The sequence below is a fragment of the Psittacula echo genome (genome assembly GCF_963264785.1).
Source record: "Psittacula echo genome assembly, chromosome: 8".
Taxonomy (NCBI): Eukaryota; Metazoa; Chordata; class Aves; order Psittaciformes; family Psittacidae; genus Psittacula; species Psittacula echo.
The window spans coordinates 8,645,640-8,717,728 of NC_137744.1; the positions used below are offsets into that span (position 1 = coordinate 8,645,640).

Below are 72,089 nucleotides of genomic sequence, written 5' to 3' on the forward strand. Positions count from 1 at the left end.
CAGGTCTATAACCCAACCAAATGATCTGCAAGGTTAGATATCATGATCACTTTGCAGTTTCCCTTATGAAAAGCCTTCCTCAGCTTTCCAAGTGTTATTCTTTAAACCAGCCAATTCCTTAAAGTCCCATCACATGCACTTGACCTGGTCCTGTCCGGGATGTGTCTCACTGAAACAGCACCCAATCCTATTGCCATTCCAGTCACAGCTACAAGGAGAGACGCAGAAGATCATTTTTTTCCATAAACACATCGCACTGTTCAAAGTTTTTCATCTTGAAATTTAATTAAAGAAAAACATCTCGAAGTGATTAAGCACATCTGACTTCCAGCTTCTTGTAATGGCACGAGCCAGTGCAGTGAGTTGTAGAAAGCGAGCTCAGAGTTTTATTTTCATTTAAAAAAAACGGAAGAAAATGAGAAAACTGTCAAGATGTGGTCCGAGTGTGAGGTCCTATTACAAAAGTGCCTGTTTACTTGTAAACAAGATTAAAATGTAGTGAACAAAGTCTCATACAGCTTAAACAAAACCACTTTTCTGAAGCAGTACAAGTCATGTTTCAGGATCATAAGAACACCAAAAGCAGAAAACAAAAAAGGCAGAAGAATCACATAACATTACTTACTAAAATGATAAGTAATTTACATTGAATAGTAATAGCTTGACATTTTTATTGCTCCAATGGTAGCATTTTAACAAGTAAATGTAGTGAACTGTCATAGTGGGACAATCATAAACATACTTATAGGTTTGCATGTGGAGTTTTGTACCTATCAAGGAAAGCATAGAAATTTTCATTTATCAAGACCACATCAGTAAAAGTGTTTTCTGTTTTAAAGCCACCCATCTATTAACTGAACTCACTTCCTAGACTTGTTTCTGTATGTCCTGGAGCACTTTTTTTCCCCCTCCTATGGTAAACCAAGTTAACAGATGCAGGTGGGCAATCAGCAGGTAGGAGCTTTGATGCTGTGCCAGTGTTCTTTAATACTTCAGTACTCCTTAGATACAAAACTTACTAGATACAAACCCAAATATTTCCTAGAGAAAATCCAGAAAGTAAAGTTAGTGTCAAAATGTTGATATGAAAAACTGAACATTGATTTGGTAGACAGTGACTGCTTTTAAAAATCCACTGCAAACTCACACTACAGATAGTTACACTAGTTCCCTTTTCTCCTTACTCCCTGCACATTGTGTTCTCTTTTGCTGGAACCAGTCAAGGCACTTTCTTTACTATTTCCATTACACTTTGCTAATACTGATATCTTACGTTGCCACAGATTCTTTCCCCAATGAAAAAGCATCCTTCATAAAGACATTTACCAATTCATGCTGACTTCTTATGGTCAACGATGAGCTTTTCTGTCTTGTCAGATAGAATTACCTGCTGATTTTTCAAAGCTGAGGATAGCCCAGGCAAAAAGGAACCCAGTAGGCAGAGCAAAAGTGCACAGAGTTCACAGCAGTACTTACAGCTGCCTTCCTTTTTAAACGAGCTATGGAACGTGTGTCTTTCAGATGCAAATATAATACTGTGTGCTGGATTTGCATTTTAATGCAAATTTATCTACTTACTAAAACATGGAGCTTACTGTAAATGGCAGTTTCAGCTCTCATATTCTTTACCAGCTGCTTTATGGCCACATATTTACATGTCTATTAAAACACAAAGAAGAGACCCTTTCATTGTTTGAAGACTATGCAGTTAACAATTAAGAACAAAGTACAACATATAGAATTTACATATTTGAAATGTAAACTTTAAAAACTAACATTCTGTGCTTAAGCACCTTGTGGTGCCCTGGAGAGACCCAAGGACAGACAGCCTGCTGTGGGCAGAGCAGGACATGGCTGGGCCCATGGGACAGAGACAAAGGGATGCAGGTGGGAAAGCTGAACCACCACCACCACCACCACCACCACCACCACCTTCACCACCTTGTCCTGCCTTGGGTCTCTGGTCATATCACAGGATTGGGTAGCCATGGCAGAGCCCAGAGAGACCAGGGCCTCCTGTAGCTCAGGGTATTCCCTTAGCTTGGCACAACACTTCACAGGAACTAGACAAATCAGGCTGAGGAGTTCCGAATACGGTGAAGTCAGCACTGACTGAAGGGGATTCTGTTAGCAGCAAGACTGAAGACCACTCAGCATTCACCACTGGCAATTAATAGAGCTCTCATTCTGCTTGCCTGGTCTTTCAGTTGGAAAAGAACATTTTGAAATAGAGTTACATAAAGAACCTGCTGAGAATTCTTGAGTTTCTTACACACAAAAGGCAAATAACAAAGTTCTGGCATAATAGTAAGAAACTTCCATTGTTCAGCTAATGAAGCTAAGCTCCCATCACTTACTCCAGAAACTTATTTAAGGGAAATACACAGAACTGGGTGTGCTGTTTCAGTTTTGGTTTACATGGCATTTTCCTGACATTATTTTTTTTAGGATGAGTTGTTAACTGGAAGCTTATATTGGAGAGAACGCTGCTTAGTTCTCAGATAGGAATCTGAGTTGTGAGGTGTAGCTAACGGTAAATTCAAACAACAGCTTTTAATTCATTATGTTACAAATGCAATTACACAGCTGTCACCAACCTGCCAGTCAAATGAAACCTCTGCAGCAAGTGTACAAATTGCAGAATCTGAACCATCAGTCTGTGACTGGAAGCTACTGCAAGCGCTGGAGCCTGCCACTCCTCAGCTGCACATAAAAATGTCACGGGATTTGATGTGAGGTAACAACTTGCATAAAACTGGCCTCTTGTAAACACTGTGTACAAGAAGTCTGCCCTATGACAGTCATTAGAATGCAATGGTCTTACAAATACTGCGTTTTAATACAGTACTGCATACTGGAAAAGTTGCAAATACATTCAGAGGAAATCCCAAGTAACCCTGAAACCAAAAAGCAATTTGAGATGATGTGGTGAGGAGTCAAGCTGCTGCAAAGAAATGCCTGGACAATTGTGAAGATACTCATCACAATGTGCAGATACTCAGTCATCTGCTGGGTTTTGTCTGATTTCTTATTTCAATTTAGGAAAGGGAGGGAACTTGCATCAATTTTCATTTCCTTACTATTACTGAGTGGTCTTGCTTAGGCCAACTATCACAGGAAGCTTTTCTACAGTTAATTCCCTGCCTAAGATCAGGCAAACAGGGAAAAATCCAAAAATACTTATGAATTCCACAAGGCACTTGTGGTTCTTCAAACTGTGCCTGAATAGCAAAACATATGCATGAACCTTCCCAACTGATCCACTTCCTTCCATCAGCATATTTGATGGGCAACTACTCATTTAGATAAAACCTATTTCCACTGGAAAGGAAGCCATGTCACTCAAGTGCTGAAGTACTATCAGGGCTACAAAAACACCAAAAGTGTTACTTCAGCTTTGATTTGGCTGTTCCAAATGTTTCTCCTTAGTAATGAAGGTGTCCAATTAATGAAACTTTTTTTCCCTCACTTACAAACAAAAAAAAACTTGACATCCATATATTCCTAAATTAAAGGGGCTTTAGGATATTTAGCAGCCACCATCTACCCCACAAATGCAGCTCTTCCAAAGGTGAACAATATTCAAGCTTTCTGTTTCAGGTGCTACAAACACCACCTGAAATCCTTTAAAATATGAAATAAAAGACAAAAATGCTATGTATTTTTCCATCCATTTACTAAACAAAGTGCAACTGAGCCCTACACATCTGATAGTATGTACAAACTCCTTATGGCTTTACCATAAAAAAAAACATGTGAGTGGGTCTATACAATCAGAGGGATACGAGCAAGGGTAATGAGTAAAACCACATTGGACTGTTGGCAATAGGAGCTATATTACATTCTGTAAACCTTGGCATACCACACTTTACATTATGCAAAGAGTAACTATTTACAAATCCATAGTGGGTAAAAGAATTAACCCCCTAATGTAGATGATGATTTTGCAAAGTGCAGGACAAAACCAGTGCTGTTGATTGTGAGTCCAATGCAAGCAGGTTATACTAAAATCATTACTACTGGACGCTTACCTGGACATTTTTACTGAGGGTTTCTAGGACTGCAACATTCAGAATGAAAGAAGAGTATGACACAGCATTAGGATGCATGTTTGAGGACAGCAAATACAGAAATTATAAGGCAGCATGCTCAGAACAAGTTTAAGCAGCACTGATGTTAGATCCCTAGTGGCAACTCTATCAGTTATTGGTAATGTTAAAAATTCAGAGTGCAACATAGAAGCCTCATTTAACATAAAAAAAAATGTGCAAATTTTTCTCTTCTTAACAAAAGAAAGTAACATAGCAAGGAAGATACTCTACTGAAGAACATTAAGTCACAGCAAAGTAGACCATCTTCTTTCCAAAATCATCTACAAGGCACTAAGGGTAGAAAATGACAGGTAACATGAAAGACCAAATGATGTTCCTCAGTCAGGTCGAAATATGGGATATTTTGGTAAGAACTCTATTAATATTACCTGTTGAAGAAGGGAAAAAGACAAAAACAGAACACAGTAACCAAAAAGTTTCAAACCTTCAGCACAATTTCCATGCAACATCACCTAGTATGTGAGACTAAACATATCTGAGATGCTCTGTAAGGAGGGGATGTTGCCCAGAGTAACAGAGATTTCAGTCTGTTTGACACACAGGGCTTCTGGACACCTGAATTTTTTGGGGTGACTATCTCTGTTCTTCAAGCCCACAGTCTTCATGGCTATACATGAAAGTGAATGGGGGAGAAGCAGGACCACCAAAATACTTCAAATGCTGCTTTCCTAAATGGACTGTCTTGGTTAAAGCTTTATGGGATTCAGAGCTGGCAAAAAAAGGGAAAAATCCAGACAAAAACCATAGAGATGAAACATCTCTGCACAAATAATTTGCATAATAATTTTGTATACCAGGGCAAAATGTGGGTAAGCATTAAAGAACCATGGAGTGGTATGGGAGTCACACCAATGCACACAGTCCCAGCTGATCTCCCGCATCACAAATTACAGCCCAAACCCAAGTGCACTGCAGTGCAAACACACAGTTGTTACGAGGAGAAAACATGTTTAGTGGTGACAAGTTCTAAGTCTCGAGATCTGCCACGGCTGCTCCTGTTAAAAGGGCCATCATGGGTGTACATCAAACACAACTGCAAGCTTTTCAGAGACACTATATTTCAGATAAGGTGACATTGTAGTAAGTTAAGGATTTTCCTTTTCAAATCAGTTATGCTGAACACCAAGAAGCAGAAGTAACACTTACATATTCCATCATGTTACTGGTTTCACATTTCCTTTTACTCAGCTTCCAGTGCAAACCCAGCTAAGAAAATAAATATCAAAGGATTAATGCATTAGCACAGCTCTGGTTTGATGAGTAATGTAACGTGCACTACCAATACCAGAGTGTTAGGATCTGGAACACTTCAGACACAGGTTTAAGATCAGTAAAAAGTAAGGAATTATAATAAGATTGTAAAATTCCTACAACATGTCAATTATGAAATTTACTGTTCTCAAAGCAGAAGCCCCAAGCACTCTGACTTTTCTTACCTTATGATATAGTCTGTTATTTTCCCATTCTAATAACTTCTGAATTGATCTTCTAGTCTAAAAAAAAATAAGTAAAAACTGTATTATAGATGGTTCAGAAGCCAGCTTCATCCAGAAGAATCTTCCTCTTGCATTGCTGGTTTAAGATTAAAGTAAGTTAGTTTTATAGAAGTAGAACCAAGCAAAAGAGAAACTATAAATGGAAGTCCAACCACTTCAACTTCTTACTCCTCAACATCACATCTTCACGAAAAAAGAACACCCAGTTTTTGTGTTAAGACTCAACTTTCCCAGAATTCATTTACTTCGTTAAGAGATCCTTTTGAATTGGTATTCCTGCCTACCATAGCCAAGGCAATAGAACAGAATCTCCCACATCCTCTTGGCCAAATTCTGTACCCACTGCAGTCTACTGACAACACAATTTACACACAGGTGATTCCCAAATTTTGCTTACGTAATTGTTATCTGAATCCTGAACAAATCTCACCACCACAGACTTCCATCTCACAACAAATACTTGCTCCTGGATACTAAAGTACATGTTCTGCTCTTTCCCACAGTTGTGGGAAAGGAGATGATTTTTGGAGTTTCAGTCATTTTTAAGGTCAAAACAAGAAAGACCACTGTGATGATGTACTCTGATTCCGGCACGGTATGCCACAGAATTCCATTCACCTATCTCTTTGCTAAAGCTAGTAATAGTAGGTGAGCTACAGCATCTCATTTAAAAAAAGACACAAAGACTTAGAAGTGGAGAATCCACCACTTCTTTGTAAGTTTTTCCAGTGCCAAAGCTATCCTCAGCAGTAAAAAGTACCTGTTGTTTCCTGTGGTGACTGTCTTTAGTTTCCTATTGCAGCCTTTGGAACTCAGTAGCGCCTTTCATTGCGAGGTAAGTGCACAAAGACTGGCTGGGCTGGAGTTCATTTTCTTCATAGCACCTTTATGGTGCTGTGGTTTAGATTTAGGACTAAACCACTGTTGATACTACATCAGTTTTAGCTACTGCTGAACAGCACTGACCAAAGGGATATTCTATGCCATATAATGTCATGCTAACAATATGGGCTATTCTTTCCAAAGCAGTCCATTGCCCAGAGACAGGTGTTCAGTGATTTGCCTTTGCATCATTTGGGTTTTCTCCTTCACTTACTAAACTGTCTTCATCTCCATACATGAGTTTTTCTTACTTTTGCTTCTTTGATTCTCTCCCCAGTCCTGCCTTGGGGGATGAGGGTGAGTAATCGAGGGGCTGGTGGGTGTTTAGTTGCTTGCTGGGTCCAACTCACCACAACAGAAGATTAAGAACCATCTTATTCTTGTGACAGTGATCAAATCACTCTATAAACACACACACATACCCACAGAAGTAACATGATCTTCCCTACTCCTACTTGGTACATATTATTTGCAGCCTTAAGAATTAACGCTACAACATCACGTGGGCATTTATTTATATTTTCAGTAGCACAAGAATATTAAATATGTCTTTAAAACTGCAAATTTTCCATCTGTATCTCTCAAGCATCTTCCTCTGCAGTAAGAATGTTTATAAAGGCAGCTAAAATGAGCTAAAGTCTTGCAACCTTTTAGTGCTACAGGCTTCAGCAAGTAGCAGTTTCACAAGTTATCATATTCTGCCCTTTGTGTATTTAATTTCTAGTGTTTTTCTTAGCCAAATCTCAATGCCAGTCAGTGCAACTGTTAATTCCTTGAGCATGATGGCAAGTTTGACAAAATACTTTGTCTTCTCTGAAAAGCAATGCCTAGTCCTCAGTTTTGCTTTGTTTTATTAAAGATAAAGCCAGATTACTTTTTTAACAGATTTTTACTTAAGATCTTTTCCTACAATTGAATTGACAAGTGTGAGAGATAATTTACTCAGTGCACCTACATACTATGTACATTCGTGGATAATAAGATTTTATGGCTACAAGACTTGCAAACTATGTAGCTGCAAAGAACAGCATTACACTATACCTGTTACGTATCTCTTAAACCTTTACTGCTGTGATAAATCAATTCTAGATGTAAACCAGAGATTACTGAGATCACATTTACTTCATAGTGCTTAAACACTTTCAGAATTATTCCTTTGGACCTGATCACAAGAGTTACCAACTCTCTGTTGGGGAAAAAAAGATAAATACAGAAATGAAAAGGGAAGGATTTCAACATGCCAAATAGAAAATGAATTTGTATTTGTTCTTTATAGAAACAGCAGAGTAAAATACGTCAAATAAAGCATAGCTCTGAAATGTTCTGGTATCTACTACATGTGAAAAAGGTGATTTTTAATTTCAAAATTATATTTATTCTGGGCTGTGGCTCTGTGTGCGTGGGAAGAGGAAAAGTAACTTGCACTCCAGTCTGTGAGGGCCTGTGCCCAGTTCTGCACTCATTTAATGCAACTCTTACACCTTTAGATATCCTGGGAAATGAGGGTATCATATACTCTATCCTGTTCTTCACACTGAGATGGGATTAGCTATTCCTAAAATTATTAATGGGTAACTTGGCATCATTTACTTCATTAACAAACATAGTTTTTCTATTTTCTAAAGAAAATAGAAATTTGAATGCCAGACAAAAAAGGGTTTGCAATGGAGATGACAATATTAAGTGTTATTTAATGTTATCAGCAACTGCAAAATAAATAGAGTAAGAAGAATAAACACTTACTCTTTTGTTAAGACAAACTACAGGCCACAGGCTACAGCCCAGCGTGCAGCAGCAGCACAGACAGCCACAAAGCAGCCATTTTACATTGATGGGGAGATTCTTTCTTAAGCAGGCATTCACACGACTGATGCTGGTCTTGAATTCTTCTGGGGCAACCTGCAACAGAAATGCTGAACCTCAGTGGGAAGCCATTACAATTGTGTTTGCTCAAAAATTGCCTCTACAGGATAAATAAAACATAATGCCATTATACAATATGACCCCATCCTCTAAAACCCTGGTCACCAGTGAGCAGGAAAAGTCACTTTTCTTAAAACAACTTCATTTATGGTACATGCTTTGCAAAAATCTGAATTAAAACATTGCTTAGATGAACAGCCTCATCCTGACTTACTGCACCACTCATAAATGAATTGGCCTGATAACAGTGGCCCCAAACAAAACCAGAAGCGGGACACAGCTTTGTAGTAAAAATACATCACATAGAAAAAAGGATAATATTGTCCAAATTAATTTCACACCAATGGAAGATACACTGTGCCTGAATGAGGGTGGACCTCTGTCCATAAGTGAGTTCCTAAAGTGGTCTATACTGACACAAGGCCACAACTTCACTTGTGGCTGCTTCCTAAAATAGGGAAGCCTAGAAAAACATAATCTGGGTTATATTCAAGGCAAAGAAATGCATCTTGTGCAGGGTTATGAGTGAAGCCTAGCTGTTAAAAACAGCTCCTTTAAATTAAGAAATATTCAGTAGAGCTTACTCAAAATATTTTCTATGTATTGCCACTGCAGGGTCACAGCAGAAACCCGCATTTTCTATCAGAAATGAGCTCTTTTCTCACAGCAGCATGTTACTTACACAGGAGTGAGAGCACTCACCTATTTACACATCCCAGATCCCTCATCTCTCCACAGAATCTAAATAACTTCTGACAAGTCCAATATGGATTTGTGGAATTGGTTCCATGGCACTCTTAGTTGTAACACAATCCAGTGTTTGAATGCACAAAAGCAGAATAATCAGATCCAATTTCAATATACTTCCCCAGCCAGACACAACTCCAAGAAATAAAGATTCTTCCCTAACTACTTGCCATGTTGAAGAACAGACCTCTGGAATTAGTGTCTATACAAAGCTGTGCAACTACTACATAATCCCTCCAACCAAGCAAGCCCAATTCTGTGCATTTGATTCTGCAGACAAGGGCAACAACAACCACAAAAAGCATTAATTCAATGACAAAGACTTCCTTTCACCAAAGGAGCAAAACTATGTGACAGGAAATGGAGAGGACCTGATCCTCCTACTGCCACCTATTCACAAGTTACATTCATTAAAACACTGCAGGAAAGGGAGTAAATAAATACAACATCTGTTTCCTGGCCATTCAGCTCACCATGCACATAGAGTCAGAGGTCACCTGCCTCTGTACACAAGCCAGGCCTCTAGTTAGCTATATAACATCAGAATTTAACATTGTGATTATTTTATAGCAGGAATAAGTACACAGAAAGAATTTCTTTTGCAACTACGCAGGCTCCCCCCCAGTATTAATGAGACTGTCTTGTAAATCTTTTATCACATACAAATGGAGGAAGTGAAAAGATTTGCTTTAGACTGACTGGGATATCAACATTTAAATGTATTTTACAATTGACATCTTAGTTTAAAAAAGCAAGCGAGCAAGAAACTGGCAAAAAGAAACAAGAGCTCCCATGTACTGGGCCTTTTACAGTGAACATAGTGAAAACAAAATCACATTGTAATGCGGAAAACTAGCCTGGACTTCAGGTATCTGAAAGAGTTTTACAGATCTCTTTCCAATGCCAGCTCCTGTATTTAGGGCGTAATGAACACTAGATGCACGTGAGCAAGAACCATTTCAGTGTGGGAGAGTGGTTTGCAGTAACACACAAGTGGGTTGGTTGTGCACGGTACAAGTGCACATTGAGATGACATACATGAACAAGTGGGCATCCTCAGCTCTCCAGGCAGTTTACATGTCAAAGAAATGCCATTTGTACATATCTAAACATCAGGAACAAGTCTTTCAGAATTTGTACATGTATCATTCTATCTGTTTATTTCGAAGATAAAATAAGAAGGGGTTTTTTTTACCTCATTAGTATTTTTGTGGTGAATCCCACTAAGAAAAGGCAGTGTTTCCTTTTCTATTAGACACAAAGCTTACTGGACCTTGACAACAACACACCCCAACCCCAAAATACACCTAACAAAGGCAATGGGATTGCAGAATCTAGAGTTTAACATGAAGAACTCTTATCAGTGGTAACACCCAACATGAAAAGAGATCACACAGGGCTAATAAAGCCCCGGGATGGTGAGATTCCCTGTTTCTGTGCTACTTTCAAGGGAGTTGCTGGTCACATCAGGTTAACAGTTTGACGCTGCTTTACAAGAACAATGCTGAAGTGCTCTCCCCCTTACAGAGCACAGCACTGGGAATGGCTACACTAGAAACCAACTTTGGATGCCACCAAGAAATAGAGAACAACTATTTCAGAACCTTTGGGATGATGCTTGCCTTAGTTCAGTAATATGACATCACTGCCTTACCTGCAAAATTCAAAATGAAACGGGAAGTTTAGGTTAGATACAAGGAATTTCTTCACTGTGAGGGTGGTGAGGTGCTAGCACAGGTTGCTCAGAGAAGCTGTGAATGCTCCATCCCTGGCAGTGTTTGAAGCCAGGATGGATGACATGGTTTAGTGTGTAGTGTCCCTGCCCATGGCAGGGGGTTGGAACTGGATGATCTTAAGGCCCTTTCCAACTCAAACTATTCTATGATTCTAATGCACCAAATACTATCATGTAAAGGTGAATCTCTCAGCTGCAACATAAGATGAAATTTCTCAAGATGGTTTTGGCTAACTCAAGCTATTGGATGTGTTTCTCCCTTTAGGAAATGTAATCACAACAAATACTTCAATAACATCTCTTCATTTAGAAACTAAAGGAGCTAGTGATCAAGTTAAGCCTCATTCTGTGATGAATAGAAGCAAAACACAGTTTTGTTGCTCTCAGTTTATAGCTCAGTAACAATTAAGTATTGTTACAAGTGACAAACAAACCATCTGTAAAAAACATAACTGTTCTAATTTAATAATAAAACGGGATCCAACTGAAACAGTAACCAAAGAATTCCGGTGGTTTTCTAGCATAATTCTAAACGTTGCCATTCTTGTGGGTACAGATACTGAAAAGGTAATGAAGTGACTAATGTATTTCAAACAGAGAATTAACAGCATCTCATGCACAAAGAAAGCTCCCTCAAAGTCTAGTTTTGAGTCATTTTGGAAAGTAACTCTTGCAGAGTTTCTGTCTGGGTCTTGAAAAGAATGAGATAAGTACATAGCTCCTGGCTGTGCAGTACACCTTGTAAAGAGACATTAGGTCCTTTCAGGTCTTTAAGGGAAAGGGGAAAAAAAAGCCAACCCAAAAACATAAAAGGAAAGGAGGGGGTGTCATAATATTTTACAACAGGATGTGAGAGAATCTACAAACACAGGAAGAGAGCAAGCAAATCCCAGCAGGCCTGAGCCCTCTCCTGCAATCATGGTGATCACAAACCCTATCAATCACATGCTGCAATGGGATCACAATACCAAGAGCACATTTTATGGCCAGTGTTTCCCTGCACTGCACAGTAATCGCTGTGTGGGACCCTCAGCGTTTGAAGAGCAGAGGAAGAAACTCCACTTTCTTCCTTAAGGTTCACCACCTCCAGCATTTTCTTGTCACCTGGAGCAATGTGTGCTATTGTTTCATGTATCATGAAGAGTATTTGCTGAAAGCATTTAAATGCTTGCTCTAGAAGAATTAATGATCCTATAAAACTGTAGCACACACAATTTAGATTTAGGCCTAAGTTCAATCACATTATTAAAAGTTCAATATTGCCTCTGCATTAAGTGCAGGCACATCTTTTCTTTCGTTATTCAGTTGGAAAGAATGCTCTATTTGAAAGCCAAGCTCAGTGTTCATCAACCAGCTGAAGCTTGTGCTCATACTGCAAGATAAATATTAAGTCAATCCAGCTGAATTAGTGAGGCCCAACATCTGACCTACCTGATATTGCCCTTTGTTTTATTGTCTATCCTCAAATATACAAATTCACCTCTCCCCCAAAAAAAGCCACAAACATGTCTCAATTAAACATGTAAGATGTAATTACATGCATCTGGGCTTGAGGCAGATTTACAGTAACTATCCAGGCTCTGTAAAATCTGGGAGAGGAGGAGGAAGGGGAAGGAGATGGGAGAAGATGGAAAGATTTCAGATTTAAAAGCAGAAAACCAGCAGGTTTGATGTCATCGTTATGTAGGTGGGCAAACTGAGGGTCAGAATGCTTAAGTAAATTCTTATAGCTACATAGTGGCATAAATCCAGAAAGTTGGTGATTTTGGGATAAAAGTATAGCCAGACAGTTTTATCTATTTAGGATTTTTATTGTGCATTGGATAGGTTTCCATCCGGTGTTTAAAAGCTCAGATCTTCATCTGTATTTATTTTAAAAGAAAAAGCATAGCATAGAGAACTCCATCAACCCCACCTAATGGCTTCATCTTTTACACTCCATTAGCAGGTGGGTTATATTATTAATGTCCATTCACAGCAGACAACAAAGCCATTAAACTTAATGTTACCCAGCCACTGAATAAAGTATGGCATTGCTTTATACTAGCTGAGTACTTAGGTGAGCTCATCGTAAACATTTTCATCACAAATTGTTAATAGAAATGGCCACTATGCATTCAAAAGCTAAAATTTGTATTTTAAGAACAGTAGAAGATGTTAAAGTGGTGTTTCAACTGACTACAGTGCTTGGTATTGAGGGTATTTGAAGAAAACCTAACTAGAAACACTGACTGAGTTTCCATTTCCAGTAGGGTGCAGGTGATTCACTGCCACAACCAGAGGAAGCAGCAGATTATTTCTTGCAATTCAGGAAAGTATTAAAACCCAGAAAACCCGCAACGGTGGTTTTTAATGTCATTCATGGCAGCATGTAGGAGGCAGCAAGAAAAATGTGTTTACTGCCTCATTTGATTAGCATTTTCCTCTGACAAAAGGGAACTAATTTATTTCCAAGGTCTCCCTAGAAAGCTCCTCAAATCCAATATGAGAAAAAGATAAGGGGATATCAAGAGTCTCAACAGAAGCAGAATACTTATACACAGAAAATCCCTGCTCATGTGATTCATGTTGCCACTGATTGCATCTATAGAACAAAAAGGGTAAATGCCAAGAACTTCCTCTTTCCTCTCTCTGCCAAATGAAGTCCAAGCAGTCAACTGAGCTATAAATTAAACTTTTGTTCACTGTCTATTTAACAAGAGGAGGACAATCAAGTGGAAAATGTGACAGGCACTGATGTTCCTATTAAAAAGTGTAGGTTTGGGGGGTTGGGTTTGTTTTGGTTTTTTAACACACATAAACGTATTTTACAGAGACAGAAAGAGATGAAATGATATAATCAGATTAAGTTTTAACATTTCCTGCCAGGCTTATTTATAATGACCTACAACTTGACTAAAAACATAAAAATTGCTATTTCCAAAACGTCTTCTGTGGCTTTTCTATGATCAGAAAGAGCTTTGCAGGAAAGAATGAAACTCTGATATGCAAGGTAGGAAAATGCAATCGGTGTTATCACCAGCCCTCACATTAGATGCTATGGAATCAGTAAGATTTTTCCTTTTGAGCTCAGTGAGATTCTGAAGCAAGGCCAGAGTTCTCTTACCAACCAAAACCTCCAAACAGCATCTGCTTTTCAAGTGTCCTGATATCAAAAAAGCTGGACAAATTGAACACAAGGATTTTATTCACGATGCTCTGGGGTGAAAGGAAGGCAAAGAACCCCAGATGGGTTTGGAAGAACCAGGAGACACCATCCAGCTGTATTTTAGTCTACTGTTACTATGACTCAACAGCTCCTGCAAGAGGCAGCAGAGGCAGTAGCTCTATGGTATGACACAGAGAAATCAAAGAGCCAAATAAACTTGCTCCTAACAAATTGTGGAAAAGATATACAAGATAGAAAACAGCAAAAGAAAAGCACTGGAGTGAAAGAGCAGGAAGAAAAATCCTAGAAAAAAAGAATTCAAAATTTAAGTCTAAAAAACCCCAAACACAATTATGAAACTTATGTAAATACCATGATCAAGAACTTGGTTAAAAGACTTCATTAATAGCTACAAATTAATACTTATTAAACTTGCATTTATGACAGGACTCCAGGGAGAGCAAGAGACTTGTCATCACCTCTTTTCAGAACTAAATTATTGTATTTCTGAGAAGGTACCAAAACCCCTACATTGTTTGTAGATTTAACACTGTTTTGTTCCTTAAAGCTTCGATAAGGATTCTCTTCCGGAGATCTGTCTAAATACAAACTCAAGGCTTGACAGACATGTTAAGAAGCTAGTCCGGTATTTGGAATAATTTACTTCACAGAGGAAGCAGCACAAACTCCAGATATCCATAAAGCTTGCTTGCATGTAGATTGCCTGCACGAAACCAGCATGATGTCGTGTTGAGCTTTGCTGTGTTTAGAATAACAACGACAGCAATCCCTGCAAATCATTTTCCTTGTTTCAAAGCACACTATGGGCACTGGGCATCAACAAGCGGGTTCACACAGGGCAGTTCATTCTGTCTTCAGAGCTGTGCTGGCCTGTATCTGCATGTATCAGCATGTATCTGCAACACACAAACCACTGAATGTACTGGATCTTCCCATTGAAAAGAACAGTTTAATCTCACACTTACCTTCCCTGTCAGAACAGAAGGAAATTCTGTATCAAACTTGTTGCTCAAGCCAAACCTTGAAAACAAAAGAGACAAACAAAATATATTCCACCTAACTTACTTTGTTTCCCTTAATTTAAAAAAAGTCATAGATTTTGTACTTTTAAAAAAATCTATTCATTTCTTTTGCCCTTAAGTTTAGATTGAAAGCTAATGAAATAATGTAAGTTTGTATAAGGTCTTGCGTATCATTCATAAGGTCATTTACAAGACAGAGAAATGTAGTTCATTGCCTTACTTCAATACCTTCAGGTCACTGAAAGTGGAAAAAATTCTTTTACAACTGGATAGCAGCAAGTTCCAATCTTTAAGAAAACACCCCTCCATCTATTAAATTCCAGTTTTACAGGGTTCAGTAATCCTTTTCCTGCTATTTTTCATATTCATGCAATTTATTCACATGCAGCAGATAAAGCCAGTTATAAGGAACCCATTTGTTACCAACTTGGAGATTTATAAACATATAGTTGTAAAAAATCACCTTGGGCTGAGTTAAATCATCTCATGCAAAACATGTAATAGCCTACACAGAGAACAGCTTTAAAACAACTATGAGCTTCAAGAAAATTAAGTCTTGGGTATCACTGTGACTATTTTCCATTGAAGTGTTCATAGTTAGCAAGAGCTTCATTACAAACAGTGCAACCTGCAGGGAGCTACACTTGCTTGTAAACCTGTGTCACCACTAGCTCCCAAACTACTGAATCAACAGCAGTTTCCAAAGCTAGTGTGGTGGATCAGCAGGACACCAACAAGTGCAGGTGACTGGGCTTTATTTTCTTTAAAGAATGTAAGTAGGCAGGAAGTTAACCAAGAAATTTGACTGCTACTAAACCTGTCAGCTGCTGCAGGACACAAACTCTGATCTCCCATCCCCTCTGCTAACTGCAATCTTTAACCTTTGCAATTCAGCTGTTTAATACAACAGCAGCAGCTGGCCTCTCAGCTACAACCTTTACATCTGAACAGAGCTTCAAGTTTGTAAAGTTAAATGTATAGTACATCAAATTCACTGCCAGCTCTGCTGACCCCTCTCCTGACTATATCTGTTCAAAAAAAGACCCAAAAGGATCCCAGACAAAAAGGAGAGCACAAATACAGGTGGGTTTGTACTATTTACTTCAGAAGCAAACCTTCTGGAGACGGAGTATTTGCTTTGAGCAAACTGACACCTACATACTCCTTCCTGCTCACCTGCACATATACTGGTGTTGCTGACATGCCATCAGTCCTCTATCACTATACAATACATACAAACAGGGTAGTAAGTCAGATATCCACACTTGGCAATGAACTTTTTTGGAAGTACACAAAAATGTAAAATAAACCTTAGAAAGGAGCATATTAACTTGTGCTGTCTTCTGAAATCCAGTGAGCAAATTGGAATGTTGGTCATCAATGCTGGTGAAGTGCAGTCAAGTTCTTCAATGGCTAATTAAAGAAGAGCCTTGGAGCACCAGTCATGTAAAACACTAAAAACATACCCCAAGAGTAGATCTTAACCGAAGTGTTTCCCAACCTTTATCTTTTAAGTACTCTAAGCACTGTAACCAACTGCCACCTCTTTGCATTTGTTTCAGTCAACACACTTTCATGGAGAAGTTTCTAGAAGTGAATGAGTGACCTGAACATCAGCACAGTGTGGGCTGCTGTGTGTTGCAAAGCCAGCACGTTAAATTGGTGCTACAAAAAACAACAGTAAAACCAGTGAGGTTTTAGGCAAACACCAAGGTTACTGATACAAGCGCACTTTGCAGAGGTTACATTCTTAGCAAATGTAACCTGGCAAATCAGCCTCTGCTTTTTGTGGCTTTCCTTTTTAAGCTGAAATCTGCCAAGTTTTGTTATGCTATATATTTCTTTTTAAGAAAGCCTCAAGAGCAATGACGTAGCCTTTTCAGTCTTTCAAAAATCCAGAGAAGACCGATGATGTGAAGCATATACACGAGCTTGTTCTGAGGAATATGGACTTTCTGTCTAACAGCAATGATCACAAAGTTGTAGCAATTAGACAACATAATAAATGAACGACTAGAACATTCAGGTAATACTGCAGAATTACTTACTCTACTCATATAACAGACTAATTCCACTTAAGTCATTCCAAAGGTCCACCTAGCCCAGAACAGACTCCTAGAGTGTCCAGTAGCAGATGCCCAGGAAACAGCAAAAGGAAAAAAGAGAAATAGAAAGGCAAATGTGTACAGGCATTTCCCCAGAACGCTCTTCTGACCATCAACAATTCGTAGTTCAAAAACTTCCAAAGCCACAGGTTGTGTCTTTTATCTCACTGGTCACATATACTCCTTGAAATTCCCATTGCATCCCTGGTTTCCATAAAGAAGAACTGAAATCACTGCTTTCTGATTTAGATCTATGGAGAATACGAGACCACAACATATTTTATCACATTAAATTTGAAGGCTGATAATGTCATGAAACACATTTAAAACCCAAAACTTATCAATCGTCAAGACATCCTAGTTGGTTATAACACATCCAAGGGACCTCAGTTACAGAAATGCCTCTTTTACACTGCCCTGCAAATGGCTAAAAGAATAGAAAAGGTTTTGACTATATCAAAACCAGAACTATGCTACATTATAATACTACATGCTGTCAGCATCACTGATGGCTTTAGCACAACTTTATTACAGCGTCTCTAGAAGTTTTACAGACTCTCCTTGCGATTACCACCCAGTTCAGGAGCATTTACTTTCTCTTAGGGCACAGGGGGCAATTCAAGAGCCAAATAAAAAGATTTATTTAGTTCTTTTTAGCAATGTTGAAGCAGAACGTTCTGTAGTTCTCCAGCTTTGCAAAACTCTGTACAAGTGCTGAAGTATTAGAATACTTAATGTAAAAAAGTTAAAGTCCTAAAGTCTTGATTAAGAGATAAGTAGCTTCATGATACTTTGGTTGCAGTTTTCTTGCTGGATGACAATTATCTCCAAAAGCCAGGCACTGGTTCCAATAGGCAACAGAATGACTAGGAAGACCTCACTTTCTAGTTCTTCTGTCTCTCCTTCCCTGTTTTAACATATGGCATCAGCAAGTCCCACCATCTCATTTTCCCCCATTAGTGAAGTGGGGAGAATGCAACTTCTCATAGGAGTTGTAATAATCAACAATCCATCTTCAAATTAAAGACTGAAATGAACACCCTGAACCATTGCAGACCCCACCTGCAACAGGTATCACACTGTAAATTGAAGAGGCTTATAAAGCCAAGGAAATAAGGTTTCCTCTCCCCAGAATTGAAATGGGAAGACTTTATAAAACCCCTTCTGCTATCTAGAACATATAGGTGCTTTACCTTCTTTTTTTTTTTTTGACTTAAGTAGCACTTCGTTCTCATCTATCCCACTGCTGTATCTATAGATAGTAATCACTCTTACTAGTCTACACAAGCCAAACCTGTTCAGTCGCCTCTCATACAATAGGCTCTCCAACCTCCTCTCAGCACAGCTCCTTTCCCGCACCTCATCCAGTTTATGTTTAACACCTGAGCTCAGATCCTACAGAATTCTTTATGAGGTATCATCTAAGCTTTGTCCAACATTTGAGAATAAAGAAGACAGTCATCAAGAGCCCTGAGCTGCAATCTCCTTGCACACTTCTCTTCCCAGCCTAGGACCTTTTCCTATGAAGTCAGTAGAACTGATAAGCATCCTCACATATGGATGACACTTTGGAAAACTAAGGTTTTGGTAACTAGCAGAAGGCTGAGGTAATTTGCTATTTTAAATACATGGAATTTTAAATATGGGGAAGCTGGAGTCATATCAGACAATAATCAAATACCACCTTATCACAACTGAGAGCACCTGGCTTTTCCCCCACCTCCTCTCATTGTTGACAATCCTTTCATAGCACCTGGATTGTGGATCCCTGGGGGCACTCCTACAGAAAATACAGTAACAAAAATTCACTTGTATCCAAAACAAGGAGGTTTGCAGACTTAAGCAGGAATCACAACCTCCATACTAAGGGCAAAAATATGCTTAATGGCTATTTCACTGCCTTACTGCTATCCATCCACATGGACTTAATGATATGGAAAAAATTCATCAGCTAAATAAAAACTTACAACCAAGTTAGAGTCTGTTTACTGCTCTGGTTTTGAATGAAAGTTATTGCTATTGCTATGGTCTGCATATGACTCAGTCTTCACTAAAACTGTTTATGTTGAGATACTTGGATAGACCAACCAGTCATACTGACTATGCAAGAAAGAGCAAACAGTGAGTTTGTACCTTCTTAAACCAGAATCTCAGAAGCAAATAAAAGGCATTTACTAGGTCCTAGCAATTTCTCTATGCTAAAATTCAAAAGCTTTCAGAAAATAATAATGACTGTTAGTTAACTTTTTCACAGTGAGGATTTTCCACAGTGTTGAACAAGATGAGCAGAGATTTTACTAACTGCTTTCACGTCCTCTCTCTGTGAGTAAAATAAAACAAGTACACTTTGCATGATCACTCTCACCATGCACAGGGTTAGCTAAACAGTCAGTAGACAAAGCAAGATTCTGCTAAAACTCCTAGGAAGATTCTTGGAAGTTATATTTAGTACTGTTTGATATTGCAGAACTCTGTTAGGGTCAGGAGCTCACTGACAAGGTCATAAGACTAAAAACTCTCATGAAAGAAGCTAACACATAGTTTGAACCTACTAACTTGAGAGCTTTACAAAAGGACTGTACATGACAAGCTAGACCAGAAGATAACCCTGGAATTAGAGAATTATCCCTTCTCTATACACCAGAAGTATCCAAGAAAGCCACTGTCAGATGAGGAACAGAAGGCATCTGAAACAAAAAACCAAGGAAAACAATGGCTTTTAAAAAAATAACTTTCTTCTTCCTTATTTATTTCCTCCTTTTCTCTTAATAGTGTCTGACTCATTAGGACAGAAATTTTTATCGGACAGGTTTAGCAAACAAACACAAGTTTTACTCAATGATATATCTTATTTCAGTAACTAGAGCAGGCTCCTTCTGAAGCCAACTGATTTCAAAAGCAGCAGCATCTGTGTGATCAAGAAGTGATAGAATTTCAGAGCTGATACAAACCACAAACTCTTCAGGAAGCAAAATATTCCCCATTTAACAGTGAGGTTAGGATTACATACTGTGGTGTCCAGGGTTTATTTGCACTTTACTACTAACATCCATTATGTTTTCATTAATATAAAGAGATTTAAGAATACATCATGATGCTCCTTTCTACCATGGAGGCAGGTATACTTGTTACAGGAGGAGGGCAGGGAAGAGTGGAACAAAGGGAAAACAAGGTGGATGGGAGTTCAGTTCGGGTAGTTACAAGGGCATGTATGCTAGCTCCTGGTTTTCTCACCACTTACAAGTACTGTCTTCTTTTGATGCAGACATCACTAATTGACAGAATTCTTAGAGATGCTTCTTCCCATCCCCAAAAGATGCTGGAGCCAAGAAGGATCTTTGAGGAACATCATTAATATACAAAAAGCATCACAGCAGACAAAGCAAATGGGTACGTAATGTTTTTTCCACTTTAATGCTTAAAACCAGTTAACTAATAAAACGGGTATGTGATGTCCTGAATATTCTGCTCGTGTTACATCCATCGTTTAGTCAGGCTACATGTTATTTGTGGTCACGGCAGAAGGAAATTCCATCAACACAAGCAAATACACTGCAGAGCAGCAGAGCAACTACCCACTGACAACTGCTCAAGGCAAACCTGGCTCAGACTTACATGATGGACACAGTATCAAATCCAACATTAGTTCTCTAGGATGACAGCCTTCCCCACCCAAAGTTTTTGCTGCAGACAGCTAGATCACACTGCACCTATTTACAGAGAGAAATATGGTTTATGCAATCCAAAGACCCAAAGCAACACAAACTTGATGAATCCCTACAATACAAAAACTTCAGTACCTCCCTCCCTGCTTGAAAGTGAACGTTAACAACCAACAACTTGCTATGGAGGTGCTTTGATATATTAACTCCTCTACTTGCACAGGCAGGAATACTAAGGAAATCCCTATGTGTAAACATTACACATAAGGTCACACAGTTCGCTCATCTTCTGTCTCAACTGTTTAACCAAGCAGCAAATTTTGTCCCTCATGTTGTGTTCTGATGACAAGAACACTTCACCTAAACCAAACTCACAACCAAGTTCGGAGCAGGTCAACTACCCACGGCCATGTGCATCTGCTGCAGCGCAGTGCAGAGGCTCCGTGGCTCTGCTCAAGCAGAGGAGGATCACAGGGAAATTTCCTCACAGGCTGCTCATCCTCATAGGCTGCTCCTCCTCAGCCTCGCAAGCTGCTCATCCTCACGTCATGTAGCCGTTAGTTTTTTATCTAACGGGTTATTTGGACAGAGAAGCACATACAGCACTGCCAGGCTAATTAGCTGCTGCTCTTGCACTCACCAGCTAACTAAACTTCTGTTGTTCATTCCTGACTTTAGGTTGCCTCGAGCTACTATGGAAAACAGTTAAGTTTTTCGTTTTAACACGTAGAAAGCAAAACTCCCCTCACACAGCAGGTGACGGGAGCGGGCAGGGAGCAGGGCTGTAGGTCACGGCAACGCGGGCAGCTCCCGGCCACAGGGGAAGGGAGGCTCAGGGCAAACAGGGACGGGGCACAGCCCTCCTCGTGTCCTCCCCCCTCCGTACCGCCCGCGGGCAGCCGGGCCCCGGTAGCTCGGGGCTCCCTCACCACAGCACAGCACAGCACACCGGCCTGTCACGCTGCCCCGTGCCCGCCGCCAGCCCCCGCTCCTTACACGGTGATGTGCCCGGCGCCCCGTACCGCTACGGGATCCGGCGCATCGCGGGGCCGGGGCAACTCCTGGCTCCGCACCACCGGCTCGGACTCCTGCTCCTCCTCTTCTTCCTCCTCCTCCTCTTCCAGCTCGTAGATAGTGTCAAAGTCCGCCATGTTGGGCAGTAGTACGCTCATCTCAAGCCCTCCCCCCGCGCGGGCTGAGCCACGCGCCTGCTCACCGCGCGCTGGGGGCGGAGCCTCATGCGCCGGCGGTGGCAAAGGGAGCCTGATCGCGCAAGCGCAATGGAGTGTGAGGCGGCGTGTACGGTGATGGGGGAGCTGGTTCTGTGGGGCCGCACGACGGCCGCTCACCTCTGTTCAGAGTTGGGGCCGAGCACCGGGCCGCCCTCCGGGCAGGCGGTATCCCCTACACCCGCCGCGGTGTCCCGGGAGGCGCTGTCCGCAGTAGCGGGCGGTCGAGTTGCGGTGGGTCCCGCTGATAGGAGGCCGCCGTCGTGCGTCACGTGCGCGTGTCCTTCCCGCCTCACCGCAGGGGGCAGCGAGGTCATGAGGAGGCTGCTGAGGGAAGACGATGGCGGTGGCTGCTCAGTTGGCTGTGGGTACGGTGAGCGGTGCTCCTCAACATGCTCCTCATGGTGTAAGCCCCTTCACAGGTGTATTAATAAGGTGGTTTTAATAAAAGCGGCTGGTAGATGCTTTTTCCCCTCTTCCCTTTTCACTTTTCACTGCCTGCTTGTGAAGTTTTTACTGCCAGCATGGCCGAGGTGAAGGTGGGTGAAAAAGGGATGGTTTTCATGACAAGGCATGTTGAGTTTCCCCTAATTTTTGAGATGGTTGGTTGGGGTTTGTTGGTCGGTTTGGGAATTGGGTTCTGTGCAGGGTAATGGAGTGGTGAGAGGGAAGAAAATCTACATAGGAGTACTAAATTGTGGAAGAAAAGTGTTTTGGAATAGTTGAGAGTGGAGGAATGGCCCTCGCACACAGGTGTGAATTATTACTGAGGTAAGATTAGTTAGATTAGCACTTCATTAGTCACCTGCTGCAAATAGAAAGTAAGCCATGAAAGTGTTGGTGTTTGTAGATGCAATACAGGAATCAGAAATGAGATTCAGAGAGGGTTTGTGGATTCTTTGGGTTTGGGGTTTTTAAATGTAGCTACCACAAAGTAATGGGTTTGGTTTGCGGCACATCTGAATTTCTGACGCACAGCTACCACAAGGAAGGAAGCTCATCTCATCCTAAAAGAAGGAGAATGGGTCTCCATCCCTTTCTGCTGGTTCTAGGAAAAGACTTCCCTCATAAAACATCTTTGCTGTTGTTTTTCAGAGCTAGTTAGACTGCAGCAAAGTACATATTACTTGATTGTGAAAAATCTTGCTGCTTCTGAAAGCAAAATTGCATTGACTACAGTTTTATCTGTGTCACATACTCTTACTTCAGCACATTATCCATCTTATGTGAAGTTGCAGGTAAATCGCAATCTAATGACTTACTGCACAGGCCAGAGAGGGAGTTAAACCTATTTCAGTTTATGCATATTGCTCTGTTTAACACTCAGATACATAAGGGAGAAAGGTAAACTATGGGAATGAACAGTTGCAGTTGGCTGAGGAGCATTCTGCTCTGTTGAATAGAGAGCAAAAGAGGCAGCCTGTGATGTAGTCTGGCATTCCATACAGTCATGATGCTGTGCACTACTGGTGTGATCCAGCTCTCACTGGGATAAGCTATTCTGCACTGACTTGGGATGTGGATCAAGCCCTTTGAGAAGATTTGTGCTAGATTTTTTTAGAGTGCTTAGGACCCCATCTTGGAGTCTGTAAAGCCAAGCCTGGTTCCTGTGCCTTGCATGGGTTCAGTTTTCTTCAAATGAATAACTGCTGAGAATTCTAGGAGGATAAAACAAAATGAGAGACAAGCAACATGTGTACTGTGAAGTGAAATAAAAACCCAGCTACTTGTTTGCAGGGATTTATGGCTTTAATGTTGATATGTAAATGATGAGATGCAGGTGGTGGGGGAAGGTGTGGTGAGCAATGACAGATCCAGCATTGGTCATGCATGTTTAATTGCAAAGGCTACATTGTAATACATCTGGTGCTCTAATTTAATAAATAACCTAATGTTGCAAGCACTTGAATGGCTGTTGAGGCAGAAGTGAGCAGTTGGTGGAGTTAAACTGTGAACTCTCAGTGCTGAAACACGCAGCAAAATAACTTTCTGAATTGAAGCATCAAAAGAGGCAGTGCAGTTTTGGCATAATCTGCTGTGTGACCTCTTTATAATGAGTGTCTGAGGTATTAGCAAACCCAGAAAGGAAGTCTCAGTAATTGAAGAGGTACTTTGCTATCCTAGCTTTGTATTTAACAGCTTATGCTTTTTAATTAATAGGCTGAAGTCAAAGTTCAGCTGAAGTTTCAGTAGACTTTTTTCTATTTTTTTGGAGTACTGTCTCATAACAGGAATGATGACTGGGTAAAAATAGGCCATTTTAGAAAAATAGCTTTTGTAGCCCATATCTGTATTTGAAGAATGCTGCTTAGTGTTGAGTTTGATGTAAATACTGTAGGGAATTTTTTCAGTATGATATATCAAACTTCATGGCTTCGCAGGAAGAAAGATTTCTATGCCTCAGTTTTAGTATTTCTTTTAGGTTGTTGTATATTAGATAAAATTATTATGTCATAAAACCAGAATGATTTGTGGAGAGATGATGGTCTCTGGCAATGTTTATCCACCCAAATCACTTCCTTTATTGAATAAAAAATGTTCTTACAGAGAGCATGAAACACTAAGAGTTCAGGAAAGACAGGAGTTAAAACAAAGCACAGTATTAAATACAACCATGTTGCAAGAACGTGGAAAAGTGGCTGCTAATGTAGACCTGAGAGATACCAATGCTTCTTTCAATATATTTTTTCCTTCTTTGTTCTGCATCAGTCGCCACCACACTGTCATTATTCAGAAGCAAGAATATGCAGCAAGAGATGTCATGTTGGCTGTCATAATTCACTATTCAGACATTTAATGCTTCAATGAAGGAAGATGTTGTATAATAGGAATATACTCTTGAAGTCTGGACAGTGTTGTTTCAAGGCTGGTGGGCAAACTGTTGTGTTTCTTGATCAATACTGGCTCAAGAAGTTTTTCCTGGTTAGCTTTTTTCTTTAGTTCCTAATGGGAAAATTTCTGGAAAGATTGAGATAAACTTGTAAAACAAATCAGCTGTTCGGATGTAGTGGTTAATAATGAGGCGTTGCTTGGTACATATTATTTCCACTGATGTAAAATCATTGTACAATGTAAAAAGAGCAGTTTTCCTAAGAACTGTTCACATCTGTGTGACTCATGAGCAGCTTTGGGGAACTTACCTCAGTTGGAATCAGGATTAACTTGACACAGAAGCAAGTTAAGCTGTGATGATGTCAGAACATCTGTGTTTATGCTTAGAAGTGTTTTGGTGAACAAGCACTTTCAGTGCTGCTTTCAAACCTGTTCAGTTAAGCTTTGTTTTCTTGGCTGCCCTGCACGTATGAGGCTGCTGGAGACTTACATTGCCTTCCAAGTTGATTTTTGCACTTTCTTCTTTTCCAAGAGAAGCAGATGGCATTAAGTGGTCCATCCTGAGCACAGAACTCACATCACATCTGGAGAATTTGCCATGGCACTAGGCAGTAACTCTGTAGCAGAATGCATACAGAACTGCATGAAGGCAAAGCTTGAAAATGGTCTTCAAGTGTATTAAATAATTCAATATAAGATGTGCAGGATAGCTGTGCTGCAGCCATTCCTCTGGTATGAGGGGCTAGACAGGGCTTTTACACATGACTGAACATAAAGGTGTGTTTTGTGTTGGATGTAGATGATGAACCAGATGTCAAGATGACTGATTGTTTGATAAGTACCTTAGGCTTTTTTTAAATCGCTTCCAAAATGTTGGCATTACCTACTGGTTTCCTCTTTGGGAAATAAAAGCATAACTTTTGACTGGGAGCTGTAACCAGTTTATAGGTAGTCCTGCTTAATCTTGTGGAATTTATTATGAGAAAAAGACCCTGGTAATTTCTGTGGGTGATAGCATTCTTTTTCCCTTTCTGTGTGTATCCAGCATCTCATTACATTCTTTTGTTTAGAAATAGAAATGTGTAACTCATTAGGTAAATTTGCCTAGGTTCATTTGTTAAAGTAAGGACAGTTGCAGGTGATGTGAGAAGTTCAGTGAAACTGTTTTTGTGATACAAATATTTTTCAATTGCTGGAAGTTTTTTGGCTGTGTGCAGGGGTCTGCAGCTCTTTGCTGCTTTTACTGACAGTGCCTAATGTGGAGGCAGATTGATTCTCAAAATCAATCTTAGTTTTAAGAGGTTGTCAAGTTTCTGATCCGGGTTTTTATTTGACCCTTATTACTGCTACAAGCAGCCAGTTGGGTTTGTTATGCTTTCTTCTTTGTATATCATAATTTTTAAAAAGATCTTATAATAAGGTCATTTCCCATTTCTACTCTAAACTATCTTGTCATTTCTGTAACACACAAATCTATAATTTTCTTTATTTTCTTCCACAGAGTAATACTTAGAAGTTAGCACAATGATTTGGCTTTATTAACTGCTACATTAAGTGTCACCATGAACAGTTTGTAGTAAAATGTTCCTTCTTGATTAAGTATTTATAGACATTGCACCTGAGAAAGGCAATTGTTCCCAAAGCTTTGGCATTTCTGCAGGATTCTCATAAGAATAAAGATGATTCAAATAAATGTCAGGAGGGATTTGCTGGCATTAGGCAGTTGTGTGATGCACAGTTTTCTTTTGATATCAGCATGGTGTTGAAGTGGCTCATTACTTTGCAAACTTGAAATACCAATCAAACAGCTGAATTTGAACAGTGAGATGGCTTTCTATTTACATAAAGTCGAAAAGGCAGGAAACAGAGAGCCTGGGGAAGATACCCACTGGGTGAGAAGGATTGTGTTTGATTCATTATTATTTTAGTAGGTGCTAAAAGATAGTGTAGCTAAAGTCGTGGAGAAGTCTTCAAAGGAAGAAAGATAAATACTGGGAAATGTTACTTATAGCCTTTAGTGTTTCTTCTCACCCACCTAAATACAAAAAATAAATACAAGGGATGGATCACATCTTCTAAAGCTCTTCTTTTACATAAGCAATGTAGGAGAGTCAAAACACAGCTGCCCAGAAAATAATAGCCATGGAGGGACTTTGTAATGGTTGAGTTGCCTCCACCCAGAGCATATCCTGTTCTTTGGGCTCCCATCTAATCTTGGCAGAACATGAATGTAGGACGGATGCTATCAGGCTGTTGTGTAGTCTTTAAAGGACATTGAAATGTGCCGGTGTGTCGTTCTGAACCATGTTTTGATTTGGGATGATATTTTCTGGTAAAAATATAATGGTGTAGGCTACAATCGCATAGAGTGTCCAAACCTGTCAGAGACACAGTAAGGATTTTCTTCTTTCAGCTGCTTGCCTTTTTCCCTTCTTTATGGCTTACCATCCTCCTGATGTGGTGATATGACTGCATGTTTAATAGCCCTGTAATCAAGTTTAATAAAAATTATCCTGGCTAGTCTAAAAGAATTTAATAATTGGGATTATTAAATTGGATTATTTTGAGAAACAGTTATGCCACTGCCCTAAGATTTAAAGAGGCATTGTGATCTGGATGTGGGGTAGTTATGCATGGTACAAAATAGGGAGAATACCTTTTTATTTGACTTAGCAGTAGCCAGAGAAGATAATCTGATACACTTTTTAGGCTTAGAGATCATTATTTAGCGCATGAAAGAGACTGTCTCTTCCAATTATTTATTAATACATACGTTGAATACATTTAAGATAGACCTGAGGGACAAAACTCAGGGTGAAGATAATGAAAAAGAGAAACACTTTTATTGGCAATGCAGATTTTAAACATATCATAGGAGGTGCTTTGTATCCCATCTGACACCTGAAATAGTCTCATTTAAAATGTTTCATTTATGAACTGTGGTGGTTTTTAAGTACAGTCAGTGGCTTCAGTGGCTCAGAACAGCATGGTGTTTCCTACTTGCCTGGCAGGTGAAAAAGACAGACTGGAGCTTGCTGAGACACTGCGAGGTGGTAATACTAGAGTGTGTTGAATGGAAACCCGGTAAATAATCGTATAAGCTTTTTATTTCAATTTTGGCATAAATTAGAAGGTAAATTTTAAGTTAAGCTGTGCATTTCTAGTGTACAAAATCTAATGAATAAGGTGTTGTATGTTACAGCTCTTCACTTGCTATTCTTCTGTGTTGATTTGTTTCATTTAATTAAATGCAAAGTGTTGGTACAGCAACATTGTTGTGTTTAAAACGTTTCTGTTGTTTTCAAAAGTAGCATTTTCTCAGTACACGTAAGTGTGAATATTGATTAACATCTACAGTTTAATTACATAACATGTAACAAACCACATACACCCAGCATCTTGTATCTTATGCAATAGTACTCTATTTTATAATCAGTTCACTTAGTTTTCTGTGTATGTGTGATCAGACTACGTTTACTTGAATCTTCAGTTATATCATCTTTGGGTCAGTGTCTGAAGCAAATTCCCTCCTCCTCAAGGATTTTGAGTGGTGATTCTTAGCAGCGCAAGTTCCCTGAGATTTCTGCAATAATTAAAACATTTTGATAATAGTCCCAGATCCTGTACTTAGAAATCAGCACTCTGAAGGCAGTTACATGAGAATGGCCTCTTGCAAAGCTGAGTGTTTGGGTGGGGGTTGATGGGAGAATCCTTCTATTCATTCTGAAACTATGACCTGGTGAATGCCATTAGGCTGTAATCCATTTATTCCATGTGGTGGTGGGAACAGAGAACTGGATATTTCATTTGGACTGAGTGACCCAGAGTCACTCTGAGCTGAGCCCCCGCTGCCATCAAACTGAGAGATTTTCTTCTTGATCAGTTTTCTTTCTTTTGCTCTGCGGTTTTGGAACCAGATTTTCACCTGTGTTTTTACAAATGATACTCAGTTAGTTCAAAGCAGGGGTCAACTTTTTATAGTAATAATAGCAGTGAAAATATAGATATGTTAAAATTACAAAAGCAAGAAAGAAAACCCAAGAAAACAAAACAAAACAGCAAAAACCACAAAGAACCCCATAAAGCCGTATAAACCCCAAACAAAACTAAACCAAACCCCCAAACCCAAAAAGCCAACAAACGAAACACTGGATTTGTGCAGCAAAATATTTCTTTAGTTACTCCCTGTGAATTTTCTGTATCATAATCAATAGAAAATTACTTTTTTCTGAGTGTAAAGTGATTTTCTTAGACCTGGTGTGAAGTGAACTTGCTGTGTTATGTTTAGGAATGTGGGAATCAACTTACTTAGATTCACATTTACCACTTCTTTGGGCAACCTGCTACAGTGCCTCACCACCCTCACAGTAAAGAACTTCTTACTTATATCCAACCTAAACTTCTTCTGTTTAAGTTTAAACCCATCACCCCTTGTCCTGCTGCTGCAGGAGTTTAAACTTTTCTCTTTGTTCAGACTTTTAGTTTAAGTATCTCTATTTTCTTTCGTTATGCAAAAGTGTGAATGGGTAGAAACACTGCTTGTGTTTTCCTCATCATTTTTTGTGTTACTTTACAATTTTTGTTACATCCTTTAAAATGCATTGAATACAATACAGAGAGTTGTACCATTGCTTTGTATTAAAAATCTCATGATTATTTTCTAGATACTGTTTTATTAACTTACTGGTAATGACAGTAAGAAACGTTTAGCTTAGTCATGAGTCTTGTCGAAATGCAGCCAGATTATGTATTTTGTATACATTATACTTGAAAGGAATTTGCAGTCAGAAATTGGATGGCTTTAAGAGCAACAACTATGTGAAAGCAAAGTGCTGGTTTTATGCAGTATCACTGGTTCCTCCAGGAGTGCCTGTGTTCTAAGTCAGCCAGCTTGTGTGGAGGTTTGGAATCTTTCATAACTGCAGTTCTCTGAGAATTTTCCAATGCAGCTGTATCGTAATGTGTAACAAACTGCAGTCCATCACCAGCAGACTTGTTCTCCAGAGTTACTTTCTGGGGCCACTTACAGTCTGTGGAATATAATCTATATACTATTCAGGTCTGGGATTGAGCTTCACTGCAGTACAATGTTGATAAGAATCCAGTGCTTCATTGCTTATCTATGCATCCTTACACTTCCAGCCTCAATTGGTCCCTTTCTATTCCGTGCTCTTGCATAGACTGAATGCAGAAATTGAGGCCGCTGGAAGAGATCATATTTTAGAGAACTGAATATATTTATATACATATATATATATATGTTCAGTATATTCAGAAAGAGCAGAAGTTTGTAAAATTCTAAATAGAAAGATCTCTTCTTTAAATTTACCTGGGGGCAATACATGTGGTTGCTAAGGTGGGAGATGCCTTATTCAGTATTGCCAAATCTTCCCTTATTCTCCAGCTGTGGCAGAACCATTACAATTCTGTTGCATAAGGAAGGTTGGATTCACCAGGAACTATTTTTGCAGACTACAGAGCTGTTCTTCCAAAGTGTGCTCTCAAACATAGTGATTTTAGGAAATTCTTTGTCCTGAATCCCTCTAGTTTCTGTATAGCTAAGACACCTGGGCCCCTGCTCAGGAGGCTGTGTTAAGAACAGAGCTTAAATATGTACTTGATGTGAATGAATGCAGAGCTGCTGTCCAAAGAAGCAATAGATGCACTTGGAAATTTCCTGAATGGGTAGTGCTGGCTGCATGTATGTGTACAACAAGCATAAATATTTGGCATCAAATTTTATAGACTAAAACGTCCTGCATATGTGGTGGTTGTGAACTGCTGCTATAGGTGAAGACCCTATGAATATAATAGCAAAAAAGAGATCCTGACTTGAATATCAAAGGTTGCAAAAACTCCTTAAAATGTGCTGAAATGTGCCTGACTGAGGAGGAATGTGGCCTGTGGAAATGATTTTGATAAATTTGTGACAGAAATTGCGGAGATATCTTGTTTGATTGCTCTTTGAATGCTGGGTTTACATTTTCCTGGCTTACAGCTGAAATACATCCCATGCTTTGGTTTTTTTTTCTGGCCACCATTTTGTGTGAGTGCAAGAAGTGAACGTCATAACTATTCTAGCTGTGTAGCAAACTTCTGTGCATGTAAGTACTTCTTCTAGTATAAATGGATTCCTAATCTTCAGTTACCCATAATTGGAGGTTTCTGTCAAATCAGCCTATTTGTTAATTTGTGTTTGTGTAGTGTATTCTCTGTGTGTCCAGTGTACTCAGAATGTATCCTGGTTGCCTTTGCACTGCTTTTGGATCCAGAATGGGAATGCTGCTCCAGTCCCTGGAAGCAGCAGTGTTTGGGGAATGGGTGCACATGAGTCTCTGTGTACCTGTCTTTCAGATAGTCCCAGATTTGCTGCCAGTTCTGACTTTCTCCTTATCGTAATATATCTGTTGCAGTGAAATTCCTTCTCTAATTCTAGTCTCTGATGATCTGTGTAAACAACTCGGTACTTTTCTTTTGTTCTTGTTTTACCTGTTTAGGAAAGAAATATTATTAATATGTTGAATTGGATTTTTCTATAGCATTTTTCTTTCAAACATCTCAAACATTTTACGGACTACAGAGTTCTTGAATGGGATTGTTTTCTGTGTTACAGAGGTAAAATGCAAGGTGCAGGGCAAATGAGTGGATGTTGGCTATCGTAACTGTCTTTCCCTTTTTATCTTGCTCTCTCTGTAAACATACATTTAAATGTAAAGCTCAAGTGAAACACACCCTGAAGCATCTTCAATAATTCATAGCAGTACATAATTGGTGCTGGCTATATTTGATCTCAGAGGGGTTTTATTTCTGTGCTCATTGAAGTGACTTTATGTATATGCAGGCATAAACACAGGATTTCAAGACTGAAGTTCAGTCGTAATTTCTTTAGTTATACTATGTCCTGATTCTTTCTTTTAGTTTTTAAAGATCACCTCTCTAGCACAAAGAAGTGTCCTGCTAGAAATGCCTTTGCCTTCTTGTGTGGCCACAGGGCATGCTTAGAAGTCTAATAATAATTTGAATTTATTTCTTTGAAAAGATTGAGTCTTGCAGAATGCTGAGTGCCTGTGGAGGTGTGACTGGGCTGCTCTGTGTCCTGAGCTTCCCTTTAGAGTTGTAGGCACTTGGCAATTTGTAAGACTAGGCAATAAAATACTTGTAAAAGGATTTCAGTATCGTCCCCTCTCTAATGTGTAAAAGAAATATTCTTACATGTACTGGATAAATAGTGTTAAGAGAAACATTAGTAGATGTTTAGAAAGTATCTCTCATTCCATTGACTTTGTTAAACAGTTCTTTGTGTAATAATACAGAGAGATCACTTTTCAACTTATTTGTTCTCCTTTGCACTTTCAGCAGCCAAATAGAAAATTTTCCTTTTTCTTCTGATCTTCCCGGGTTTTTTTTTTTGATGTGAGTTTTCTGGGACAAACTGTAGGACAAAAGACTCCTTTAAAGTGGTTCCCTAAAATCCATTGAGGTGTTAAGATGAAGCACACGCCACACAAAGGAGCGACAAGGAGATCTTATCAAAAACCCCTTTCACATTCAGAAACACAAGCCAATTGGCTTGGAATTTACAAGCCCTAAACAAATGTCAGACTCTTTCATCTTAGCAGAGGAAAAAAGGACATAAATAGATGAAGGAATATTTTTTTCCTCAGTTCTCATATTTTGGACTGACACTGAGGATAGACTGGGATATTTTAAGCTGAAGTGTAGAGGTAGACACAGCTTAAGACGTTTTGAAATACACATAAAGATGTTTTCCCAAATCCTCTGTCACTTTGACTTCTAGTGTACAAAGTTTTCCTGCTTAAATTCACAGGACTAAACCAATCATCAAACTAAGTTTATTTTTTTTTTTTCAAGATACAAACTGTTGTCTTTGAAATATTTGCTCAAAGTGATAGTTCTAATGTTAACTATCGTAGAGATATTCAGGTTCCTTGTAAACTGAATGCTGAGGAGGGAAGCTTTGAAAACAAGTTAAAATTCAACAGGGTTATTCCGGCTTCACTATAATCAGCAAATATAACCATGATTTGAGGGGGTGGAGAAAAGGAGTAGTTTTCCCCGTGCCCCTTGGTCATAAAATTCACAGAGCATTTCTTCTGAAGACAATAAAGCTGGGAGAAGGCCTCTTTATTTGCTGTGAAAATCATCACCCTTTCCGGCAATATAACTCCTGAAGAAAAGAGGGAGAAGGAAGAGACAAGGCTGCATATCAAAGCAAAGTGAAGTGTTAAAAGGGTCTGTTGCCTCAATATGACAGATAGGCCTCAAAAACTTAGACAATGTAGGCCAGTGGAAAAGAGATGTCACAACTAGTTTACAAAGCAAAATAAATTAGCATTAGAGCAGAGGCCTGGCCTTTTTTCCTGCTTTTCTATTTTGCTTTCTGGCTCTGCTTCTGCTGTGATGTAATCTGCAGTACATGTACATCACTGCTTGTTTAAGCAACAACAACAAAATGTGCTGGCTATAGTTGAATATAAAAATTACATTGTCCTTTTGTTTAGTCCCCTCCAAGTCCATTCCCGTTCTGAGAAGGGTCACTCTCAAATGAAGTTTCATGTGAAATTTTAAAAGATATAAAATCTCTTTTCTAGGTCCTTGTTTACGTACCTTCTTTTCAGTAAGTTTCATGCTTTGAAGACTCACTTGCTCTCATGAAATACATATTTTACACCGTTGATTACGTGGGGTTTAGTAATGAATTGGTCTGAAGTTCTGCTCTTACATAAATTGACAGGGCATTTGTCGTTAATTTTTATTAAAACCAGGATCAGACTGTGAGGAATTCTGTGGAAGTTCTTTGTCCCATTTCAAGAGCCTGTCTGCAAAGGTACCTTTAAAGCCCACTTTTGACGTTTGTGTTTTAAAATTTCTTATTGCGTCATCTATTTGCAGTGTCTGTGTATTTGAAGTTAAAAAAGCTTTGGTTCCGAATATGCAGCTACAGTCCTTTAGTAAAAGGATTTATAGTTTCAAATCACATTTTATCTGTTGAGAAGACATAGTACTTCTGTGTTTGTGATGCTGTTTCGTCCTGGAAATTGACTGGATCAGGTAAATTTCCAGTTCACTTTTTCTGCAGTTTATTTTTTTGTATAAAATGCTAAATGTGAATATTGAGCAAGAATGTGGCATATTTAATGGAGTCTAACTAGAGGGGGGAAACCCTCCATTAACATCTTCTCCCCCAAAATAATCCCCATGGTCTTTAGGACAGTATTTTTGTAGGCTCCCTCATTTAATTACATGTGTTTGGATTTCTGTTATTCCATGCTGCTCACATACATTTATGGGAGTGCATGCCACTAGTGAAGTTAAAGACATACACAGACTTATGGATATAAATATACTGTAAAGTTTAGGGCGGTAATTCTGGAATTTTGGAGCAATGACAGTATTAAGCAGCCAGCAGCCACTTGGATATCATGAATAATGTATGGCAATAGGGAAAACCAGAGCAAGTCTGTTTCAAAGAGTAGTTATAATGGCAGCAAGTTGTTGTTCTTACGTTATCTTCTAAAGAAGCATTGATAAGTTAATATGTAGCTGTTGCATGCAGAATTTTAGCCTTGTTGGTTTTTAATTTCATTTTTCATGACTTTTTGTGTGTCTATGTTAAAATTTCACATTTTTTGTGGTGAACATTGAAACACCAATGAAAAGCGAAATCTGTAATTTTCTTGCTTTGTAAAATGCCACCTTCATGCTTTAACCTCCCAAACCCTTTTTTTAAGCTGGGTTGATATCTTGGGCCCAGTTCTGTGAAGTTCTGAGCTGGCTTTAACACTTCAAAGAACGGGCTGTAGGAATGTGCAGCCTCAGGACATGGATCTGTTGACAGGCAGTTTCACCTGTGCTGTATCGTCCATAAAGTATTTTGGCATGTGTGTAAATGCTGTGTAAATGCTTTTCAGACTAGAGATGAATTTAAGCACTTAACTGCTTTTCTAAACTGCAGATGTATTTTATGAAGTTGAACAAATATGTGAGAAACTTTTTGGGGTTTTCCATATCTGTGCAGTAAGTGTAAAACTAGGATTTGAGTTTTGAAGTCTGTGTTATTCTTCAAGAATGTTAAGACATAGAAAATGCAGTGACAGTATGACTCATTGACATTCACTAGCCTTAATTAGATTTGGTCTATGCTCAAGATTTGGTCTTGCATCACTTCTACACCTGGAAATCTCCAATTATGTTAATGAAGTAACTGCTGATTTACATGAGTATACATAAGGGGGGGGGGGTCTGGCGGGAAACGAACTATAAATCTACCTGACCTTGAAGACCTTTGTAGAGGCTCAGAGTGGAAGGACGACATTGTGATTTCTTAGCCTTCACTAGGCATTTTCTGTACAATAACAGTGAGAAAACAGGGTGGAACTGTAAGAAACAGTTTCCAGATTGATTTTGCTCTGGAGCAATAACCACTTGTCTCAAGCAGCAGAGCTGGTTTTCTGTCTCCTAAGATTGCTCCAATTATAATTGCTCTTCCTTCTTTAGATGCTCTCTAACACACACTTATGACTTTTAACCTTAACAATAGATGTAGCAATCCTTGCTACACCCAATTTACACCTTGGGAATATACATGGAAAGGTTCATCTGGCCGGCAGCTTTTGACAAAATCAGGTGCTTCAGTGAGTGACACTTGCAAGAAAGTGATTTTTAATTGTGGAATTTTGGCAAGCTGCAACATTCTGCTACGTGAGAAAAATACATTCAAACCTATTTGAAACTAAATGCAAAGGAAGTTCAACTGATGAGATATGTGGTCTGCAAACAGGATAGTCCACGCTGATCATTCAAGTCAGATTACTGCTCTAGGAATATTTCTTCCCACCTAATAAATCAAGGTAGAAAAATAAGATGCAGGAATAACAGCAGAAAATTGCATAATCACTACAGTTGGACCAGAGCACATAGTTTCCTTTAAAAGATTGAAAAGTATGTAAAAATTAAAGCAGATCAACCTGATTATATATTGAGATTTACCTTGTGGCACAAAATCATTACATAGTATTTTTGTGTGTAACTGTTCGGTGTTGCTGCATTCACTATTTTGTAACAGCCTCAAAACCGTGGTTTTCATCCAAAAGCTTTACAGAAAGTTACGACAAAAATATGTGAGCGAGGTGCAGCTCTATCTAAATGCAAGAGCCATTCCACAGCAGTAACTGTGTGAAGCCTTTTATAGGATGAAAGTGAAACTACTGCAAATTTAGTTAAAACTGCATTAAACAGCAGGAGGTTAAATAACTGTCATAAATGAGCCTATGTGCTTTGAGTAAAGTTAATTATTCATAAGATCAGTGATAGCAGAAGATGCATTCTCAGGTTGAAAGATGAGTATGCACTTACCAGTAGTATTAGTTTGCACTGTTTTCCTCATCCATTCATAAGAGCTGTGCCTTTGGCTGTTGGGAGAGATTTGCTGTGTATTAATTGTATCTACAGGAGGTAACCCCCCAGATCCAGCGGGATGGAGGGAGCTGTAATCAGCAGAAGTGTAGGAGACCTGTCCAGGAGACGAGCTGTTGATCTGAGCAGCAGCAACTGTGCTGGAAGGTCCTGGGCCGTAAGCGTTCCAGTCCTCCCTCTGCGGGCCATAGTGGGATCCCCAGGTTCCCGCAGGCTGGCCGTGGGTGTCCAGAGCTGGCACATGATGATATCCCATGTAATCTGGATAGGATGGAGTAGACACAAAGTTTTGCACTGGCAGGTTGTTGCTGCCGCACCTTGCAGATCCTGGATACATGCTGTTCTCCTTATCCAAGAGAGAGCTCACATACATGGTTGCCACAGGTCGTAAATACGTTGTCACAACATTTTGTTCTTCTGTATTTTCTTTTGCTGCTTCAATAGAATTGTGTTTGATTTTCTTTAATAATGCCACTCTGCTTGGAATCTTCTACTTCATCCTCTTTTATTATCAACTGTGTTACCAGGTGCTGGTGGTAATGGTTTACCAAGATCTTGCCTGACGTCAGCCTAACTGCCTGCCTCATAATTACATTTACATTCAAATGAAGGGCTGCCCAGCCCCACCTTTCTGCTAGTTCTGGTGCTTTCTCTTTTAGGGAACTTTTATCTGTCCTGTTACCCTTTCCTGATATTCACCAGCAATTCCAGTACTGTAGGATGATGCAACAGTTGCTTGTACTTGTAAAATAGAAAATAGACCCTTTTTAAGTAACTATGATGGAAATGTTTGGTGTTCAAATGATTCTTGACTGAAACCTTTATTCTGTGATGTGTTACTGATCAGCAAGTAAATCTGTTACTCACTTTATTTCTCAGATACTAAAAGAACCCCTAATTTTTACTTAAAGGACACAGGCAATTTGAATAATTATAAGTCAATAACTTCAGAATCCAGAGCATCTTGTAAACAGCATGCCTTGAGTATAACTGCATCCAGAATTTCCCCCTCATTTTTTTTGTGTTTGTAAGTGGGAGAAATTAAGGCTTTAACTGTAATGCACATGTTTACACATAGAAAGTGATTTAAAGAGATCCCTTCATCTGGTGGCTGTTGCAAACTGATAGATTTTAAAAAGCAGACAATAAATCTTCCTAACAGAGATGGTTACAGAAGTACAAAGAAAATGACAGTAAAGAGTAGTGAAAAAAACCTTTGTTTAGGCCCAGTAGTATTATACGTTGGCTTCTGTTTCAAAATGATCAGCTTGAGAGGCTGGGTTCCTTACTCTGGAGCTGTTGTATAGTTGTCTGCTATAGCGGTGGCAGCTCAGGTAGATGAAATCAGCAGGGGGAAATGTCTGGGTTACCAACCTAGTGGCTCAGAACTGCCTCGATGCTTCTCCATAACATGCCTGGTGCATGGGTACTGTGTTAGGTCAGTGCAAGTGTTTCCACTGGGAAAAATCATTCTGAAGCTGCATTTATATGTTGTTATGAGGAGCTGGAGTAACTCCCATGAGTTACCATGGGAGAACTAAACCATGCTAATGGCTTGAGATTTGTCTCTATATATGGTTGTCTGGCTACAATTTTAGAGTGAATTTGATATGTTTTTATCCTGGATGGATTTCTTTGCAATGAGCTATTTGTCAAGGGGTATGCTTGCAAAAGAGGTGCAAATTACAATGAGTTGTTTCCCTTTACAAAGGTGTGGGTTTTCGTTCAGTACGCTTAGTGTTCTGACACTACTCATATTCACACATCCCTTCTAATTCCAGCACTAAAGGATTTTAAGTGTGTACTTAAAGACGGGAAGGATATTTCTGTTGTGGGTTTGGAGTTTTTTTGAGGAAAGAAATTTTACTGAGAAGTAAAATAGCAAAATCTTCATAATTCATTTTGCCATATTTACAGATTTCTTTATTAATCCTTGGGATCCTGACAATGTTGAGGAAAGCTGCATCATGGGACAGGGCCTTCTGTGATTGATGTACCCTTATGATAATAGACATTAAAAAAAACCAGAAGAGACTCTTGTTCTTTAATCTTGAAAGAAAAGGAATTGTAATACACCTTGGAATCTCTAGCTATTTATGGGCGTTATGCCAGCAGTTAAATTCTGACTTTTCATTAACGGGTATTCAGAGCTGTCAGTCACAGGCACATCCATAAGAGGGTGAAGTTTTGTCTCCATTGGCTGTATCTGAAATCCATTGGCACAGTACAGATGAACATTGGTTGCTCATGGATTTCAGATTGGACACGTTTGACAGCTAAGCACATGGTTTTCACATCTCACTGAATTACACTGAATGTCATAGGATGCATTAGATGTTGGAAACATTTTCAGTCCCTGGTCTTCCTCTTTCATTATGGAATGCCTCAGTGCATACCCCCCACAATTTCAGTATCACCTAATCCTATTTTTTGTATCTCAGGGCTTTATCTTTTATTCTCTGTTCTTCTTTTATCTTCTGTTTATGCTCCTCCTTTCCCTTTCTTGTTTTGCCTGTTCCATTATCTGAATTTTCTTTAGATCTATTTCGATTTTTTCCAGAATGTAATTAGATCAAGATACGCCGATGGCGAATTGCTACACAGATTTGATACCAGCTAACAATAGTAAGCTCTGAGTAAGGCTTTTTGTTTAAAAAGATTTACATAGCAGGATAAGATTACTGGGTAGGACTGCAGATTTTTAACACCAGAGTGAGAATAAGATAACTAAAATGGAATAACGTTCAAATGATCTGCATCTTGACTCTTAGGCCTCCCGTATTGCGTAACAGAACCATGTGGATAGATTAAAAAGGAACAATACCTTCTTGTGTAGTATAGTAGCTTGAGGCTACCAGAATTTTGGGGTTGATATTTTTTGAGAGCTTACTGATGTTTCATCTGAATCTGCCTTCCAAAAAATCATTTCTTGGCCATGCTTATGTCCTTTCATCCCCCATGTTAGTAGCTTCAGAGCTACCAAACCACTGCATCTTCAGTGTGTAGCGGTAACTTACACTGTAATTTGAGGAACGCTTTGAGTAGCCATTGCTGTTGGTGGGGTAAAAGGTAGTAGGCTAGACATCCCAAAATCTCATCCGTATGGGGGTTTGTGCTTACACCACTTTCTGCAGTGGTGATAAAGACACAACAGGAAAGACCTGCGTGGTATCAGCAGCAGGAGTGCTGTGCTCTTTGGCGTATTTCAGAGATAGATTGCCAGAATAACTTAACTCCAAGGTTATGATTTGTTGATGTAAAGTTGTCTGTGTGTAAAATTAAATGTAGTTTGACATCATTGGGGAAGAAAATTTCTCATTTTGTAACAGTGTTTGATGAAAATCTAGCAATAATAAGAAGCCTGGTGATAGCCAGTATTAAAATTTTGTTTGTACAGGCAGTGTTGATGGTGCACTATGTACATGTGCTGATCTAAAGAGCATTTCCAAACTGGGTAATAATGATGGAATCACAATGTGCAATGAAATGTTTTAATGACAGCTATTACAACTGCCATTTCAGGGACTACTCGTAGATTAGAACTGGCCTATACAACAGGAACTTATATTAAAGGCGTTAAACCTGTGATAGTTTTTATTAGGAACCCTTACTCATAAAGTTACTCTTGCTTTTATATGGAGATAAGAAGAAATAAATCTGTCCCATCTTTGAAGCTCGAAAATTATATGAAATCTGTCTGGGCTTTTGTTTGTGAGGTGAAAAAGCAGGTGAGCTTAGTGTGTCCCATTCTGGCTAAGGTGATAGGAATAGGTGTTTGTTTTCCTGCCTCCAGATGACCACTCTAATTACACATCAGTAACATCAGGCTTAGGAATGCTTCTTGCCCATGCCTTTAGAACTGCATGCTTGGAATTTCAATGAAACAGCTAGCTAAGGACTTTGTTAGTGAGCTGTGTATTGCTGGTTGTTTGCAGTATCTCTGAGATGTTATTGAGTCTTTTTCAAGCTGGGCTTTCCGTACCTACCCATTGCTCCTAAAATTCCTAGTCAGCTGTATAAATCTTGAGGAAGGGGCAGTCAGTACGTGGCATGCTGGCAGCTGAGGTCAGTTCTGCTGGAAGTAAAATCCAGCTAGTCATGAAGGCAGGAAGATGGGATTAAAATTTGAAACGCCCAGCTAAAGACACAGCTCTTCTACAAGCATACAGCTTCCAAAAGTTGTATTTACCCTCTTTTAATGAGGCTGGTTTAATATGCAGCACCCTGGTGTTGCAGACGCCTGAGTTAGGTCTCATTTTCAGGGCTTGAAATGCAAGTACGTGCTAAATGATATCTGTATTGACAGATGTGGCACAGCCCAGAGAGCTCAGTGAGTGATGCTGCTGAAACATTCTCATTTGCTGGACTGAACTCCTATGGGGAAAAAGAGAAAGGGCGATATCACAAGTTTCAGTTTGGCACCATGTGTTTCATCCCTAATGTGTATGTGTTTTTCATAAGAGATAAACAGTGGAAGTAAAAATGTCAGTTGTAAGGGAAGCCTTCCTCAGTGCTTTCATTTTAGTTTTGTGCTTTGAAATTTTGGCTATTAAATCCTTTTGAAAAATGATAAAAAGTGATTTGTTGGAAGTATGAGGTTTGAATTTCCCCTTCTGTCTGTTCCCCTACTGGTTTTCTAACTGCTGCTAACAATGACAAACTGTTCATTTCTTAATGGTAACTTTTGCATTTTATTAAACATAGCAAAAATATATTTAATGTATAATCTGCACCGTTGTTGCATTTGCCAGGAAATAATGGTCTGGAGCTAAAGAAGGATCTTACTATTCTGAAATATAAATAATGTAGCCTGTTACAAAATCAGCACAAAATAAGAGTACGTCTTACCACTGAAGCAGCAGTTATTAGAGTCACAGAGCCTGCATGTGAACTCCAGGTTAAATTGATTCTTCTCAGCAGCACCAGGAAAATGAACAGCAAATCCTCTATTGACATTTGTTTGGTTTCCTTCCCGAGTCATATAGCACAGGACTCTCACTTACTGTAGCTCTTGCTGAGCAGAGTCTGGCTAGATGGCATTAGGGGGTGCTCACTGTGAGTCTGAGGTGTTCTTTGCTGCGGTCTTTCTTTCATGAGGCAACAAAGGAATTGATTGCCTTTACTGTTTGCCATCCTTGCCTTAGGCATGGTTTATATTCCTGGTAGACTGGCATTTCTGTTGTACATATTTAACTCTGTTCATACTCCTAGACGAGTGATTATTGTCAGTATATGTCCTGCCTTAAAGTGATCGTAATTTACTGGGACTTAGAAGACCAAGAACATGCAGGGTGTATCTTAATGAAGCCTGTCCATTTATTGTGATACCTCTCAGAACAGAGTTTGTTACAAAATGCACAAGAAAGTATTTGTTCTCATTGAGAATGAAAACAGCTTGCAAACATCTTCATCCTAAAGCCTGTGCCTATTCCTTTACCTAGTGAAGTCTGCACAATATAGTGTCCAACTAGTATCATCCAGGGCCAATCCAAAATGTGACAGGCTGTGTAAGTCATTTGCAGGGACATGTCAGCTTGTGTTGGAGTAAGCCTGTACTGCACCAGCAGCCTCAGTAAGGGTGCTAAAGTAGGAGCATGCTCTTTAATTTTTATGGTAACATCCAGAATGAATCTCTTTGAATCAGCTCCTTGGGAAAAAGGTAGCACATACCTGATGCTTTCTCATATGTATATTAATGATTGCACACCCCCATAGCAATTGCAGTTGCTGTGTATTTGAATTCTTTTTTGTTTTAGAGATGTCATTTTGAATTGTGACTCTCAGTTGCATTAAGCTTTTGTAGAAGGTCCAATTTGCTGTGCCCTTCTTGATCTTTTTTTACCATATAGATCACAATTCTTGCTGGGTAGTGGGGTTTAAAGGTTAGTGAACTCTGAAAACTGGATATACCTTGATCATTCTTCTAATCACAATTAGGATTAAGGGCTTAGATACTCTTGTGATGTTGTCTAAGGTATGCTTTTCTTCTTCAGGGAACTTTGCTAACAACCAATCAATCTCCACAGCAACTCTGCTTTAGTGTCCCTAGGTTTTAGATGTGATCAAAAGTGATAGGTTATATGATATACCCGAAGTCAGGAAGAAAGTAAGTTTTACTCTGAGGACCAGCACCGGTATTTCCTGACTCACAATATTGGACCAAACTAACGTCAGTTTATTTGGCTCCAATTTTATAGCTCATTTTTAATTATACACGATACAATAAAATATTTTTCTTTTGGTTTGGATGATCAACTCTTTGAAGCATTAAAACACATTGAAAATATTTAGTTGAACAGATTGCTGGTAAGTTAAAAAAGAAATAAAATGAACAACTTAAAACAGCCACTGGTGTAACTAGAAGGTTAATAATCTCTAAGGTATTGCTCTGGTTTATAGATACTGCTTTTGGAGCAATAAATTTTAACCTTTGAACATGTGCTTCTGCAAATAAAATCCAGCCTTATTTTGTGTACTTAACAACTTCTGATTGGAAGCACATAGCAACCTATAGCCAGCAAGCTCTTAGCAAACTGGAGCAGAAATGAGGCACATCTTCAAAGTGGTTACTTATCTTTCTCAATAACTCTTCTACATGTAAACAAGATAAACCAGGTCGTTTTGCCAGATCCCCCTCTCTTTGAATGATGTTTAAATAATATTAAAGAGAAAGAAGTTGGATTCCTTAAAGTTCTTTCTTGAAGGACCTTTTTCTTTTAAAAATTCTAGTACAAATTTAAACTGTATCATGAAAATGTGATTAAAATAGGTAGCTGTGAACTTGATCCTGCGCAACCCTGTGGCCATGATTCTGTGCGTTTAGCTAGAACTAGGTCCTGAATTACTGTGTATCAGTACAAAAGACAAGTTTCCTTCTGTATTCTTACCTTCTGAAAATCTAAATGTGGGCATTGTTACTGATTTTTCTGTAGTTTGCAAGCAGAATGCTGTGTAAGTGGCCAATGTGAGGATGCATTAAGTTAAATGTATGTGTGTATAGACTGCAGATAAAATATCTCTAGCATTTTGCTCTGTAGACAGAGCGGCTATTCTGGGTATTTCCAGTGGATTACTCTTTTGGACATACGCAATGGATCTGTCTTTTGGGAGACCAGTGTTTTGCTTTGGTTACCATGCTCATCAGCACGGGTGGTAAATCACCCGTTGTTCCCCCTTGCTCTCTGTCATGTTCTGCTTTTCATAACATGTGAAAATGAGTAGGAGCCTTTCTGTTGCTGAACTTTGGAGTTTCTCATTTGAGCTACCTGTGCCGACCTTCAGACTGCTCTTGCCAGCAAGTAGAGCAGCATTGTGAAAGTGGGGATTTTACAATGTAGGGATGTGTCCATTCAAAGTTGAAGTGGGGTACTTCTCACAGCCATAAGATGCTAAGTAAAATGAAGATGTAGTGAAAACTGCCAGCTCCCTGAACCATCCTGGTCTTGCCATTCTCCTCTACTTCTTGCAAGCTTTTTTACCATGACCCTGCTTTTAAATTTGATACTAAAATTCACTAACAGACTACTGGGGAAAATCTGCATGTTCACTTGCTACGTAGCTGATACCACACTGGAAAATGATTATGAAAAAGTCATTTATTTTAATGTTCTTTATATACAAAGTAATTTGACATTACCAACATTCTGATGCTCTAATAGTACTATTTGTTATAATTAAGGAAATAAAAAAGAATGTAGTGCCTAAAGGACTTAACGCTCCTAAGTCTTATTTGCAACAGTGGCAGAGATTCAGGAGGACACCCTGATGAAAATCTGAACTGTTTTTGACAATGAGGGTATCAACTCCCAAATCATTTTTGTGCTCTGAAAATTCTCCCTTTGCAGACAAGTTATGCACATGCAGTTGGTAGTCACGTTGGGAAGTAAGTACCCAGATTATGCTTAAGTACCGATTACCTAGGGAATTCTGGTTTGTGTGGAAGGGATCAGCCCTTTGGAATTGAGACCCACTTAGAAACTGCTGAGAACTTATATTTGAAGTATTTTTTTGCTTGGTCTTCCATTAATATGGCTTCGCAGACATTTTTAGTGCCACAATAGCTCTGAAAACTGGACTGAATGTAAAACCAGTTGAACGTAGTTATTGTATCTTTATCTATGGGCTGTGCTGCCCCATGAAACGCAGTTACTTTTTACAATACCTTCACTTTTTAACAGGATTCCGCCCCCTTTTGTCCTTTCCTGTAGGATACAAAATGAGTCTGATACAATCTTTCTTCCACCAAAACCAAACTTGGGGCCAAAAGTCAGAATTCCAGAATGCTTTTGAAACATTTGTGGTAAGATTGAGGAGTGCATGTGTATACCAGTGTATGGAGCATTGGAAATCATACCTGTCAAACCCAGAAAATTCCAAAAAGCTCATCCCTGACCTTTGCCCTTAACATGTAGTGAGTGCAACCACCACAACCCCGGCTTTCCATCAAGTGGGTCAGAACGTATATGCCAGGTTTTCGTTTTATCAAGATCCACGTGTAAAGTCCATGGAAGCGAGTACATGGAACCTATGTGGAGATCAAAGGGGAAGGAATACACTCTCTGCCTGGGGTGAGGGACAGACAGAGCATCCCCTTACACACCCCTTACAGCTGCCCTCAGCAAGGCTGGATTGCCTGGGGCCCGTTCTGTGCTTTTTTGTCTGCAGTGTCCTGTAGCAAGTGGCTGTAGCTGGTTCTGGCTCTCCTCCCTCCCTGTGCCCTGGGGCCCAGGCTGGGCATGGCATTCCCTCGCAGAGGTACCCTGCAGCAGAGAGCTCCTGGCACACAGCAGTTCCATTGTCCTTGGGAACTTGAGCTAGCCTGCAGACCTGGCAAGGAGCTCTTGGCTTACTGTCCTGGAAGCTTATGTGCACAAATCCATGTCATGCTGGGGACTCCTGCAAAACAGCTACAGCTGTCCTCTCTCATACTGTAGTGCTCCATATACTGGTAGTTTATAGTGTTCATTCTATAGTAGCTCTTCCAGCAGCCTTACTGAGAGGCCACTACCTGCTGCAGGTTTCCGTTGTGCTGCAAACCATTCATGGAAAGTGGAGGAGGAGGAGGAGGTGGGAATAATGAACTGGGCATTTCTGAATGAGTCTGTTGGTCAGGACCTGGCATTGGGCTCACTGAGCCAGAGTCACTCTGCATAGAGCCAAGGCTGCTGCCATCAAAATGAGTCATTTTCTTCTTCATTAATTTTCTTTCTTTGGCTCTGCGATTCTGGAACCAGATTTTCACCTGCAAAGGAGAAAAGGAAATTCTTTTCAGTTGCTAATAGAATGCGGTGTGGCCATTTAGATATATAGGGGTCATAAAATCATTTTTAAGAGCACCAGTGAGAAAGGCAGTGGCAAACTGGGATACCAGGGCTGCTTACTTGTTTTCATATGCACAGTCTGTCCTATCTGGTAATAAAATATTTATTAATATCTTTATAAAAAGTTTTCAGTGTTAATTTTATTTTTAAGATAGTATTTGTTTATGGAATAAGCTTTGGATTTGTGTTTTTACTTTTTTTTTGTTACACAATATAACAGAACAATTTCATGTGTCACAGTGATGGCCAAAAGAATATGAGAGTATCTTTATATCAAAAGCTACATGCGCAAGTCAGAACCTGTTTCTGGCCTATAAACTGAGGCACAAGAGCTTTGCTGTTTGGATGCTGTACATTAATTGCTTAGCTCCAATATGTAAGCCAATGGAAATACGCTTCTGAGCAGAATTTCATCAGTGCACTGTTCTTGGTACATAATGTTACTTCAAAATACTGTCCAAGTGGTGCCTTAATAGCCAAGTGCCTTTATTGTGTTTCTAGATGGAGCCAGAATGTGCTTGTGCTTCCCACACTGTGTAGTGCTTTATGCTGCAGTCATTGCTCTATTGCAGTTGTCTTTGGGAGAGATGAAGCAACTGTTGAAGAGTGTGTGGGGTTTGATTAGGACAGGACAAATGAGAATGTGAGATGAGGTTGATGAGTAATGGTCAGTTGAAAATACAGCAGAATTTGTTGAGATGTGAGAGGGTGAATGTTCTGTGGCAACTGAAATGGCTTTGGATGTGAATAGCAGTCCACGCCAGCTATTTATCCTTGAAAGTGGGTCTATATTGTGTCTAGTCAGTGTAGTAAGTCAAGCTACTTCATTAGCTATGTTGTGTTTTCTTGTTGGTGTTTGGTTGGCGAAGGAAACACTTCTGTCACCATTTTCTATAATACAAAGAGAAATCTCAGTGGTTTGCTGAGAAATACTGATTTGTAGCCTTTGCTAGAAGCTAGAAAGGGGAACAGATTGATGCTCAGAGGGGAGGTAAAACAGTAAGAGGTGTTAACATCTGTGGCTACGAAATTGTGCTTTAAAGAAAACCACTGGTGAAGTCCCACAGAACATCTTAAGGAGTTTCTGGGACAGTCTCGGTGCACTTATCCTCAAGGTATTATTATTCCCATTTTAGAGCTGAGGAATTTGGATACGCACAAAGCTTGTGGAAATTTGAACTAGGTCTCTTTAAGTCCCAGGCTATCATCTGAGACATTCAGGAGTTAATTTTGTGCTCTTAGTTTCTGGAATCTCATTTCAGTACTAAATTTTGTTCTATTAAAGCAGTCTCAAATACTGTCAGCTCTCCTGCATTCTGTTTGTGCTGAGGTAACCTGGTTTCACCCATGCATTTGCCGTGTGTGCTTTAGTGTTCTCATCTGCCTTTGAATCTAGCTTTTAGTTCTGGTTTACTATTAAACCAGGGGTGAAGATCCGCAGCAGTGATCCAGAGAGAGCTGTAGTAGGCACTTCGGAGTTGTATGGCAGTTATCAAAGAATACAGCTCTGTAATGCTAGACTAAAAGCTAACATGGTCAGATGTATCTGCCCAACTTGTTCTTTTCCTGTTGCCCTCCTTCCATTCAGTGTTCAGTTATGTGAGTAACTCTTCCCCTCAAGTCCAACTTTCTTCTTTCTAGTCCTCATCTCCTTTATTTCTGTGTCCCTGTTATATTAGCAATGCTTGGGTTTGCCTTTTCTTTTACTTCATTAGATACTACATCTTTCCTTCCTTGTTCAGTTGTCCTTTTGTCTTGAGATACCCATTCCAGTGTCTTGGATGCGAGTTTGTTCCTGGCATAAGCTGGAAAAAAGCTTATCCAGAAAATCATTTCAGCTTTTAGGGTGAGTGCAGTGGAACTTGGGACAGGACAGTGTGAGTTCAGCCTTATTCATACAGTGGAGTTGTTCAGTTTGTATGAAATGGTAGTAGCGGGACTATAGATCAGGTATTAATCTTATATTTTCAATAGTGATTTCAGAGACTGGGATTAATTTCATTCATGACAAACTGATGATGATGAAGAGCAAATATTGCAGACACTGTTGCCATGTTTCCCAATATATGTACTTGAATGCAATAAATTTAATTTTCAATAATGAAATAGTCCTATTCAACAGTAGATTGAGAAATACTTGCAAAATGTGTATTTGCTTCTGTGTTTCTGTGAGCTCTTTCAGTGTGTGCTGTGTCAGATGAGTTCAAATTGGATGAACAGTACTACAACTGTGGGTGGATTTTGTACTATCCTTCTCAGTAAAGCCCATAGCTCAATGCGGCATCAGGCATCATTTTCAGTGAATGATAGTGAATAATAACTGACTGGGAAACCAGTGCTGTGATGCTTTGCAGATAGCAAAGGCACCAAATGAGCACATTGCGTCCTGAAATCTGTTCAGGGGGATCCTTCAGTAAAGCTTTTAATGATCTGTTTTGCTGCTTGTTTCAATGTGTTGCATCAGGGAACTCCCCATTAAAATGGGGCTGAATGTATGCTCAAAACATGGCACTGAGTGGTTTCAGAACAAATTATATGTATCCCTTGATGAGAAATGATTGTGTTTTGGTTTACATTGTGGGAATAGAAATGGAATTTGGAAGGGATGGGAGGAAATAAGGGCAGGAGAAAGGAGTAGCAAGTATGTAGGAAATCTTTAACAAAAAGTAAAAGGCAGCCAATGAAATGAATACCTTCAAGTGTCCTGAACATACCTGAGCTCACTGCCATTCTCTGCTAAGACTGACTTTGTCAGGATCAGTTACAGAATTCCCATTGGCTTCAGCAGGACCAGGATTTCTGCTTTAGAAATTCCAGTGAAACCTTCTCCCTGCTGCAGCTACCCCAGAAAACCAGAGTGAAATTGGGGCAGGATTCTGCTGATACTTTAAAACTCCTGTTTCTCGGAACAGGACTGATGCTCTGTGTTGTTGCACAGCTCCCTGGTGAGAGCTAGAAGGTTACTGAGTGTAACCAAGGCTGCCAGGCACATTTTGGTGTTCTTAACCAGCAGGTTGGTTATCTCCTCCTCAGCAATCATAAATGCAAAGGAAATCCTGAATGGGTGATCCATACTCTACCTGTCTCTCGGAAAGTCTTAGGTTTGCAGCAAGTTCAGACTTCCTCCTGATTGTAATGTATCTGTTGTAATGAAATTCCTTCTCTAATTCTAATCTCTGATGATCTGTGTAAACCACTCGGTACTTCTCTCTTGTTCTTGTTTTACCTGTTTTGAAAGAAGAACACATTGCTTCAAGCTAGAATGTTTTTAACTTTAGTAACGCAAAATATCTGGCTTTACATTGAAAAATACGTTTGTGGGTATTTTAGGCCTGATTCTCTAAGCACTTACCCAGGGTAACTCTATTCAGTTGCAATTTACAACACAGGAGGTTCATACCATCAGAGTTAGGGTTTGCCCCTTAGTAAATAGATGATAAACTGCTTCTCATATATTCTTTATCAGTCTTCTTATCGTCTGGGAAGAGGGAAGGTGTTCTGGCTAAGAACAAGGAGCCAGGAAACCTGGGTTCTGTTCCCAGCTCTGGTGCAAGCTTCATGCCTGGTGTTGAGCTGCTCAGGTTTCTCTGTCCCTACAGCTGATACACCACTACCTGCTTGAAAGGGAAACTGTGAAGGACATTTTACTGTATAGGAAATACTGAGAGCTTCCAGAACTCCTCCCTTCTTGTTGCCAGAAAAATTAATATGATACTGTGATTGTTACTGCAATTTGGAGGTTGTGTTTTTCCTTCAAGCCTGGCATGGTCTATCCACAACTTGATAATAGCAAAAGGGATAGTAACATAGATTTCCAGATGACAGTTAATAGAAAAGAGAAAAAGAAAGCAATAAATGCCTTACAAAGGACATTGAACAATGATAGAGCTACAGCATCTGTTCTTTTGCAAGCATTCTGTTGCATCCTTTCAGCTGTGTGTACAGCTGAGTGACTTGGGACATGGCTCAGCAGTACCCAGGCCATTAAAGGTAATGGCAAATGACATGAGCCAGTGAACACAGATGCAAGGAGCTGAAATTTTATGGGTTCCATACAAGATAATTTCTGAGAACAGAATGTATTGGGAGCCCTGAAAGAGGATTGAGATGGGAAAGGCAACGGGTGCTTCCTCTCACCCCCCTTTCCTGGGTTGTTAATGTTCCTATTAGGCAATCAGTACACCAGAGCTCACCTCACCACCTGCTTAAAGCCAAGGCCCCAGAGCCCAGCCTAAGGGCTTCCTACATTGCTGAAAGATTGTATCATTGCTGTGTTAAGTAAGACCAGTGTTACCATCTCAGGTAACCACGGTTTTGCCACTTTTTGTGCTTCTGTCTGTCTGTATTTGCATGGACATCTCTGCAGATGTATGTGATCAGACTATAAACTGGGACAGGGAATGCATTTTCATTTGGTATATTTTGCAGCATGTCCCACTGTGGTACTGGAGGTTGTGAATGTTTGTGTCCTTAGTGGTTGCTACAGTAGAACAGCCCTCTTAGATTCAGGGTCTCTCCAACGATGCATAAAAATTGGAGCATATTGTGGCTTGCTGCCTAAGCATTCTGCTGCAGCTTAACTTAATACAGCAGCTCATGTTTGCTTACAAGTTTGAGGAACTAGTTTTTTTGAGATATAATAATTGTGCTCCTCATAAGAGTGGTTAATTTTGAATAGAGAGAACTGGAATGGATTTTCAGGACTGAGTTAGTAAAATTTCAGTCTCTGAGTAGATGCCCACAGCACAGTGCCCCAAAGCAACCACGTTCCCCTCCAGGAGAGAAAAGCTGGAGATTTCATGTATCAGTGCTGGCAGAAGCCTGATTTCTCCCCAGCCCCTCCTCCAAACTCCCCTTGCTTTTGAAGTTTGACATCAGAAAAGACCAGAATTCAATGTACAGAACTATAACAGAATCTTAAAGTACTTTATCCTTTGATTCATGGTTTGGTTTTACAGGCTAACGTTTTTCCCCCCATCTGTGGAGGAAGATGTGGTGTCTCTTTGTTCAATAGCTGAACATATTTAAAGCTAACGTTGCCTTCCACTTGCTGGTAGTGGCTTGAGCCACATCACTTTTTTAATCTTACAGCATTTGACAGGCAGTACTTTGCTACTTAGAAGAATTCTTAGCTCTCCAAAGTGTTACTTGCATTAGAAGCTTCTTCAGGCTCTGATCCTTTTGAACTGTTTGTGCAGATCCTAAATACAGACTTGTTTAGCACTGGAAGTCCTGGTCAGCATGATGCTGTAAGCAAATACTGCTATACCTCTGGTTGCGGATAACAACTGGTTCATCCTATTGGACTTCCTGTAGGAATTTTCCCAGGGTTGTAGAACAAGGTCTACATCAGAATTCGATCCTTCAGCTTCTCTGCTCCATGGTATTCATCCCTGGGAAAGCACTGTGCGTTAATAGGGCCTTTACAATGCTCTGGGCTTGAGGGAATCCAGTGGGGAAAATAGGGGTGTGCATGTTTGTGTGTGTTCCTTGCACTGGGGTTTTCCTGCTCAGACCATGCAAGCAAAACCACTGTGCCTTTCCCGAGAAGGTTCTGCTGCTTGGCTGAGGTAGGTAATGTGTAGGACATTCTCATTTCAGTGGCATTTCTGTCATTGCAAAACTGCAGTGAAAGCAGAATGAGCCCCATTATGTTTACACTGATAATCGAGTGAAAAGTGCTGTTAATTTTACAACATTATGGGAAGAATTTGAGAGTCTGTGAAGAAGAGAAGTTACTCAGTTCAGTCCACATAAATACCGGGACATTTGTTTTCATTAATTCGAAGTGTAAATTGTTTGTTTAACATATGGTCCACCCGTGGTGCTTTAATGCCTCACTTGGTATTTTTGATCTCTAGCTGGTGGTTTAGTTGTGCTTTTTTTCCCCCCTCTTTAAATGAGAGTTTGGGATCATTTTATGGATTAAAATGTTTCCTTAGTCTCCTTTGTGGTGTTAAACTGGAGTACACAAAAGAGCAACAAGGTGATCTTATCTTGAACTCTATTCTCATTCAGAAGCCATAGACAAATATAGAATGTTCTTCTATTGCCAAAACAAGACAGTAAATTTCAGGCTAAGCCTTCCTGTTTCTGGTTTGAAATGCTTTAACCCCTGTTATCTGAACAGCAGAGGGTTGGGCTTTTTGGTTTTTAAACTGAAGAAGGAATTAAATATATGTAGAAAATGGAGCTTTGTCTCATCAAATCCTTTGTTTGTGTGTGAGTAACTTTCAGTTTATTTTTAGTAAAAATTATAGTATCTGATTTCTTTTTGAAAGAAGACTGGGAGCTGTCACATCTACTTTCTTTAAAGTAAGTTAAGAGAACAATTCAGAAAGTAGAAAGGCAAAAGGAGAACATTTCCTTCCTGAAAGTCAGTGAGGATCTGAGAAAATTCTCTGCTTTGTCACATAAATCTTGTCTCTAATAGTTTGTTTTCTTTTGTGTAGGGAGACAACAGCCAGTGGGAGCTGAGACCTGACAGGGTCTTCCAGAGGATGCTTTTATTCTGGCAGAGACCTGTTTTAAACTGTTAGGCCTTCACCCAAACACTCACTGATGGCAGTGAGAGTCTTCCTAATGCCTTTGTTGGATGCTGGGTTGGAATTAGGCCGCATATGGCATTTCCTTTCAAAGGCAAAGTACACTTTTATTTGCCAAAGTTAACAAACAGCAGCAACAAAAGCTATCTCTAAACAGTTTAGGCCTTTAGCCTCTAAATTCCATCTGTAGGATGGAGTAGATGCACTCTGCTGCCTTCTGAGCCAAATCTTCTACTGGTCTTGTTTACAGTGATGCATTTTATTTCGAGAAGTATTACCTGAACAAAATTTAAGGTAGGACTAATGGGTTCATCAGAGGCAGCTGAAGGATGTTCTTCACTTCTCAGATTTCTTTAGGAGGTAATGGCAGAATTTAATGATGCAATGATAAAAGTTAATATTTTAATCTAATTCTTTAGTCAAATCCTACTCGCTTGGGTGAGTGAAACTACCAATGTATCACTTCCTATAATCTGGATTAGTCTTTTGTTAGTGATGTTCTTATTTTAATCAGCAATATAGTGTCAGTTTTATTGGAAATGTGTTCTATCAGGAGCAGATACTATGGAATTGCAAGTGGCTGGAGAGGTTAGTAGTAGTTGGGTGGAAGAAAAATGAAACAAAAGAGCTTTGAAGCAGCACCTTTGCCTTTGTGTTGGGGGAGTGGATTTCCTGGGCTTGATGAGCTGCTTAAGAACAGTGAGTTCTGTCAGAGCTCTTATTTTACAAACAGTGACTATTGAAGACTATTGACTGTTGCCTCTGGAGGAACAAGAGATGAGACATTTCAGACTTAGGAAACTTGTCGTGAGCTATAGTTTAACAATCCTGTTCTATCACACGCACTCTGGCAATTTTTGTGACTGGCCAAGTTTTGAGCTGGGGGAAGGGAATGGCTTTCCCATTGGTCATAAAATTCACAGAGCATTTCTTCTGAAGACAATAAAGCTGGGAGAAGGCCTCTTTATTTGCTGTGAAAATCATCACCCTTTCCGGCAATATAACTCCTGAAGAAAAGAAGGAGAAGGAAGAGACAAGACTGCATATCAAAGCAAAGCGAAGTGTTAAAAGGGTCTGTTGCCTCAATATGACAGATAGGCCTCAAAAACTCAGACAATGTAGCCAGGAAAGGGAGAAAAAACCAACTCCACCATCGGACCTCACAACTAGTTTACAAAGCAGAATAAATTAGCATCAGAACTGGCCCTGGCCTCTTTCTAATGCCTCCATTCTTAGCTTTTCAGGAATATTCTTCATCTACCTCATAAAATCCAGAAGCTCTACCTACTTTAGACAGAAGATGTCCTGGTGTAGAATAATATCAGATGATGTTGGATTATTTACAAAGGATTGTAATCTGGATTCTGTGGTTTAATGTTTCAGAGGAAGTTAATGTCTGTACTTGAGGACTGGAAGCTCGCTTAAGTCAGCTCAAGACATGAATCAGCTGCCTGGCCTGAAGACATGCTTAGTTCACATCTGCATCTTGATGTTTGTGAAGAGATTAGTGTTAAGTTTTTGAGCTTATAAGGATACAGACTGTCAGAGATCAGGCCCCAGAATTTTGATTTGGGCATCTCTCTAGATGTTTAAGCACTTTGGAAGTGTAGGAAGAGAAAAGGGCAAATTCTCCCTAGTGTAATTTCATTAGCTTATGTGAAGTTGTGAAGCAACAGTAATTTTAAATAAGTCTTGAAGATGGACATTGTGCTGCTGGTGATGTTCTGTAAAGTTACATCAGATAAAACCTCAACCAAACCACACCAGGCTGCCCTTGTGTGAACTTGGTCCAACCTGTGTAACATGAGTGACAGTATTCCTGCCAAGAGTCCTGGTGCCATGAGTAGGACTGATGTTATTACAAAGTTAGGTGCATAAAGGTGTGTGAAACATGGTGAAATTCTGTTTGTATTTTCTACGTTTGTTCCTGTTACACATGGCCAGAGAACCCATGCTTAAAAGAACAGGATAGGATAGAATATAGAATAGAATAGGATCATAGAATTGAGACCTTCCCACAGACTTGAAGAATTTTCCCTTCTCTTCTGTTGACTTCTATTCAAAATACTAATGCTTACAATTTTGAATGTGTTCTACTACTCTGTACTAAAGCTCATTGGCCACATTCTGCCTTTCACTTTGCTAGTGTAAATTTTTGTATTAATCTTCATCATGCAGAAATAACTGACTCTAAAGCAGAGTCATTTTTATCACCTTTAAACAAGGATTGGGCAGACCTCCCTGTATGGATTTTGTTTGGCAGAAGATGCAGGTGGATTTCCAAGTGGCAAGATGGGGGAAATCCCATTGCCAAGGACTGTATAGACTAAAAAGCAAGTGAATAACTGTGAATGTTTTTCGAAGTGTTGTATATTCTTCAGGCATTCAGCATTTTGCAGGAGCGGCCTCTTAAGAGACTTGTTTCTCCTCCTTAGGTTTGAGGGAATATAACTTCTTCCTTCAAAGACTAGATGCTATATGTTTGCAGCACATTTGTTGCTGATGCTGTAGCACTTACCATCATCAGAAAAACTGTCTTGTGCTTTCAGAGCTATTTTTGTGGAATGACAAAGATAGGAGAGCTGTCACCTATGGGAAAAGCCTCTGCTCATAATCACTTCACCTCTGTTTCAAAACTTGTTCCCTCCCTGTTTTATGGTCATGGAAGTGCAGTTCTTAAGATGTACTTTCAGCTTTGTGAGCAGCTTCTCATTGCTGCTGGAACTGCCTGGTACTTAACTGCTCCAGCTTATTGTTTTGGGCACCGGTTTACCACAGATGTATGTTGTTTTCTCTCAAAGGCAAAAAGTAAAGTTTGCTTCTGTGTGAGTGATTGCAGACCTCCATAAATGCATTGAAATCAACAGGAAGAGATTTGTAACTTGTTCTAAGGTGATTTTATTCTACTCTCCATCAAAGAATTTCACTGTAATTATGCCTTGTGTGTGTGGAATTGCCACCTCAAATGTGCAGTTGCTGTGGCTTTGTTCTGTTCTGTTACAATGACTAGTTGTCTTGGCTTTGCTTGCTCTGTCAAACTGGGGCTTTAGGAGAGGGAACAGGAGCAGTGTAAGGGTTAGAGAAGGGTCTTTTCCCATCTGTGTTCTTGGTTGAAAACAGTAAGTAGTCAGTGTTTCCTCCTTCATGGGTTTGGAGTCAAAACACATTTGCTTTCTCCTGTATCCTGAACACCCTCAAGAATGCAGTGACTAAGCACTGGATCCTACCTTCACTGTGTTTAGGACCAAGTTCCAGTCTCTCCAGTTCCAAAGTTACAGGGAGAAACACTCAGACATTCTTCAACCAGAGGGAGTGATGGATGAAAGCCTCAGTAGATCTTTTCTGTGGGAAATGTATTCCTGTAACACTAAACCAGGATGATAGTCTGACATTAAATACTGAGATCTTCCAGTTTCAAGTAGCATAACCTCAAAACCTTCACTGAATACCAATTGAAGACATGGTTTTACATTAAATATTCTATTTAAAGTTACAGAGTAAGACTTGAAACCATTTCTTCTTTTGTTCCAGATTAGGTGTAGGTAACAGAGTATTGAAAGACCTGGAGGGCCTGAGGCAGTGGCAGCAATTTCAATCAAGTGTTTTGTTTATCATCTGTCAGGTCGTGAGGCCACAAAGCACGGATAGGAGAAGATAAATCATGAAATCTCTGAAGATGGAAACATCGCTGGTTCTGGGTCTTATTTCTGTAGCTGCTACAAGTCAGACTACTCAATGTAAGTAAACCTTTGGAAAGAATCCCTACGGATCTTAAAGGAGTGAGAGTACAGGAACATCTCTAGCACACTTCCAAGATACCTTGTAGAGATCACTTGCCTTAATAATTATTGTTTCCATAATGAGATAATATCATTATTGATAGTATTTTGCAACAAGTAATGAACAAATAATAAAATCAATGCGTCTAATTTCTGTTCTGATCACTTCAGGTAAGTCTGAGCCTCAGTTCTTCCATCTTTAAGAATAGTAGCTCAAATCTATTTACAGGGAATAACAGAAGCTAATAATAATAGGTGTGATTCCTTCACTCTTGCCTATACGAGACCTTTACTGATATTCCTAAAGGTTTGCAAGGAGACAAAAGGGTAGTGCTCAGTGTGTGCATACAGCCTTAGGGAGCAGAAAGCAATGATTCCATCTAAGAAAATGCTGAGGAGTTTGGTCATGATCCAGTAAAAGGAACGGACTCCAATGAAGCAGATCTACTGGCACTGAGCATTACTGCCCTAGCAAATCAAAAGAAGAGGGGAAGAAGCAGCAGAAGAATTCCTTATCTGGGATTTTCCCTAAAGCATGACCCGGTAGCCATTAAATGAATGATAGGCTCCCACTAACTTCAGAGGGCCTTATGCTGGCCTTTGGGCATTTGGGAGTGTATGCTACTATGACATGCTGATTTCTTCAGCTTTTCCTGAAATTAAGATGCTCAATGTCTTGTTGGCCCATTCCAGAATAGAGTCCCAACACTTCCTGTGAGTGCTCTGCCCTGTGCAGGCTTGAAATTTGGACGGTTAGGAAGCCCTAAGCATGTTTCTTGAGCAGACAGCAGGCAGTTAGAATGTGGTATTGTCTATTTTCGATATATATATATAAAATATATAAATATACATATTTATATATATAAATCTATCTCACAGTGTGTCCACCCTGCTAGAAAAGGGACAGCACAGGTCAAATAAGTCCTTTCTCTGAAAGACTGCAGTTTAAATCCACAGGAGCAAAAGGCAGGTGGGGAAAGAAGAGATGAGAGGTTGTGGGGTTTTGAGCAAGTGTTCTGCCATCTGTAAATCACAGTTTATGAACAATTCCATTGCTCTTGTAAGGGCTGCTCAAAAGTAAGCTGTTTTTATAAGACCAACCTCTTTTGTCTTTGCTCAGAGAGTTTTCCGTGAAGAACAAATCTGGTTTTAAAATACCTACTGCTTCAGCCACCCCAAAATTCTATTCACTCAGAGTAACAACCTATTCTAATTGTCCTACTCACTTCTATGGATGCTCTGAACTGAAGTTGTGTGCAGCAGGATTGAGGATAACTCAGTCTGTCAGTAGAACTGAAATGCATTGTTTTAATACAGACAATTTTTCTATACAGTTGCTTTCACTTTTCTAAAGTCTGTTCTAAGCAATTGCTTTTCCGTCAGAGATTGATTCAGTGCTTGCTTTGAAAACTATTATTTACAGGCATGTGTGGAACAGAGCTGGGGTGAGAGAAAGGGCTGAAAGGAAAGGAACACTGAGAGAAAACTGAGATGGAACACTGGAATACTGTGAGCATCTCTTTAGGGGAGGCATTGAGCAGCCTTAATTTCTACTGATCTCAGTGTGTGGCAAAACTGCTCAGCACCTTGGAGGATCAAATACTGTTACATAGTGGATTGGGCCTCTGTTCTTTTCAGGCAGTTTTCCCTCTTTTCTTTCTCCCCTGTCTTGTTTCTTTCTTTTTTTTCCTATTCATACAAGTTAAAGTTTTTGTTTTAGGGATACTCTGTGTTTCTCTTTTTTCTATTGTTCCTCATGACAGTCAAAGGTAACCTTTTCCTCTTGCTTCATGACTTACTGCTTAAATGCAATTGAAGAATTACACATTGGAGACTGAGCTGTGGCTGTATTAACTGATTGTGTTACCAGGGATCTCTATTCTTGCATGTCCTGAGAGTTCTTCACTACTACTGAGTGAAGCAAAGTTTTCCTTACCACCCCTGGGTTTAGAGCATTGACTCATTGTTTAACGTTGCAGATCTCATTTCAGTGTTCTGAGGTTTAGAGAAGTTGTTTCGAATATGAGCCTTACTTCCAGCCCCCTACTATATATATTTTACTTGAACTTTTCATATATATTTCTAAAACTTGAGGAAAATAAGCAAAGTATAGGTGGTGTAAAATACAATACTTTCATCATGATTTCTTTCTGCAGACATGCTGCTACATTCCGAGCGATAGGATCCCTGTTTAAAGCAGTTATTTGATATCAGAATTATTTTTAACATCTCTGAAGTGAAAATACTTCTCTGTCAAAAGGACTTTGCGTTTGCCTCAACATTAAAGGTCAAGCAAGAAATATAAGAAGCAGTCAGCAGATCAAACCCAGCATCCAATAGCTGAACCAACATTTAACTGCTAGCAAAAGAATCCTTCAGAACAATTAGGATCTATCTTAGTTACACTGGACACTTCCCTCCAAACAGGGAACCTGGCAAAACACCCAAACAATGCAAAAGCAGCAAAATCTCTTCTCAGCGTAAAACTTCAGTGCCCTCCTACCTGTGGAAGTGGATTGCACTGTTTTCCTCATCCATTCATAAGAGCTGTGCCTTTGGCTGTTGGGAGAGATTTGCTGTGTATTAATTGTATCTACAGGAGGTAACCCCCCAGATCCAGCGGGATGGAGGGAGCTGTAATCAGCAGAAGTGTAGGAGACCTGTCCAGGAGACGAGCTGTTGATCTGAGCAGCAGCAACCGTGCTGGAAGGTCCTGGGCCGTAAGCGTTCCAGTCCTCCCTCTGCGGGCCATAGTGGGATCCCCAGGTTCCCGCAGACTGGCCGTGGGTGTCCAGAGCTGGCACATGATGATATCCCATGTAATCTGGATAGGATGGAGTAGACACAAAGTTTTGCACTGGCAGGTTGTTGCTGCTGCACCTTGCAGATCCTGGATACATGCTGGTTTCTTTATCCAAAAGATAACTCACATACATGATGCTCACAGCCTGGCTTTGTCTTGCTGGGACATCCTGCTCCTCACAGTGTGTGTTTGATCTCTCTTCCCTCCTCTTTCTTTCTCTCTTTTCTAGCCCTGACTGGCTCTATAAATGACTCATGCTAGCCCTGATGTCCCTTTACTACACATGATTAACAATGGTTTTACCAGGTGCTGGTGGTAACAGTTTACTAAGGTCCTGCCTGATGTCACAGATAACTGCCTGCCCCAAAATTACATTTGCATTCAAATGAAGGGCTGACCATGCAGGCAACCCCACCTTGCTGCTAGGTCTGGTGCTTCCTTTCTCACAGATCCTTTATGTATCACCATCCTGGTTCTATACTTTTGAATGTAGTTTGAAATCTCATGGTCTTCAAGCAGAGTTGTGTGTGTAGTTAACCAGTAACTATTCAGACAGAAGAAGTAGTATTTTTTTCCTGAGGAACACATGTCAGAATGTAACTTCAGGCCTTAGGTTATAGTGAGTTAAAGCCTGGTATCTGCTGGGCTGGTAGTTCTTTTTTTACAAGGTGCTGTATTATTTTAAACCGGAAAACTAAGGACCAGTTCAGTCTTTAACTGCAGCTCTCACACAGTTTCTCACATGAGCATGAGCACTCTTCTTCAGCTCCTAGTCCGTTTGGGAGAGCACTCGGAAACCGCAGTAATCCTGCTGATTTTAACATTACAAAGGATATACAAGAAGTCTCATAGTAATTTTGAGCATTTGTTCATAGGAATAGTCTTGTTGATGTTAGCAAGCCTATTCATGAGCTGGCTGCTTGCTACAGTGATTGAAGTGTCTCTGCTCGACCTTCCAATGTTAACAGAAAGAGAATCTGTTACTGGGAGAATGCAGAATTTGTCACTTTCTCTGTGTCTTGTGTCTTGTTTGTGATATTGAAATGAGTGGTAGTTTTCCCTAAAGGTTGTTCTGTTCTCATTGCTGTGCCTGTTCACAATAAGTAGCACCTTTTCCTAGAAATACGGGAACGTGTCCTAGCTTTTTAGCTCAAAACAAGCAATTTCCTCCCTTTCGGGGGCAACCCCATTTTTGTAAGGAACAAATTGCTGTGAGATTATTTGTAAGCAGGAGCCAGAAGAGAAAGTGTTGACCTGTTTTTTTTTCAAGGGGTAGATCCCTCAACATTGTCTCTTAATGAGATTTTCCTGTTTTCATTCCTGTTCCTTTAATGACGTGATACTTAATTGCACCTTTATTAATGAACCAACTTGTTACAAGGGTTTTTTGTCTTAAAGAGGTGAAAGTATAATGAGGTTTTTCTTTGTTCAGAGGCATATTTTGTCTTTCAGAGTCTTTTGCACTTTAGCACCATTTAAACTTACAAGTTCCTCCTGGTTCTCAGGAGGAAAAAATCACTTCCCACACCTGACAACACCTTTTGTGAGAGAATGCTTTGGTTGTGCTCACAAGGTGGGTTGTGACTGTGGTTGTGGAAACCCCTTTTCTGCCTGTTCATTTCAAGGCTAAGTGGGGCAGCATGGGCTGCCTCCTTTGAGTGTTTTAAGTTTTTCCTACTGGGTAAAATTTGTGCTCTTTTACTTCTTTTTGTGAGCTTTTGGGGATGATGTTTTGCAAGCAGCATTGTTGAAAGGTATTTTAGAAAGCACTAGGTGGGGGAAGTTGGCAGAAACTGTTCCTTCTTGCATATGTGAGCTTATTCAGTTGCAGTTTACACATCTGTGACAGCTGGCAATTCACAGTGACTAGCATAGCTACTGGAACAGACCCTTCCAATCTGGGGGAGTCATTAATCAGCACATCATGTATCTGAACAGCTTAATTCAGCTTCATTCTTCTAGATCAGAAAATGAATCATATTGGTCTAATTCTAAATTAGCTGTCTCTATGCAGCCTGTGTCTGTAGCTAACCAAAGAAATGGGATTTAAATGCCGCAATCCATAGATACTTTCTTTGCTTTTAAACTGGAGTGTTTCACTGGCTTTCTCAGTCATTTAGAGCAATGTGGTTGCTTGCTGGATCTCAACTTCAGACTGTTGAAATAGTTAGATTCTTTACATTTTTTTGTTGTAACTTGATTTCTGTTTCCTTTTTTTCTCTTCAAAACTGTTGGGAACTTGTCCTTTTAAGCATTTCTATACCTCCCCTGAATGCAGGTGTACCAATAAATCAGCCAGAAGAAGCAGCAGTGTTCGCTACTTTACAGTGACAGTAGTTGTAGCCCTCCAGCTGCCTGGAAAATAGTCTAATTACCTGCATTGAACTAAACTTTTCCTGCTGCGTAATCCACCCCAGCACAAACACTGCAGACAGGCTGGGTCTGGTGGCGTAGCCTGGATCCTGATCCACATTTCTCCAGCGTTCAGGAATGTTGGGTAGACCAGGCCATAGCCATGTGTTCATTCTCTATGTTACTGCAGCATTGTTACATAGGAAACACTGATCAGTTTGTCACAGTGGTATAATTTGGTTCCTGAAGCTACTGAAAGTAGTAAACTAGTTAATTCAGGAGTATTAGAAAAAAATAGTAATTATGACCTTTTGATGCTTTCACTCAATATGTGTACGTATTGGCATGGAAGAAGACAATTTTCCTTGTTTCATACTGCTGAAAGAAAGACCTTTACAATATATGTTTGTTAAACTGACAATACTTGACTCCTTTAGCCACATGCTGTGACCTCAAAGCAGAAAACTGCTTTCATGGGATTCTCAAATACCATGAGTTGATTTCAGCAAGTAATTTGCTTTCAGTTAGTCCAAGGGGTTTTAATTTATATCATTCTTGAACCACAGTCTTTGGACTTAGACGTTTTCTAACTGCTGGGGTATGTGAACAATCACATGCTGATAGAATTCATTTAAACTAAATCTTTTCATAGGTTCTCTAACACAAAGTGTAAAGGGATTTGGATTTGAGTTGCTTTTTGTACTTTATAGCAGGAATATGTATTAGTAAGAGGTGTCATCTTGGAAAGATCAGTCTATAAGTATACCCAACCGTTTATAAATGTGCCATTCTTCAGTCAAAGCTTCTGAGAAAACAGTTCAGAAGCTTCTTTAGTCATTTGTTACATCTGTAAAGTGTTTGTATGCAGTGCTATAGGTGTGCAGTATTTGGTGCCGCTACTTTTGGCGCATAGATCTTAAAGTTAGTGCACTAATACGGCACATTCACAGGTGGAAACCTCAGTTCCTTCATGCAGGCTTTCAGCAGGTAGCTGATGGCACATTGGATGCCCAAGACTTCTATCTACCTTGATACCACATACAGCAAAGTTCAGAATTTGGAACTAAAACTGAGAGGAGTTTTGGTTCAGGATTTTAGCCCATTTTAAAGGAAATTGTCGATATCTTTTGAATTCTAAACTCCTCCAACTTGGTGAAATTTAAAAACTCATTTTACTTCTTGTATTATTTTACCAATGATCCTGCACTGAGAACTCTGAATTGCCTTTTGTGGTTCTGAACATTTTGGTTTAGTGCATTATGCTTTTACATGCAGGAGTGATGGTGGCTGAGCAGGAGAGTTTCCACCTGAGCAGAAGCCTGGAGTAACAAAGCAGGAGCCTGTCTCTCTTTCCTGATTATGTTTTCTTGTAACTATGTTTTGAAGGATATAGTAATGTCAGGCTTTCCTACCCTTCTCATCTTTGCTTGCTGTAATGTAGGAATGAAAAGGATAGGTGATGATCTGAATAGCTGAATTGAGTGACAACAGCCATTGGATGATGTATTAGCAGCTTCACTGGCTGGAGCGATGTGCTTCAGGCCTGGCACGTTAGAAATGACATTGCTTTGTCTTTGATTTTTATGAGCAAATATTACAGAGCAGATAATGGGTCTGATTTAACAAAGGCTGAACAAAAAGCAATAAATAGCATCCAAATTCAAACATTCTTCTCAAGCATATATTTTCATATGTCTTCCATCATTCTTTTGTGAGTAGCAGCATTAAGGCTACAAAAGCAGTTAAGGTGGAATTAATGGCCTTGTAAAATATTATTCTGCCTTCTCAATAGCTTCTATTATGTGATGATAAATCCCATGCATTATCAATATGAAATGAGATTTCTCCAGGTTGGTTTGTGAAGAGACCAAATCCAAGATCTTGTAGATCTAACAAATACAGTGACAGTTCTGTGTTCTGGGCTCATACTGGGATGCCAAAAGGTGAATGGAAATGAGAAACTGTCCTGAATTCTCAAGAGAGGAAAGAACTTCATGGATTTGAAATAAGCATAAAGCACCTTCCCCCTATGGCCTCTCTGGGATACATGTGTCTAGTTCTAAATTTGAATAGTTTCTATATTCAGAGGTTAGGAAGTAGCACCCACCATGTACTGGTTGGGAAAACATCTCCTAAGGTGGCATTATCTGTGCAGCTGTGGTCAGGGACTAGGCAGGAACATTGGAATGCTCCAGTCCACTTTGATTATTCCTGTTCTGCTCCATGAGTCTCTAAGGCTTTCGTCTACCATGGCATAGAGCCATAGATTTGCTGAGATTGCATCCTAAGCAAATTCCATGTTGATCTGTCTCGGGATATAGACCTTCTCCTACACATCCGTTTCCTTACCTACAGCCTTACGGAACTGTAGTAGCTCCTTCTAATTTTTCTGAGCTTTCATTGCTTTTTGTCCCCTAAGGATAGTAGCACTCGTTTTTGGAGGCGTGTTTGTTCCTGTTCCAACTCTGGTCCTTTACTCCTGTGAAGCAATGGGGACAGCTAGTGGTCAGCAGGCTGAATGGCAAGGAGATGCTCCAAACACATCTTTCAGTGTCTATGAATGACCTCATTCAGATTTCAAAGCTTTAGGGCAGTTTTCGTACGGAACAGGAGCACCTGAAGTGACGTGAATCGCATCTTGTATGTATACCCATGCCGGTGAAGGGTCCTGGCTTAGCGTTTTGGTTATGTTGCAGGGATCTTTGCTCTTTAATTAACATTTCTTTTTTGAAACCTAAAGTAATGCTGTTACGGAATATGCCAGATGCCTTAAAGTGAACTTTACAAGGAATTCTCTGTTTAACAGAGTGCTCTAAGTTCTAAAATGTGCTGCGATAACAGTCACATTATTGAGCTGCCATGTAGGGATAGGTGACTGAGTGCATGGGGCTGGTCTGTCACTGATCCACTGCCCCTCATGCAATCCAGTCACACTGCTGGTATGGTGATGGCAGTGAGGAAGGAGGAGTAAAGCTGTGGTATTTTAGTCTTGTATTCTTTAAGGAGTAGCTGTGTTTCTTTGTTAGTAGGTCTGTGCTTAACTGCAGGATAGCACTGCTTAGCTCTCTGTCGTGTAAGGGCACAACTGACTTCTCTGAATAGATAATAAAATGAAGAATGAACACTTGACAGAGATGATTCTCAGTGCCACTGTTTTGTTCACTTACCTCAGGCTAGACAGATAACGTGTGTTCCATATTCATCTGTAAAATAGAAGTAACACTCATAACCTCATGTGATATGATAGAATTTGATACCACAAAAGAGATCCTGCATGAGGAGTGCAAAACATGAATTCTTTCTTTCATCATTTGTGAAATGAGTTAGCCAAGATATGCTGATATATTTATGTTTAGCCTTTAGGATGGCTAAAGTAAATGGCTGCTTCAGAAGAACATAGTTCTCGTAGTTCTGAAGAAGAGCATCTCTTTTCCTACCAGTTGTTTTCAGGATGCTCTGTGCTTTGAATTGTTAACAGCTTGCACTGTGCTGGATCTCCTTGGGCTGTGTGAGTCATGCCATTGGTGCAGTGCGATTGAAAGAGGTGGAACTCCTGCAGCAGAACCTGGTAATTCACTACCAAAGCTCAGTAAGCTTGGCTGCCCACAGGAATAGAAGGGAAAACTTGACCCATAGCCAAGAAGCCTACTTAGGTCAGGTCACACCTGATGTAGCAGCAGACCTGATGCATAACAGAAGGTCTCAGTCCCTGCAAACCTCCCCCCACTGTGTGATGAGTATGAACTGGGTGTCCAGCTGAGCTACATAGAATGTGATCTGGTGTTCCAGTACTCTGGATTTGTGTGCCTCTATATGTCTATGTTTAACACTCTTCTGCTGCTGGAAATGCACATGTCTGCAGGTCTTCTGAATTTAGAATAGAAGTGAGTTATTTTTTAATATATAGCAAAACTAAATAAGGCTGTAAATCTCGACTAGTGAAATTTTTTCTTTTGAGTTTTTATCCTCCTGTAGTATAGAAAATACCCCTGGAAACGCCAGAGTGTCTCAGTATAGGTGACTGCTCCACAGCTCCATTTCATACAGCTGTAGAGTCACTTCTGAATGCTCACAGAAATAGCCTCTCGTTCAAGTGGTACTTCCCACTAGGTGGCACTTTCGATACACAGCACAGACAAAGCCTCCGTTGCTGACTAAAGACTCCTATTAACTGCGATTCAGATTTGTAGTCAATAATTGACCAAGCTAAAGAAGGCTTAACGTAGTGCTGCCTGCAGCAACTTTCGCAGCTCCTTTAATGCTAACATTGATTAAATCCCTACCCCCAACTCGCTGTAATTAGCTCAGATAATTATTCCCTCTCCAAATCCCTGCATTCAGCCTCCTCCGCTGTCCCATACCCTTCACCAACAACCTGACTAACCTTGTCTTGCCATGGAAATTAAATGTGATAGTGTTGTTTAAAAGAACAAGTTTTATTTTGATTTGCCAGATACAACCAAATTGAAATACTGTTGTATTTCCCCACTGCTAGTAAACATGGGAATACAGGAGTTCTTCCTGTTTGTTTGGAGGTGAGTTGTAACCTTTTCAGGGTGGAATATAGGCAAGACTTGAGAAGGAGAAGATCCTCAGTAAAGTTGCATGATGTTCACTGACCAAATGGAAAGCGAGTGGGGAATGGGTAGGGTTTTAGACATACATGTCCATGATGGAGTCATGTTGACTGATATGGGCTATGGTCGCTACATGTCAGTTTACTACCAGTAAATGCACTACTCACTGCTGTTGCTCCTGTTTATTATCCTAAATGTGAGAGCAGAAGTGATAAAAATCCAACCATCAGCTGAGGAAACCTAGATTCAGTTTTCAGCTCAGATCACCAAGTTCAGTTCTGCTGTTGGCACGCTATTTAACTTATGGCAGTGCAATGAATCTTGAACTGTTCAGGGGTACAATTCCAAAATGCTGTTCTTCACCATGAGTTATGAACAGAGGAGCTCAAGTCACTGAGAGAACTGACCTCCAGTTGTGTTTTTCCAATGGCTCTTTTTAAGGACACAAGTACATGCTCAGCAGCTGAGACATGTGAGTGTTTTTGGGTATTAAAAAATACCCAAAGTATGGCTGAGTGGTTTATAGGGCTCAAAATTATTCAGTAAACTCAAAAAGAGCCTGTAAGCTATTTATGTTGACGGTGCCCTTTTGAGCAAAGCTACTCTAAGTAGTAGGCTTGCAATTGGCAGCGTTAAAAATTCATTATGAACCAGATGAGCTGATTTAAAAATAAATCAAATACTTTTGGTTCACTTGCACTGGTTTGCTGAGTGTGTTTCTGCAAATCCCAGTATAAACTCAGGAGCTGGAAACGCTCGAGTTTGGTGTTAAAGGCAAAACTTCCATCCTGAAGGAAGCTCTGAAGTCTCTCGTGTGGTGGGTGTAGTGATGGGTTTAAAACCAGAAATGTGTGGGCACTGAATGTGTTGATTTGGGAAGCTGCCATGCCTGGCATTGCCCACAGAGTGACCTGATTGTAGCCCTAATGTGGTAGAGAATCTGTAGCAGGGAGGCTGCTACTCATATCTGTACCTGAGTTACAAGCAGATACGGTGGCAAATGATTTCTAAAAGGGAGAATGCTTCAGTGCTCCTCTGCCTTTCTTCAGAAAGTGCCAGGTGGGAGTGGCTCTGGTTTCTATACAAGGACCAATGGCATGTGCAAGTCACTGCTGCAAGATACTATTCAGAACAAAGAGCTGAGAAGGGTTTGGATAAAGATGTGGTAATTGTGATGTGAGTCAGAGGAACCATAATCTTTCAAGATTCTCAGTCCTTGTGCTTCAAGGTTCACATTGTCAAGGTGGTTTTCCAGAACTGTGCAGTGTGTGGTTTACTGAAGTGTTCTCTAAACTATCTGAGTTCTGATTATTTGAAAGACAGTATATGTGAATAAATCCATCCTTGTATTTGCTTTGCATAATAGTCCTTGTTTCTACTATTACAGCTGTATAATAATATTTTGTACAATTTATAGAGCCTAATATTCATGAAGATCAAAGTATTTGCAGCTGTTTTCTATCTTTATATTTCTAGCAGCCAGGTAAGTATTTTTGCTCAAGTCTAATCTGTTACACTGTAACTTGTGTGGCTGCTAAGCTGAGCGTGAGATAGTTTGGGGGCAGATGATTATTGCACAGATACTTCTGTCAAGTGTTTATACATCACTTGGCATAACTATATGGAGTAAGGACATGTTGAGAATAGTCATGGCTAACAGTGTGTGTTTGCATGTTTGCTGAGCTTAATGCCCTGCATATGCTTTTCCTGAATATCTAATTATTTATAGAGCCACCACTAGTGGAACACAGGATCATCTCACAACCATTAACTACGTTAGCCTCATAATACTAGGTGTAGGTACTAAAATAATGCTTTCTAAAGATTGGGAAATGAGGCAGAGTATTCATCTGGCAAGAAGTCAACAGCACAGCAAGAACTTTTAAGTGCAATTAGAATATATCTCTTAAAGCACAATCCAATGTTTTACACATGATGCCATTTCTTCTTTATGCTTGTTAAATCATCACAGAGCATATGACCTTGTGTGCATGATGTGTTGAAGCAGAGAAACTGATGATGAACTCAGTGGCAGTGTCAGAACTGGGAGGGGAAAAACAAAAGCCATGTCAGAACTCTTCCTTTGTATCCTGACTTATTTTTGCAAATAAACCTTTTGAAGAGAGACATACACTCAGTTCTAGTATATGGATTCTGGCAAAATAACTAAAGAATGTCTTTAATTACTCCTTAGGTTGCACAGGTGGTGTCTCCAAAAGGTACAGGCAGTAAAATCAGAAGCAAATCTAAAGTGTTATGTATCTTCCTCTGGGCCTGCTCAGGTCTTTTAGCACTGAAAGGCAGAGCTCTGGAGAGGAAGGCAGCATTTGTCTGGTTCACTGGCCTGAACTTGAAAGTTGATGAGAGTCTCAGCTGGCACAATTCACATAGAGAAATGCTAAATGAAGGTGAAAAGTGCATCAGTTTATTCTCTTATTTCAATCTGTAGCTGTTAACTGACACCTGAGTTCAGGGTTTGGAAGATTCAGCTCATGTATTAATGAGGCAGTATAAAATAACTCTGTAGTATGTTCTTTCTTTTCTGGTTTGTCTGAAGTAACTCTTCCCTACCTCAAAAGGCTTTAAAATGAACCATCACAACTACGGCCAGGCAAGGTCCTGTGCTGGGTAAGGCAGAGATGCCTTTCAGTTTGGAAAGCAGTGCAAGAGGGATATTGCCAGTGTGGCAGGAGATCAGAAGGTACTGGGTGACTAAACAGTGCTCGAGGTTACTAGAGCAGATGTTTCTCCATGGCCATCAGTCATACAGAGGCAATCTCTCAAATGCAGAATAAACAGGATTATTGTACCAGCACTGTTAGTTCTGCACAGCAGAAACATCTTAAGTCTAATATGACGTGTTAGCTTCATTTTTCATACAGGAAAATGGGGGGCTCAGATTTGCCTGTAGGCACACTGGGGCTCTGCAACAGAACCAGGAACTCCCCAGCAGTTCTGACTCTGCTCTGTGGACTGATTGACTGTATTTTTTCCTGTATCATTCACTTTCAGCCATTTTTCAGCTTTACTTGGTTCTCGAACATTCCCCATCTCCCTCTGAGTCATGTCCTGGTTGTTCTCTTCAGAGTTGCTCAGGACCCAGCTGTGAATATCCCCCCGTGATCTTATGTGGCATTTCTCAGAAAACTGGTGTTTTATAGCTAGAATAGCTGTGTATGATATGTCAAAATGTCATTCTCATTCTTGCAGCAGTACTCTGAATCTTCACATCTGGTCAGAGTGGGCTAAGGAGCCACTTAGGGCTTGTTTATGACTCTAATGGCCTGGATAGATTGACCCTGCAGCATGGGTCATGCTTACAAAGCTCTCTTTCCTTTCAAAATAACCATGGAGTTTGTGATTTTCTTTGTATCTCGGAGTACATGTAATAAAGAATGGCAGTGTTAATGTTATCCAGTTCTCGTCCTTTGCAAGCAATCTGTGTGTTTTCAGTCACTGTAAAGAATTCATGGGGGAATTCTGGGTGGTTTTCCTATGGGAATGAGAATTTCTTCTAGTCCCATATTAAGCCCTTCCACAAAGTGGTTGCTCAGAAGAACATTAGGACAAATGGATAATGATTATCCCACCTTTGTGCTAAAATTCAGCTGGTTTAAATGTCTTTGGTTTTAAATGCCTCTGATTTAAAAGTCTTGGTTTTGAATTGGCAAAATTAGTAAAGCTCTTTCATTAACATCAAGGGTTCTGTCTTACAGCCTTAACTCCCACAGCCTGATGTACTGGGTGTTCTTGAATCTTTAAGCTGCAAAACTAATACAACTCCAGCAATTTTTTAAAAAGAATGAGATATTAAGGTGCAGTCTTAGCAATTATAACACATTGATTTAATTAAATATAATATTAGAAGCTCCAGTTCATAGAAATCTATAATAATGTCGATTATTTCAATGACAGTTCTTACCTTTTCTTTGTGATGTGAATATGCCTTCCTAACTGTCATGTCATGTCCTCTTTCTGACTTCAAGCTTTGGATGCAGAGATTGCCCCCTATGTTACATGGATTTACTTGGTACTTAGTATTTATGGACTCCTAAATCTGCCCAGGAACTTTGGAAAGTGTTGTAATGTAATTTCCATTCTGAAAAATGGAGATCACTTCTGACAGCTGAGTCCTGATGAGCCCCCATAAGCAGACTGATGAAGACTCTAAGATTTCCTAACTGACTTAGTGAGAGAAGCCTCTGTTCTGCTCCTGCTAAAGAACAACACGAGCCTAGTCCATGCATGGGGCTCATGTGTTCCTGTAAAGTGCTTTACTCAAGTTTACTCTGTTGAAAGGGGGCTTTATACACATTATGTAGGAACTTTAATGAAAAAATAACCATTTATGTAATCATAATTATTTCTATGCTATTTATTCCTCAAGTATTGCTCTGACTGTAACTCCCAAATGTTTTTTCCTGCCATATTTCCTTTTCTGACAAGAACTATTTCTTTACTTCTCTGAAGGACTTCTCTGAAGGCACAGGAAGGAGTACTTGAGGTCTCAGGCTCAGTATGTTCGTCCTTTTTTTCTCAAAGCCTTCCAACAGGATATCCCATTTTCAAAATAAATCCAGCATTTTGGGTTTGGAAAACAGGAAGGGCAGGCCATGGAGTGGATGGCAATAAAGATTGCTGCTGAGATTTCCAAACTTGGACTTCACATTTTAGCAGAAGGTGCACAGGACAAAACCACAAACCTTCCCTTTTAAAGGCTTTTAAGGAAAAGAAATCCTAGCAGGAAATGTGAGATGGAATCTGTTTGCAGTCTTCTGTCTAAAGATATATCTTATCTGCAAACAGTGCCAATTTACATAGAGACCGGCTTGTAAACATGATGAGAATTCTTTTGTAAACTAGGTTTAGATATTAAGTCTGCTCATCAGTGCATGACTAAACACTGAAAAAAGCATCTCATTCCTGTTGGTGCTGTGGGTTGTTTTTTAGTTTCAGGGATTTTTTTTCCCCTTCTACTACGGTCATGGCACAAAAAATTAATGAGCCATCTGCTGAAACACAGTTTTGCTCAGTAAAGCAACAGGGAAAAATAGCAGCTTCTTCCTCAGAAGAGCCATTCCTTTGAACTGTTCATAGTGATATCTTCCCATTATAGTGACAAACCTTTTCTAAGTTCCTCTTAGATTCATAGACCCTGAGAAGCAGCTCTGTGTGTTCCTTACAGATGAAACTGCTGAGCATCCTGGTACCCAGATAGATTACGTCTTCAGTCCTGCCTGTGAGAAACCTGCCAGGATGAGGTACCTGGCAGCTCCCATGCAAACATCCAGTGCTCTGCTCATTGCTCAGAGGAAGGGTGTGGAAGTGGAGGTGCTCAGTAGATAACATTATGCTTACGCCATACCTGCAGACTGAGCTGGAAACATTCTTCTGTTGCAGTCTGCCAAGAAATAGATCTCAGTGCAGATATATGGATCTTGCTCTATCATCATTTGGGTGTTTTCATGCCTTGCAGTAATGACAGTTTTTATCATTAGCCTTGGTTCTCAGGAGTTTATGATGAGGATGATGCTACTTATCGGATTGCCTCCATTTGGGTTATCCCTTGTAATCCCAAACCTCATCTGGCATGTAAACATTTTTACGCATTTACTACAATTAGGATGTTCTTCTGTCTCATCCAAAAAGTCTTGTTTTATAAAATCTGGGCTTAGATGCTTCCTGTCCTGACTGATCCGCTATAGAAAAAGAACCCCCACAAACCACATAAACAGGGTCTGGTATAGAAATATCTCTATTTCTAGAGAACCAGACAGAATTCAGCACAAGTCCAGGATGGTGAGGTCTTCCTTGCTCTAGAAATGGTTGGGAAGGGAACAGTAACAATGCTTTGGTAGGTTTAGGTAGTTTTAAGAAAGACTGATGAGTATTGCAAATTAGGTTACTAGTATTACTGTTGTAAACAAGTAAAGAGTTGCATCTTCCTCCTGTTCGTAGCTGCTGCTGATTTATGAATATGTTAGCTATAGGGGATGTAATTTGGTTTCAAGACATGTCAAAGTGATATTCCATGTCCACCAAATGCATCTGATTTTGCCTAATGAATAAGCGGCAGGAGAAAGTGCTCCAGCTGGTGCTCAGAGCTGCTTTTGCAGTAAATGGCCCTGTTGCTATGAGACAACAGGGAATCTCAGCTCACTGCAGTGCCTGGTCTGACCCACACCCTACAGAAGGTCTGTTCCTGCCAGATGATGCAGCCTGAGTGAGTCTCAGTATTTTACAGGACCTGCTGAAAATTTATTAAAATGATATTGGGCTGTCATCAGAAAGAGAAAGAACCAGACTTATTTGGGATGTAGATTTACAAGGAATGATGGCAAATTAAGGATTCCCTTTAAACCA

At 39.8% G+C, this 72,089-nt stretch overlaps 3 protein-coding genes across 3 annotated transcripts; all 3 read right to left on the reverse strand.

Annotated features, from left to right (window-relative positions):
- Positions 1-292: 292 nt before the first annotated feature.
- Positions 293-22,025, reverse strand: CHIC1 (cysteine rich hydrophobic domain 1; the record flags this gene model as incomplete). The annotated part of the gene is made up of 6 exons (XM_080624624.1): positions 293-4,480; positions 5,259-5,318; positions 5,549-5,605; positions 8,234-8,389; positions 15,030-15,084; positions 21,850-22,025. 6 exons carry the CDS (start codon positions 22,023-22,025, stop codon positions 4,430-4,432), a joined length of 555 nt encoding a protein of 184 aa, XP_080480750.1. The 3' UTR covers positions 293-4,429.
- A 6,607-nt stretch (positions 22,026-28,632) lies between these two features.
- Positions 28,633-36,723, reverse strand: CDX4 (caudal type homeobox 4; the record flags this gene model as incomplete). The annotated part of the gene is made up of 3 exons (XM_080624992.1): positions 28,633-28,839; positions 31,258-31,403; positions 36,291-36,723. 3 exons carry the CDS (start codon positions 36,721-36,723, stop codon positions 28,633-28,635), a joined length of 786 nt encoding a protein of 261 aa, XP_080481118.1.
- Positions 36,724-45,339: 8,616 nt separating this feature from the next.
- On the reverse strand, positions 45,340-58,930 carry LOC308224455 (homeobox protein CDX-4-like; the record flags this gene model as incomplete). The annotated part of the gene is made up of 3 exons (XM_080624392.1): positions 45,340-45,591; positions 48,751-48,896; positions 58,498-58,930. The coding sequence occupies 3 exons, from the start codon at positions 58,928-58,930 to the stop codon at positions 45,340-45,342; spliced, it is 831 nt and encodes a 276-aa protein (XP_080480518.1).
- Positions 58,931-72,089: the final 13,159 nt, after the last annotated feature.